General features: G+C 42.7%; 3 protein-coding genes across 4 annotated transcripts; all 3 read right to left on the bottom strand.

Annotated features, from left to right (window-relative positions):
- Window positions 1-12921: 12921 nt before the first annotated feature.
- Window positions 12922-14339, bottom strand: HOXD1 (homeobox D1). The gene is made up of 2 exons (XM_036747278.1): window positions 13670-14339; window positions 12922-13259 (listed from the first exon to the last, which is right to left on the bottom strand). Exons 1-2 carry the CDS (start codon window positions 14337-14339, stop codon window positions 12922-12924), a joined length of 1008 nt encoding a protein of 335 aa, XP_036603173.1.
- A 15740-nt stretch (window positions 14340-30079) lies between these two features.
- HOXD3 (homeobox D3) lies at window positions 30080-47095 on the bottom strand. 2 transcript variants are annotated; one of them, XM_036746237.1, is made up of 4 exons: window positions 46953-47095; window positions 39261-39347; window positions 34247-34877; window positions 30080-32352 (listed from the first exon to the last, which is right to left on the bottom strand). In XM_036746237.1, the coding sequence occupies exons 3-4, from the start codon at window positions 34788-34790 to the stop codon at window positions 31604-31606; spliced, it is 1293 nt and encodes a 430-aa protein (XP_036602132.1). In that variant the 5' UTR covers window positions 34791-34877; window positions 39261-39347; window positions 46953-47095; the 3' UTR covers window positions 30080-31603. The 2 variants fall into 2 exon arrangements, with proteins under 2 accessions (XP_036602132.1, XP_036602133.1); XM_036746238.1 differs by lacking the exon at window positions 46953-47095 and adding an exon at window positions 42844-43205 and having other exon boundaries at window positions 30704-32352.
- Window positions 47096-48471: 1376 nt separating this feature from the next.
- HOXD4 (homeobox D4) lies at window positions 48472-53173 on the bottom strand. The gene is made up of 2 exons (XM_036746908.1): window positions 52702-53173; window positions 48472-52110 (listed from the first exon to the last, which is right to left on the bottom strand). Exons 1-2 carry the CDS (start codon window positions 53111-53113, stop codon window positions 51806-51808), a joined length of 717 nt encoding a protein of 238 aa, XP_036602803.1. The 5' UTR covers window positions 53114-53173; the 3' UTR covers window positions 48472-51805.
- Between the last annotated feature and the right edge of the window lie 18243 nt (window positions 53174-71416).

The following is a 71416-nucleotide window of genomic DNA, read 5'->3' as shown; positions in this document are numbered from 1 at the left end:
CAAACAGAAGTATTCCCTTCTGGGAGTTCACAACATATAATTCTACCTAGCTATTACGAGTCTTCCTATAATTATTCATTAAAACCTCAAAGACTCCTTTTTTCATAGATATAATAATCTAAAGTCAGATTTTCATATGGACAGGTTTATACCTGGATGAGAAAAAGTCATCCCTTCCTCCCCATCCATACACCAGAAAGAGATGGAAGTTTTTTCTTCTCTGTTACTAGAGAGGGAGAGACCTGGTATGAATGACTTTATGAATGACATCATCAGAACACTATTAATCAATTCTTATCTTAAAGTATATATAAATTTTACTTTGGAGGGCTATATATAATTCATTAGAATGTTCATGACTTTATATATTATATATTTGAGCTCACACGCCTTTAGAATGTAAGCTTCTTGAGGGTATAGCCTGTTTTACTTTTTATTTGTATTTCCAGAGACTAGAATATTGTCATGCACATAAAAGGTACTCCGCCAATGTTTGTTGAACATTTACATAGATGACTGAACACAAATTTGAAGCCCAGAAAGATTAAATAATTTGCCCAGAGTAGCAGCAACAAGCAGAATTAAAAGAAGAATCCATATGTTTTGATAACGTCTACTGCTATTTCCACCAGCTACTAAAGATTCCTTCCAAGTGTGGGGAAACCTGATGTAATTTGGCTCAGACTCTCCCACTCCCATTAATTTTCCCTCTTACTTCTTCCACCTTCAGTGTTTCCTTAGCTTCCCAATGATTATAACCTTGGGTCTTTTTCATTGTCTGGTTCCATCCCCCTACTAAACTCATGTTTAGTTGACAACATTCACTCCAAACCTTCCCCTCTTTCTAAACAAGCACTTACCATGTACAAGGAATTGGTTGCTATGTGGACCACAAAGGTATGAAATATGATCCGTGTTGCTAAAGACAATAGAATCTAGTTGGAGAGCTAAGACGTTTAATTCCACATTTATGAAGGACCCACTATGTGCCAACGACTCTGCAAGACTCTGGGGATATGTTCTGGGCCAGGACTTATTCAGACTGGTTCAGTACCTCAGATTTGAGATTAGAACAAAATAAGATACTAATAGACTATCTAACACTCAGCCAAATGAAGTTTGCTTGACAGTGAAATGGAAAGAATGTTTTGCAAGGATATGGGGCTGGTTTAATTAGATTCAAACACCTTCATCTCCATCAAAAGTGAGAAGGATACTGTCATGGCCTCACATTTCTCCAGTGGTGGAATAGAAATATGGCATCACACCAGCATAGATTTAGAGGTTGGAGGGAACCTAGAAATCATCTAGGCCAATGCTTTCCTTTTAGTGGTAAGGAAATTGAGATACAGAGAGGTCAAGTGATTTACTTGCAGTCATACATTTCTTCTTATGAAAATGGGTTTAGTCAGAAGGTTGAGTGGACTCAAAGGGAAGTGGGATGTCTTTCAAGTCAGAGGGACCGCAACCAACAGGCTGGGTTTTTATAAAAGCCTTGGTGATCAACTCCAGTCCCCTGGCCCAAACAAATATCAGGGACAGCTTTCTTGCTTTTGGGGGGGAAACTAGCCCAACCTACATGCCAGGGACTCAGTAGATGTTGCTCCTACCACAGAATCCAAACACAAAAATAAAATTGTGTCTGCCCTCAAGGAGCTTCCATTCTAATTTGGGGTAAGTTTCTTTACAGGATTCATGGAAAAACATGAACAAGAATTGCCATGATGAAAAGGTGAGGGATGATTTTGTTATCTGTGGCTGATATAGGGAATGTCTGTATCAACGAGATCATGTCCCTATCAAAGAATCAAAGGAGTAGATGAGAGGAATCAAAGGATTTTAGAGCTGGAAAGGAGTTTAACAACACCTAGTAAATTCTCTCATCTTATAGGTGAGAAAATTCATGCTCAGGAAAGTTATATGGCTTCCTTAAAATCACACGGATGCAGAACTTGGATATGTTGCTTTTCATTTTAGGATATTAAAACAGATTTATAACAAGCAATGACATTATGTTCAATTCAACAAGCATTTATTAAGTGCCTACTATATGCCAGTCACTATGTTTGGTGCTGAGAATACAAAGAAAAAAAATGAAATAGTCTCCCTGCCCTCAAGGAGTTTATGCTTAATTGGGGAAGCTTAATTCTACTTCTGATATAAGTATGTCATGTATCTCCAGTATGTATATGGAAATGCCCATTTTATTTGGTGTTTCAGTTCAGAATAATTTTTTAAAATAAGACGTATAAAAAGGTAACTAACAATACAAGAAAATATAGAATAAGTGCCAAAGGATTAGTGTAGACAGAAAATGGTGTAAGAATTTTGGAAGAGGGAGAGATTTACTGCTAGAGTGATCAGAGAAGAATTTAGAGAAGAGGCAAGACCTAAAATGGGCTTTTAGTCAGGGACGGTTTGTGAATGAATTAAAATTTGGAGAGGTCAAGTCAACAAGCATTTATTAAGTGCCTACTATGTGTTGGGCACTGTACTAAGCATTGAGAATACAAAGCTAGTTGGCAAAGTGGATAGAATGCCACGCTGGGAGTCAGGAAGGTCTGAGTTCAAATATGGCCTCAGATATTTACTAGCTGTGTGACTCCCTGCCCAGCACTCTACTTAATACCACCTAGCAGATACTTCTGCTATCTGTACACCTATATTTAAATATACAGATAGCAGAAAACCTGAAGTGCCAGGCTAAGAAATTTAAATATTGTCCAGCAAACTATGAGGAGCCATTGAAAGTTTTCAAGATGAAGGTAGTGTTTCAGGAAGATTGATTTAGAGATAATATTTCAAAATTTTTGAAATAGGAAGAGGCAGCAGGCAGAGACACCGGTTAGGAGGCTATCATAATAGTCTGGGTGTGAAATAATAAGGACTTAAAAGGTAATGACTGAGGGCTTGGAAAGGAAGGGAGAGAGTTGAGGAAAAAAATACAATACAGGGGAAAGAACATTAAATTTGCTGGAAGGGGGCATGGATTTAAATCCCAGATTTCTACTTTACTATGCTTGAGACCTTGGGCAAGCCATTTAACTTCTCTTGGCCTCAGTTCCTCATATATAAAATCATATCAGTGCCCACAATCTCCAAGATCTCTTCTAATTCCTAATACTATTATCCTATGAAGTAAAAACTGGTATGTTTTGAATATGAATATGTGGGGAAAGTCACAGATAACTCCTCTAACTTTCATACCTGTTGGTCACTAGATACACTTTTCCATCATTTCAGACATGTCTGACCCTTCATGACCCCATTGGGGTTTTTTGGCAAAGATACTGGAATGGTTTGCCATTTCCTTTTCCATTTGGTCAGGCCATCAGAGGCTAAGTGATTTGCCCAGGGTCACACAGCTAGAAAGTGTATGATGCTCCATTTGAACTCAGGTCTTCCTGATTCCAGGCCCAGTGCTCTATCCACTGAGCCACTGACTGCCTCTATGTGTTAGACTCACTATCTTCAACATCATCATCATCGTAGTCATTCTTAGGTAAATTCTATTAGATACATTCATTATTATTATTAGATATACTCTATATAGATACATTATCATAAGCATTATTGTTATTGTTGTTGGTAGATACATTCTATATTAGATACACTATTCACTCCTTGATTAGATAGCTCTCTCAGGGAAGAGCTACATCCTGTTCAGAACTACACCTCTGGTCTGAGGATTGCCTCTTTGTTTTAGAATACAAAAGTAAAGAACAAGCAGAAGAAGCAATTAGATGCACCTCTAGTTGACAAATCTATTTACAAAGTCTCTCATATGTTAATATTCTTTTATTATTTGCACAGGAAAAGTAGAAATTGGTTTAAGTTTCTTTTGCCTCATTTGTTTTTTGACCTTCAAGATAGCTGCAGGTTACATGGGATGGTTATATTGTTTTCAAAGCATTTAGATATTAATTCAATAGTTGGAGAGAACCTCAGGTCACCCTCAACACCAATCACACTGATATGCTACAAAAAGAATTTTGTGTTTACAGTATCTCCAGCTAAATGACCCATGTTTACAAAATAGAAAGGAAATTAGTACAATGCATTACATGTAAGTGTATACTTTAATGATCTTTGGTGATCCCTCCAAAAGTACAAATTATAAACCATCCTGTTCCATTCTAGTTCATATCTTCCTACAAATGCTCCACACAAGTTCACCAAGGCATATACTGGTAAATGTTTAATTACCAAGCTCTCCAGGAAAAAAAAAAGTAGAGTCAACACATTTCTAAGTTTAATCTTTATTATTAACATTTTCTCCAACACTTTCTTAAGTCTAGACAATCAATGTATCAATTAATCAAGCCCTAATTTATCATATTTGCTGATTTCTGAGGTGTAAATGCTCACATTGAAAATTTAACAACCAACCCTCCCTTGCCAATAGAAGACAGCTCCAGCATGTTCCTGAGTCCACTCAACATGCTTGGAGCCTTTCTCTAGATCTCTTGATGGGGCTTGAATACCAATGAAACTGTTCAAGCATCATAAAATGGAGACTCATTGTTTCATGTACAATCCCTTCTTTTGTATTCTGGTGTATACATGGAAGTGCTCTTTTTTGTGTGTTCAAATTCAGAATAAAAATTTTTGTAGCCTTAGGTCATTTGAATGCATACTCTGATAGGGAAAATGTACAGATGGACCTTATGTATAAGAGTCAAAGATCCATTCTTGAAAAGTTGTTTATAAATACAGTTTTTGGAAAGTGAATCATGTTTACTTGTAAAGCAAAGATGAATCTTTCTATAAGTAAAAATCATCCCTAACAAAAAAAAATTCATGGAGATATTCACTTACCCCCTGCTCTAATTATAAGACCATTCTATCTTTTGTCAATATCTTTACACTCTGTCTCCCAAACTCTTCTTTGTTGGAGATATGGTGCAGCATATACCATCCACAATGCACTCCCCATTTGAAGCCTTTCAAGTGGCCTTCAACTTTAGTTCCTCAGAGACTATGGCCATATAGCATTATCAGATGAATACTCATTTAAAAATACTAGCCTTTGTTCCAGGGAGAAGTTTGGCATCTTTTAATGCACAATTTCCCAAGGAGAATCCTGGCCACTTTCTTCCTACTATTCATTTCTGGGTCCAGTCTATTGCTCATCCACAGTGTCAATCCAAAATAAATGTTGAACAGCTTTATGAGTTGTCCATGGGGGTACGTAACATAGTCTTGGCAATCAGCTTTCTTTATCCATTTGGTTTTTTTCCTGTGTGGTTAGGTCAAACTCTTGAGTAATTTTGGATCTAATTTTGAAAGTTCTACAATGCTTCAAATTGTAGACTCATCTGCAAAAGGGAGCAAGTAAAAGACCTCACTATTTATAAAGGATTCCTCTTGGTCTTAGGCTATGCATTGGACCTTGTCTATGATATTGACAAATACCACTTATAAGCATACATCTCCCTATTTTAGATCTCACCAGAAAAAAAAGACAATCTCCGTCGTTGCTAATTTCAAGGAATTTTCTATGATTCTAGGAAAGGTCTTTAATTGGAACTTTCATTAAGCTTTTTTCTAAATTTGTTTTTTGCTCCCATGCTTCTTGCTGGTTGGTGAGGTAGACTACCTGTAATCTTCTACCATCCCTTTCCTCAACAATATACAAGTGGAGTTGCCCTTGACTGACACAGCTCTCTGTTTTGCAAGTGTTCGCTGACTGTGGTAGTTTCTAGGTTCTTTTGGCACTCTTGATCTCATGATCTATTTACTTGTTAAACTTCCTGAGGAAATGATAATAGTCTGTACAAATATCTGTTCCTTTCATCCACTTTCCACTTTTTAAATCATCAACAGTTTGTTTAAATAAGTTATGTTGGAATTCTCTCATTTAGATACGTCTTCACTCTAACAATTAGTGTTCTGTGTGCAGAAATAGCTGATGTGGAGATGATTCTTACCATGATAATCAGTCATTTCCTGATGTGTCAAGATATAATCAAGTGAGAGCAAGTAAATAGAAACTAAATGGGTGCCCATCGATAGGGAAATCAGCTGAAAAAATATGATATAAAGACATGGGGTATTATTGTACAATAAGAAATAGCAAATATAAGGTATTCAGAAAAACATGGAAATATTTGTATGAAGTGACACAAAGAAATTAAGAATCAAGGGAGTGATAAATACAATGTTAATACAACATTGTAAACAAAGAGGATCACTAAGCCAAACTCTGAGCAAATGAAAAGTCAATGATGAAAATTTATGGTCCAGAAAGACAGATGATGAAACATACTGCTGTCATCATGACAGAAATGTAGGGAGGTACTAGGTCAGAATGTCACATAAGTGATAAAAAATGGTCACCATATTGGGTGGTTTTACTTAACTATTTTTCTCTGTCATAAATGGAGAGTTCAATCCGTAGGGGAAAGGAAGGGTTTTTTTTTATTTTTCTTTTCCAGAAACGATTTTGATATCAAGAAAAATGCACTAATAAAATGTATTTTTAAAAGATATAACCAGTTTCATATTTGTGATTTTATACAGTGCTTACCACATGGAGCTCCTCCCAACACTCTTCTTGAAAAAATTATTCATGATATACACGATGTCTATATGTCATGAATATTTAAGTTTCTGCATTAGTCTATAACCCTTTGGCCTCCTTCATTTCTTATTCCTGAACCAATTTTTTTCAACAAGCTGTTTACTCTTGTCTCTCATTTCTACCTCTTGTCTCTCATTTCTACCTTTGCATTGAAGCTGCCAAGCACTAAAACATATGTTGATTTCTTTTGGAGGATGTTAAGTTTTTCATAGAATTTTTTTGACCTCCTCATCCTTTGCAACAGATATTGGCGCATAAGCTGCAATTATCTTCGTGGTGATCTTTTGGCAAATGCTTATCATGAACACTGCACTATTAGATGACAATATATATCATGAAAGGAAGTTTCTTGCTGTCCTTGATGTTGTTATAAAACCAACTCCTTTAGGTACTTCTCTGAGGACAACCTGTGAATCATCCTTTGATCTAACAGTAATTTTCTTTCGAATGAATGAGTGAATTAATAAAGCATTTATTAAACACTTACTATCTAGGTGCGCCAGGTGCTGGGGATACAGATACAAAGTCTCTGCTCTCAAGGAGCTCATATTTTGTCTTCTAGTAACATTTATAGTGAGAAAGTCAAAATTGATGTGATTTTTGTTCCTTAGCAGTGTATTCACTGGATGAGGGTCCTATATTTAAAGTCCCAAAAGTTAATGTTTATGGATGGCATGAGAATTACACAATTATTTGTACCCTCTGCTGCCCTTTTCTATACTCTACCGGAAGAGAGCTGTATAGGAGTGAGGGGCATTTTGTATTCATTGTTTTATGAATAGCCATGACCAAAGAATTCACCATCAAATAGTCCATCTACTTGGACCAGCCTGTCTGTACTTAGGGCTGCTTCTTCACAAAGCAAATATAATCTGATAGATTTAAGTTTTTTTTATTAATGTGTTTTTTATTTTATAATAATTTCCTTATTTACTTTCCACAATCCCAGAACATTCCCTGTGACAAAAAAAAATCAACCAATACAACAACTGTGTGTCTGTTTTTGTTACTTTTGGCAACATTTGATCTCCAGAGTCAATATTGGTCATTGCATTTATTATGAGCTCAGTTACTTTTTATGTTACTTTAGCATACAACATTATAATCATTATGTATAATATTCCTTGATTATGCTTACTCCAATCTGTATCAGTTCATACAAATCTTCTCAGGTTTCTCTGCATTCCTCATATTCATAGTTTTTTATAATCTATAATATACAGTTATACTCACACAATTATTAAACAATTCCCCAATTTATGGGTATTCACTTAATTTTCATGTTGTTGTTGTTGTTGCTATTTCATACCAAAAAAATCACCATGAATAATTTTGTATATCCATAATGTTCTTTTTAATCTTTGTTTTCCATAAAGCACATGCCCAGTTGTAGGATCATTGGATCAGAGGGTATGAATAATAATAGTAACATTTTTTTTCACAAAATTCCAAACTGCATACTAGAATAGTCCAATTGGCATCTCTACCAATAGTACCTTAATGTGTCTAAGTTCCAATAGCAACTCCAGCTTTGGCTGCTTCCTACCTTGGTCTATTGCTGATTCCATATTTAAAACCTTTCCAACAAAATAAAATGTTTTAAAGCTTGCATTGTGCTGGCATAGCCTTTGAGAACTCAGGTTCATTCTCATGCCACAATAAGCATCAGAGAGGACTTTCTGTGACTTTGTCAATAAATATTTATTGAATTGAATTGCTAGATGATTTTTAGCAAGCATAAAGAATTAAAATGTTTTCTCAGAGTTGTTTGCCCCCTCTGCAGTTTTATTCCTTTTAGGAGACATTTTTAGGTCAATGGTGTAGATTAGTTCATTCATGATATAGTAATATGGCATAGAAGAAAGAGAACTATGCTTGGAGTCTAGTTGGTTTTGAATCCTAGACCTTACACATAGTGAGTTTGCTCTTAGTGACTGTGGGGAAATGTCTATAGGGCTATTTTTTTTAGTGGCCTCTCATGTCTATCTGTAAAATGGTGATAGCTTGCATAGTACTCCCTCATGGGATTGCTGTGAGGCTCAAGTAAAATAAAACATTTTGTTTAAAGTGCAATATAAGCATTTAATGATGATGATGTTGGTGATGGTGATGGTGATGTTGATAAGGTGATAATAGTGGTGGTATCTTTTTTCCTATACTTCTAACTTGGAGAAAGAACTGAAGGTAAAAAAAGGAGTGTTAACCAGTCCTAAATCCTATCTAATGGCCAATTAATTAGTCAAAAAATGAATTACTGACACTGAATTGCAGTGGAAGATTTCAGTGTTGAAAGCATGGCATACCTCTCCAACCATCTAGAGAAAAGGCAAAAACCCATCATTTAACCAACAATATCATTTAAAGCAATGAAGGCAAAGCAGAAAGGATCTGGGATACCTAGAAATTGAGCTTGAAAAAAAAGCATTACTGAAGCCTATGAGACCCCAAATGGGTGGTGGGATGGAGAAAAAGGATAAATAAGCAAAGCTTGTGCTAGAAGCAGCCAGGCCAAAAACAAAACCAAATCCCTAAAGGCTGACTTAACTTCATTCAAATTTATGTAGAGTTTCAGCCATTCCTAATTAACACTGTCATGGTAGTCAGGGTAAAACAAATGGTTTGAAGTAGCTAGAAGTATGAGAGATACCTGAATATTAAACCTATATAAAGTCTTTATTCCAGACTATCTTCTTCATCATGACATTTAAAATTTGTTCTCTTCCATTCTGTTTATATTATTTGCCCTTTTCTTTTTCCTTTCTTTGGTGTTTTGAACTCTGTAGCATGCAAAGTAGGAACTTTCTTAGCATAAAAGATGAAAGAAAATGGTTCACTTGGCCTGCACCATAAATTTATTTCACATTATCTAATTTGTATTTATAGAATTCAAAGAAAATTTTAACTTAGATGAGCATTTTGAATTACTTGGACTCATGTCCACTATGCTTTCATTTTTAAACCACAAATAAAGATTCAGCATTGGGTACTTTTCTGGTGGAGAGGTCTGTGGTCAGACCAAGCATTTCTCTCAACTTGATCAGATCCTGAGGTTTTCAAATCCAATACTCTACAAATATAGAAGATTTATTTGACCATGAGAAATAATTAAGAACTCCAGAGCTAATGCAGCTCTCTGGAGTCTTCTCCTATTGAAGATGATATGATAACCAAGTATAACCTTTTCTAATCTTAGGCTATACCACATTTGAGGTTGGGACAGAATAAATCCATCTTTTGTGAGTGTAAGTTATATTGGTTTGGGTTTTTAAATTAACAAGCCTTCATTTGCCATTATTCATATCACGTAGCTTTGATTTGTAGTTAAATGCTTTATTTCTTCATTCTCACAACAACTGTCCAACATCAAGAACAGTAGACACACAATCATTCTGTGAAGACAAAGGGGCATTGAAATAGTCTATCAGATAGTTATAAATGTCCATTGTGTATTCATTCCAGCAATGGGTCTGTGGGGATCATATTTACATTCATAAGTTCAGCTCTGTGAAATAAAAAAGAAGGTATTTTCAGCAGTGTTACTGTTGGAGTGATAAGCACCCTACTACGGGAGAAATTCTGATTTTAAATAACATTGGGTTCAATCTATAAAGGCAATGTAGAGTAAAGGCAATGACCCCCATTGTGGAAAGTGTAAGGTTGCCTAAATTATCCACTTAGCCTTTTAACACTGATCAAATTCATGGGATAATTGCTTAATTCCCTCACTGCACTTTTCCAGGGTAGTCTTAGCAATACTTCTCCCTTCCTTTTGTTTGAACTTAATTTTCTGTTTCATTTTGTAGAGCATAAGACATAATATCTATAAGTCTATCGTTTGTTTCTATATATTCTTATTGCTCCAGGGGACTTTGAGAGGCCACTTATTTCATACTCATCTCCAGTCAGTGCTCTCTCCAGCTCTGAATATAGATATACAGTGATTTATTCCCATTAAGAACCTTTTAAGGATTCCCTGGGGCTAGTAAAAAAAAGGCCAATTATGGTCTGATTCAGAGAACAGTGCTATACCTACATGAAAATAACCACCTTCATAGAAGAAAGGTCCATCAGGGATCTTTAAAATTATGACTGTGTTTGTTGTCGTCATCTTTTGGGTATCCCAAACTGTAATGAATTTTCTCATGGAGAGGGGGTGATAGGTTAAGGAAGTGGTCATGCATGTTGGTATTTTTTTTTTGTTTTGGTTTGTTTAGATGTAGAGCTGAATGCTTATCAAAGAACAGAACATTGTAATGTCAAAGACCACCATGGGGAAGACCGGAGGTGGCTGTAATCTAGCATCTCACAACCCTTTTGAAAAAGCAACAGTTCACAGGAGGGGTAGCTGTTGTTTTTAGCCAAGACCTAATTAACATCAAGTTATTGAGGGGCAGATGGTTAAACATAAGAATAATATTGACAGATTTTTTGATCTGACCCCTTCCCACCTCTCCTAAACCTCCACTAAAAAGTTACCTTTCTTTGCTAAAGTAGCTAATTTCACTTTATTTTAGCTCTCTTACCTCCAGCAGTTGTGGTTGCCTATAGTGAGCAAAGAGCTTTGAGTAAACTCATTTTCTAAGATGATCAGTGATTCCAGCCACTTCCCTTTAGAATTTATTTTTTTTCTGTCTTAATGGAAAAGACAAGCCTCCACAGTCTTCATCTTTAAGACTTCTAAAAGGTTTAGGCATAAACATTTGACCAAACACAGTAAAGTCCTGGCATTTAGACATTAACACATACAAGAATTGAAGTACTTATCTGTGTGATAAACTTTTCCATCAGAAACATCCAGATAATTGAGGAATAAGCTTAGGCAGAAACCGAAAGGCAAGGTTTTTTGAATCAACCAAGTAATTATTTTCATTCTCTACCCACTAGCTCCATAAAAAGTTAGCAGGATACCTTTGCTTCCTACCTACCTAACTACTCAGTTTAGGTGGGAGGGAACTTAGAGGTCTGATTGTTGGGCTTTCCCCATCCCCTTTTGTAATGCTTAACTTTGGAAATGTGAATTCATATGCTCAATCCTTTTTGATGTGCAGCTGCCTTTTTCAGAAACCCCAACCAACTATAGAAGTCTTCCTGTCATTCTTTCTCCTTTTGTAAAGACCTGAGAAAAGGGGGAAAGGAGATGGTCTTACTTAAGGGGCTTCATTGCTTTAAAACCTTCCCATGCTAGGTCACTTAACCCTTTAATTAAGGTGGTGCCTACAAACCTAATATAGAGTATGTTAAGTTTAAGTAATAATCCAGATAATTTATAAAATAAGAATTTTCTTCTAACTAGTTATTGAGCTCTTTCTGGCTAAAGCATTCTTTTGAGCTATTCAAATAATTGTCCTCCAATCCTCTGTTTGACTTTGTATGTGTAGACAGTGTGTTCTGAAGAATCAATGCAATGGCAAGAAAAACATTAAAAGTAGTAGAAAATAGAAGTAGTTTTAAGGGAGGCAGAAAAGAAAGAGTAAGGAAGTGCCATGAATAAGGATTCTATAATTTTTATTACAAAAAAAAAGTCCCAACTCACTTAACATGCTATTCTGGTAAATTATTTGACCCAAGTTCATTGCAGGCAAATCCTATTAAAAATATACATACTGTACATTTACACACAAATCCAGGTAACAAGGTTAAAGTCAGAGGTGTAAGTCAACTTCTAAACTATACCTAACAAGTTGTTTTTGTCCTTATAAAGTCAGCTACTAACTAAACACGGATTGTATTTTCACTCAGGCACGTGAAGAGGTAGGAACAGCTTTAAAAGAAGAGACTTGTAGTGCAAATATTAAGGATTTCATTGAAGCAGCTCAGCTCTTAGCAATGAGATCCTTACTATCTTTGGTCAACCTATGAGGGCAAGGTTGTTGTTTTATCACTTGAGACAACAACAAAAAACACTGCTTGCATATACAGAGGAGATGCAGCTCTGGGAGCATATGGGGGACTTGGGGAATTCTCATAATATTTTGAGCCTCCCCTTTAAAACCCAGAATTGTATAAGGCCCGTGAGGAAAGGTAGCAGCAAGGTTGGACTGGTAGCTGGGAACCAGTTTCCCTGATAAGACATATAAATAAGAGGTAAACAAGTTGCTTAAAAGGCATCAAATTAAGACCAGTATGCACACTACTTGGAGCACAGAGAAATTACCATACTGTACTTTCTTTTAAAAAGCAAAATGCTTCTCAGGGCCACCTTCTAGCCCACTCCCAAAAGAGCCTGGTAAGCCTAGAGGTGCGCAGGGTTAGCAGTACAGTCTCAGAGATTTTCTGTAGCCTCAGAAACTTGCTCATGAGGAAAGGTCAAGTCAGTGCTGAGAGGCTTCCAAGTTCCCTTATGAAGAAGAGTCTTTGGAGGGAGCAGGGCTCTCTGCATTCTTGCCAGACTTTGCAGGGTTCATACCTGAGACAGAAAGCTGAAGAGACGTTACAGGTGATGTGCTGGCCAACAATCCTTCTCTTTCCCTTTTCTTCTGTTTCATTCTTCGGTTCTGGAACCAGATTTTGACTTGAGTGTCATTCAGCTGCAGGGAGTGGGCTATTTCTATGCGACGGGCCCGGGTTAAGTACTTATTGAAATGAAACTCTTTTTCCAGTTCAGTAAGTTGCTTGGTGCTGAAATTTGTGCGAATCGTGCTCGAGGGGCTGTGTACTCCATATTCGGAGAGTTTGCCTGGAACGCATAGAGTAAATCAGTGAAGGAAAGACTAGGAGAGAGACCAAAAGAAGGCAGAAAGAAAACAGAAATAGAGGTCCAAAGTTAGCCATCAAACTGTGCCCCCCGAATCAGAGCCCTCACTCAAGGCGAACAAAACTGTAAGTGGACGCTTATCTATAGGGAGTGCCTTGCTTCAACTGTAAATCGAAGAGAGCATTGACTAAGTTCTTAGTCTGAAGTTTAACTACGAGTGTCTACGTTGAGCTTAGAGGAGTAGGCAATGAAATTCTTGTCTTTGGATGGCCTGAGACCTAGCTTCCGTAAAGAAGCTAATGTTTTAAGTGAACACGATTAGACAGCTCATAGACTCGAGAGGGGAGGAAGGGTTGTGAGAGGCATCAACTCCCAAGGTAAGGTTTACTTACTTTTCTTGGGGGCGTTTCTTTTCACTTTCATCCATTCAAAAGTGCTGAGGGCTGTGGGAAGCCCCGAGGCGGGAGAGACGGACTTGGGGTAGGAGCCGGGCGCTGGGGAGACAGCCTGGAAGCCCCCAGCGGGACCATCGCCTTGTTCTTTGAGACCCTGCGGGAAGGGGCTGGGCTCGCCGAAGGCGCCGTAGTCCACTTGGCCGCTGAGAATGAAAGAGCCGCCGCCCGAAAAGACGGCCGAAGTGGCGTAGTGAACTTGGCCGGCCACGCCGTCTTCGGCCGCGGGCCCTAGGCCGCCAGCGAAGTCGTACGTGGAGCCCTGTGGCAGAAAGCTGTAGTCTGCGGCAGGTGCGGCGCCCGCCTCGTAGGCGCCTTCGAGGGTGCACGGAGCAAACGGAGGCGGGCCGGGGGCCCGGGACGGGGCTGGGGGCGGTGGCAGCTGCGGCGGGGGTGGTGTCGGCGTCGGAGGCTGGGGCTGGGGCTGCGCCGGGGCAGGAGGCACCGGCCGAGCCCCAGCCGCGGCGACAGGCAGGCAGCTGACAAAGGCACCCTCCCCGCCCAGGGGAAAGGCAGGCTGCAGAGCCACGGGCCGGGGATCCGAGCGGCAGAACTTGGGGGAGAAGGTGAGCACCTCTCCGCACGAGATGTACTCCAGGTACGAATTCATGACCCGGTCCGACGGCTCGAGGGCAGCAGGTGGGGCCAGAGGGGCTAGAAAAGCAACCCCGGAGGCAGTGGGACTGTCCGGGCTCCACCGCCTTGCCTTGTCTTGCCTGCCTCGCCTTCGCTACACCAGCTCCTCTCGCCGTGCCATTGCAAGCGGTTTGGGAGGTAAATATTGCCCTAATATACAGCCAGGGGCGGCCACGTGCTGCCGACTGGCCAATGGCAGTCTTCTCCGCAGAGCACACCGCACGGAGCTTGGGCGCTGCTCGCACGCGCTGCTGCCAGCCCTGGAGGTACAAACTTTGCCAGGGGAGAGAGAAAGCCTGGCCAGTGAGCACTCGACGGGATTCTGGAGACCCCCAGGACTACTTGGGAGATCGATCCCCTCATGGGTTCTGAGAATTGCGGGGGGAGGAGAGAAGAGAACAAATGCCTGCTGCAAGCTACGCCCCGGACAGGTATGAGGCGGGGATGGAGAGGAGGGGAGGGGAGGGAAAGAGGGGAGGAGGAGGGGAGGGGAGAAAGTGAAGAAGACCTGGCGGGATGCAGGCTGGCTGGCTTGGTGACCACCGAAAGACCAAGACTCCTGAATTCTCACTAGACTGTTTTGGATTGAGTGTGTGATGGTTGGGGCTTGTGAGGGGTTAAAACGAAGCAAGGGACTGGAGTCTAGGAGGCTGCTCCCTGACATAACTAGAGGGAAAACAAAGTCACTCCTTTCTCTCCTCTCTTTTCTCTCTCCTAGTGCTTCTTCGCTTACGGTTTTATTGGCCCGGTGTTTTTATTCCTCTCCCCTCCTAAATCTGGACCAGATGTGGGTGGAGTGGGGGGGAGGGGTTCCTGCTCAAGGGATGCTTTGCTAGAGAACTGTGTACCTGGGCCTGACATGGCATCAGCACATATTTCTGACAGCTGTTTTCAGCTTTACAAACAAAATTTCCCTTTCACCTCTTTCCACCTTTTGCTGTTGAGGTGATCTGCCAAGGGCCAGTAGGGAATGTCTAGCTTTCACTTAAGTAAAAGTGTTATGTCTGTTTGGAAATTCAGCAGGATCTCCATTCACCTCTTAGACCATTTGACCACAATTGCACAGATGGGGGGAAAGCTTCCTTTCTGGCAAAGGATCCACTTTCCCCTCTCCTCTTCTCTCCTCACATCCGGGCTTCCTCTGTCAGAAGCATTGTCGAAGCATCACAGTCACATATGTTCTCTCTGAGGTGTTTGGCTCGAGGGCTAAAAGGCATCCCCGCCTGGTTCATGCTGGGGAGGCTTGAATGTTCTCGGACCTCGCAGCAATTAATGCTCCTCTTCCATCAGATAAGTGCTGTGTCGTCTCCTGCGAGTGAAATCTGAGGGCTTACAATGTTAATGGGCTCAAGTCTTTCCCTAGATAATATGGTTTTGTTTACTGAGTGAAGAGAGACGGGAAATAAATGTGAAATTGGCACCGGAAATAAAGGAGAGCTGGAGGGTTGCAAAAAGAGCTCTTTGCCTTATCAAACTTTCCAACTTTACTGATTTTTTTTTCTTCCAATTTTGATTTCCTCGAGCAACAGAGAAAGGAGACATATAAAATAAATTGGTATCTCCCTTTTGAAAAACAAAACTCAGATTAGGGCTAGGGAGGTTGTTCTCTTGAAGCTTTGTAAATGAAATACGGAGGCAACTACTTTTGGCTTATTCAAATGAAAACTTGATCCATTACAGACTGAATTGCAGAAGAATTTGTAGGTACTCTTCTTGTTTTACTGATCTGCTTGTCCGAGAAGACCGATTGAGCCCTTTCCTAATCTACCACCCAATGTAGGTCTAGTAAACACAAAGGCACTACAGCTCTGTCCTGAAAGCCAATTCCTTACAATTGTTGGGATGTTGTGTATAAACAAAGAGGTTTGGGAGCTGTAAATGGCCCAGAGGCTGTACAGTTGAGCTTGAGCCAATATGGGAAGAGAAAAGGGAAAAAGGGCAAGGCATTGAGGGTGGTGGGGAGGGTGGTGGTGCTGTAAAGCTAGTGTTCTTGAATCTGATTGAAAGATGTATTGGTTCTGCATTTCCAAACCGAAAGCCAACGCTTGACCTTGAGCTTGGTGCTTCCATCTTGTCAGGTATCCAAATAGTAAAAGTCAGAAAATATTTTAAAGGAGAAAAGGATTCATCCCTTACCCCATAAACTGAGGAGCAGGGATAAAGAAGTGTTTGTTCAGAGTTCAAGTTCAAAAAGTCTTCCCTCCTCAGCCCTCTGTAAACTCAGAAAGAGCTTCTAATTCAGTGCAGTTCTGTTCCAAGTGTCCCCACATACACTCCAGCCAGTTTGGGGGAAGGGAGGAAGGGAGAACCAACACCCATAATCCTTCAGCAAAACTTCTGAGGTATTAGAGCTTTAAAAAATGTGCCTGCACATATTAACCTCACCATAGTTACAAGTCAGTTCTAAAGGCTCCTGGATGTAGAGTGCTGGAAGCTGAGCAAGAAAACCAACAGAAGGGTGGCTATTGATTGCTACTGAAAGTTTAGGGCAGGAAAACCATCCACTGATAGCTCATCAAATTGGGGGAGAATCCAACATATTGAATTAATACCTGCTTTTACAGGCTCAGGAAAATTGGACCGAGTTGGGCAATTCTTCAGCTTTCATAGTAGCAAAGACCAAAAGTATATGGCTAAACATGCCCTAATTCTGATTATGGGATCAGATTCCTACTACCACATATAAGCCTTGCCTTGCTTTTTATGTTTGGAAAGGGGAGGAGGGGTGTCTGGAGGTTTTCCTGAAGCAAAGTTTGGACATTTATCCTTGTTTAGTTTTAAGGTTTGGGGAACAAGAGAGGAGGAAAGATGAAGCATCCGAGAACAATATAAGTATTTTAGTTTCACAATGTAGAGTGGCGGGGAGGAGGGTAGTGAGGATGCCATTTTTTTAGATGGCTGTTGGAATCAGATGAGAAAAATGATTTCACACACAGAGAGCAACTTTTCTTTTAGTCATCCTCCTCTCCAATACTACTACTCACAACAATAACCAGAAGATGATGACAATGATGATAGATTTGGGACCCTTTGATGAATCTGGGGATTGGATGAAACAACCCCTGTCTAGTCTTATTCCCCACAAGGAGCTTCCATCATAAAGAAAACAAAATGTTTGCAAGCCAAACGAGTCGGGGAAGGGCTTCTGGCCTGAATCACTGAGGAATCATTTCTCCTCTCCCTCCCCCCTCCCCCAGTTCTACTGTAAATCTACACTGGAAAAATCCTTGTCTGAAATTTTCCAGAGGGTGGGAGAGTTTTTAAATGGACTGAAGATGAAAGAAGGATAGATGGGCAGATCTAATGACAAATAAGTGAGATTCACATAAATCTGAGAAGAAGTTAAGATTTTAAATACCCAGAGAAAGGAACTACAGTAATCCAGTTCCTTTTTCAACTGAAGAATTCTCTGGAGCTCAGTTGTCCTGCTGAGTCCCAGTACTGAGGAGACCTCCTCTCTGTTGGAGTTGACAGCATTTGGGCTGGCCTCAAGGTCCTGTTTGATGTAGGAATGCTTTGATAACTCCCCCTGCCCTGTTCTCCATAGCTTCTACCACCTTCAGACATTGAGTTTTATGACCCATTTAAAAATGGGACCCTTTTTACAGAAGAGGCCAGAGACAGAGATCTGATTTCCTCAGCCTTTAAGATTATTCATAACAGTTCACTTGAAAACTCCTATAAGAAATAACTTTATCATAGGCAGGTCTCTCTTTTTCCTCAATCACCTGCGTGATCAGATTGTCCTGAGAAGAGATTTCCCTAGACCTGAGAGCAAGCACACACTGGGGAAGTATGTGCCAAGACAATGGAAGCTCTCTAAATCTCTGCTCTCCACCTAAACCCTTCTCATTCTTCTGCCAAACAAAACAAAACAGAAAACTCCCCACCACAACCCTGGACCACTTATGTTCAAAAGTGAAAACTATTTCCTTAGCACCAGATTTTTGAGTTTCTGCTAAATCTTTGCTGATGGGGTGGTTAGAGGGAGGTAGTGAGGCTGACGCTATAATAATAATTTACATTTATATAGGGCTGTATGGTCAATAATGCATTGATCTCACAGCAACCCCTCAGGGCAGGCAGGGAACCCATCATTATCCCCATCTGTAGATTAGGGAACTAGGATATTGAGAATTTCCCATGTTCACCGTGCTAGTAAGTGTAAACTCGAAAAATCTAATCCCATTCTCTTTACACCAAAGCTCTTTCCACTATAGTACCAGAGGGAGTAAAGGTACGGGTAGTCTAAGCCTCTAACCATCATTGAGTTTAAGACCTAATGAAGTCATTCCTATTGAGAGGGAAATTAATTCATAGTTTAAATAGTGGGCAGCAGTTGGGGTGACTGCCAAGAGTGCTGGAAAACCCAGAAGACTTGGGTTCAAATCTCCTTTCTGTCACTTTCTAGCTGTATGTAGTGGTTAGCACTCACCTTTCTGAAGCTTCAGATTCCTCATCCGAAAAATAGGAATCACATTTGCACTGCCTACCTCACAGACTATTGTGAGGGATGCTCTTCACAAATGTGAGTCTGTATCAGCTGCAAGCCAAACCCACCAAATGCCAATTCCATTTAAATGCCCAAGATATCTGCTGCCCAAGGACAAAGAGAACAGGAGTCAAATCAGTAGAACTAGTAAAAGTGTAAGGGGCCAGTGGGTCTGGGGTCAAGATGAGGAAGGGAGTCAGGGAGGAGGAGCCAGAAGAGGAGAGATACCAACAAACAACAGAAACATTTGAGAGAGTACTGAAGAAATTTTAAAAGCTATTTGTCAGGCCTGGGGGAAATGGAGGGGAGGGGGAGAGAAAAGGTCCAAATTGAGGGCTGTTGAATCGGGGAAGTCAGGTTTAGTCAGGTTTCTGTGGCAGAAGGTTGAGGCAGATTGCTCCTGATACTTGTGCAAAAGATATATTTAGCAATTCTGTAAGTTAATCAAGTATGGTGCCATTAAACATCCCTTTACCTCATTGTGATCCCTCTGGAGATGTCTGAGATACTGAGAGAAAAGTCTGGAGGAGGGAGGAGGGGATGGATAGAGATAAAGAGGAAAGTGAAGAAGAAAGGAAGCAGGTCAAGGAAAAGAGGGGAAAGAAAGAAAGGGAGAGAAGAATGGGAGAAAGGGGAGAGAGAAAGACAGAGATAGAGAAACTCCCTTTCAACTCCCCACAGTTGGATTTAGGTGGGCTTTAGGATAGGAGAGTTGTTGTTTTGTCCTTCATTCTCAAAGGTGATCATGACCTCAGGAAGGTGAGGCCATGACTTGCAAGTAAATTGAATTTAAGTGAGATAGGGCTGTACAGTTACCAGCCTCACTTTTTTTCTCCGGAGCCATCTGGGTTCAGTGGCAAGATTTAGATCAGAACAACTGGAGATGGCCCCCAGACAGGAGAGTAGCAAAAGAAGGAAAGAACTGAGTTAAGAGTATCCTACTTCATCTCTCCTTCCCAGTGTGTTGGCATGGAATTGGCCTCTGGGCTTCCTGCTCTGCCTTTAAAAAATTTCTGCCTAGCTCCATGCCCAAACTAGAAGAGGAACATTCTTTCCTTTCACCAGGGACCACACTTGTATGTTCATGAGAGACTATGGGAACTAGTTGGCTGTTCCTCCAATTGCACCCTGAAGTGCCCTGCTCTCAGAGAGAAGAGGTACTCTGGCTCTCAAAAAAGTAGACGACTTCCTAGTTCCAATCAGCCTGACTCTGGGGTTTGCTATGAAGCTGGGTGTGTAGGCCCTGAAAATTAATCTTGTCTTGAAGGCAGCTAGTGGTACAGTAGATAGCATGCTGGGCCTGGTGTCAGGAAGACTGGAGTTCAAATCTGGCCTCAGACACTTTACTAGCTGTGCGACCCAGGGCAAGTCATTTAAATCTCTGTTTGCCTTAGTTTCTTCAACTATAAAATGGAATTATAATAACACCTACTTCCCAGAGTTGTTGTATCAAATGAGATATTTGTAAAGTGCTTAGCACAGTGCCTGGCACATAGTAGGCACTGAATAAAGGCTTACCCTCTCTCTTTTCCTTGTCCTTATTGCAGGATATAGAAATCAGGGATTTGGATTGACTCTTCAATTCTATACCTTCCCTATCCTCCAAGGGTGAAGGATCTCCTTTAACTCAGGTACTTCAGATCAACTCTCTGGGGAACAGTGGGAACCCTGGAAAGTATAGCTCAGGCCTTAGGTCTACAGTAAGAGTAGGTTCTATTGCTATGAACATGGGTCAAGTGAAGTCAGAGATTAGGTTTTGTTACCCTAGAGATAAATTACATCCTCGAGGAGAAAAATTAGGTTGTGTGGTCATTACTAACCAAAGACAGCATAAAAGTTTGAGTGATAGATGACGAAAGAGACAGAAAATGGCTTAGAGCAACACTTCATGACAAATAGGAAAGGAACAACATTTCTATAGAAAGGATAGTATTCTTGTTATTTTCCTTTCCTCACAATTCTTGGGCTACCTGTCAAGTGTCTGCCTATCAGACCGGAAACACTTAGAATTTTAGCCTAGGAGTGGACTGCATATGTGTTATCCTGGGGGTGGCCTAGCTAAGCATAGAGATGACTGTCTACAGGCAATGATTTTTTAAAAGAATTTTTATATATTTGTCACTGTTTTAAGAATTTATATTGTTTTCAAAATCTAGAATAGAAGGAATTTGAGGGAGGAGAACACTTTGTTTTTCTGTTTATATCCCCAGCACAGTGCCTGGCAAATAGGAGGTATTTAATATGTGCTTGTTGATTGATTTTTAACTACAGCAACTTATGAAGACAAGTCAATTAAGGTGGAGGAGAGTTTGTGATATAACTCCCAGAAGGACACCCATGAATGAATGAAATCAAAGTCATACAATCCAGAACTGGAAGGAACCTCAGAGGTCATTTAATCCAATCCAACCTACATTTAACCAAGAATAGCTCCCCCACTTCCCACAACATTACCAACAAGTGGTCATGCAGTCTTTCCTTGAAAACCTCTAGTGAAAAAGGAGCCCACTACCACCAGAGGCAGCTTCCTCGGAGAGTATAAAAGAAGGCTTTTCTAGTCTGATACTATGTGATTCAATTCAACAAACCTTTAATAATTACCTGACATTTGTCCAATACAAATTAATGCACCCCAACCAAGTGTAGAAGAGATAAGGAAGGCACAAGACCGAATGCCTAAAAACCTCAGGGATAAGAATTTTAATCCAAACCATCAAGAACAATAAGCCACATTAAATAGAGATTTAAAGTTACTAAATGCTTTTAATGGATATTAACTCATTTTCTGAAAATCACACAGAATAGTGTGTTGCAGCCATTATACCCATTATTCAGAGGAGAAAATTGAGGCTCAGAGAGATTAAGTGATTTATCCAATAATAAATGGAAAAATAGGACTCAAAGGGATGTCTTTTGTGCTTTCTACTATACTGATGCTTCTCAAAATATGTTCTGTTTCACCAAATACATCATTTAACCGCTGTCTCTGTAGTCAATACAGGATTTATGAAGTGTAAAGGTGTGCATAACATCGAGATGAGCTTTGTATGCTTCTTTTTATCCACATATAAAACTGGGAGGAGAGAGTGATTGAAACAAAGTAACCTTAGATAATATCTTTCTACCCTCCCCACCAAAGGAGATCATTGATTTGATCTCCCTGGAGCTGAGAAGGACCTTGGAGGCCAAACAGCCCAGCCCCCTAATTTTCTGGAAGAGGAAAGGGGCCCAGAGAAGTTGGACAACTTACCTGGGGTTACCAAAGGGAGTTACCTTTAGAGATGGGATTGGAACTCAAGTTCTACCATCCAGAGACATCTTTAGTTCCATATTTCCCTCCTCCACCCCCACATAAGAAGAATGTGTGTGTGAATCACAGAGAGGGGAGAAAAACCTGAAAGTAGGTTTGTTAGAGAGAGGACACTGTGCAGAGCCTGCAGCTACTCACTGGCATTCTGCTCTTAAAAAATAGCCTCTTTTGAATTGGGTTTACTACCCCTCATAAATGAAGAACTTTGTTAGATTCCAAGATCAGTTGTAGATCCTTTAATGGTTTAGGAATAATAAAAATAATATGCCTAGGACAGTGACTTACTCATAAAGGATGCTTAATAAATATTTGTCCAATAAATCAAGCATTTACTAAATACTTCCTATATTCCCCAAACTGTGCTGAATTAGATTTAACTAAATATCAAAAAAAGCATTAGAAAGCCTTCCCACTCCCTCTCACCCATTAGTCCTCCCCCTGCCCTGACAAGCACACACTCTCACACATAAAAAAGAAGAGAGAAGCATTAATTTAATATTGGCAAATTGTTTTTAATGATCATTTGGGCATTAAAAATGCTCGTTTACCTTCAAGTTCAACCAAAATTTTCCCCTGCTTTCATACATATCCTTTGCAGGTAATTTAGCTAACCAAACACGTTCAAACTCTGCATTGAATACTGAATTTAAGTACTTTAAAAATTGTAACATTTTAAATGCAGTAATTACTGTCCTCTTTGATTCTGACTTTTCTTTCATCTGCTCTTTGCAGAGACTTCTTTGCTGATGACTGAGGGAAGAGAAGAGTTGGGTGTTTGCAGATAAAGAGGGGACAGAGTGTGTGTGTTTGTCTCTCCCTGTGTGTCCTATGGAGGTATGATGATGAATGGGAAGAGAAGGTCTGGAAGTGTATAGGAGAGGGTCCTGTGATCATAAAATTGGGGTTTGGCAGGGTCTCTCTGTGGGTGTTCCTTGGGTGGCAATGCTTGGTATAGGTCGTGTGATAGAAATGTAATGGGGATGAAAAGCTGGTGCGAAGCTGGCGCGGTTGCTATCTGTGGTTACCCAGATAGGTCCCTTTTTGCATTCCTCTTGCTACAGAGAAGAGGTTTGAGCTCCTCTCCCCTCCCTGCTGGAGCTAGGAAGCTGAGGGTTTCGCCCGTTAGCTCTGTCTCCTCTGCTTGTGGTTTCTGGTCGGTTCCCAGCTGGCCCAGACTTGCTCTCAAGTAGGAGGAACCGCTGTCGAGTGAGAAGTGCACATTGGGTGATTGATGAACTCTTAATAGAACCAGCCTCCCTCCCTCCCCCCTCTCCCCACGCACACACAGCACCCCCTCCATCCATCCCAACCCACCTTCCTCCCTCTTACCCAGGTCTTTAATTCGGCTCCTTGCTGAGAAGAAGGGGATGCTCCAGCCAGTAGGGTGATTTACTCACCGTTTGTCTTTCAGGAAAGATTTCAGGTAGATTTAGAAATGTCCACCTACTACCCCTCCCCCAAGCTTTACATATCACGCAGACACAGCATATAATGTCGATATTTCGTGGTCACAAATAGATGCTAATGAACGTGGAGTCACGTAGGTATCCAGCCGACCAACCCGGGCTCATAGCTGCAGAGACGAGCCCTTTGTCCCTCTAGTCTGGGGAGGAGACAGCTATTGTTCCCAATGGGGGAAGGAGGTACGCTTGGGTAGACGAACGAGGGTCAGCCACAATCCCTCTGCTTCCCGTTTCTAACTCCCACCCCCGCCTCTCTCTCCCACCCACCTCCAGCCCCCAGGCCTTCCCTTAGATTTAGCTTTACAAGAGCCTCGGGATGGCGTAGGGAGGCTGGGGAGCGATTGCTGTGAGAGGGTGTGGCTATTTCCTTTGTGTGTTGTCTGCAAACAGCTGGCCAATGCTAGGATGAGTCTGGGAGTTGTCCTGCAGCTGAGAAGGAACTAGGGAGTTAGGATTGAAAGGGAGAAGGAGATGCTACTTCCTTCCGTTTGGACTCACTTGAAATCCACTTTATTCCCTAGCCTTTGCCCTTCTATCGATATTGTCAGTGTATAAAAGGAAAGGACTGGAGACCATCTTCTACAAGAGAGTTTTAGGAAAGGAAGAGAAAGCTACATGAACCTTTATCCTTCACCACCATCCAGCAAATACATGTTGGGTGTTTCTCCCAGTCCTTATTGGAAAGTATTAAGGCAGGTTTCTCAAATTTCAAAGACTAGTATGGAAGATATGTTTGCTGCAGGTCTAGGGCCCTCCTTACATCCTAATTTATATTGGGGTCCCTTCCAGATGCACCTTTCCCTTCAGCCCCACCTGTGTTTTTATTTTCCTGATATCTTGTTATGAGCTAGATAAAACTACCTAGGCTTCCAGTTCTGGGCTCCTCTCCATATGGACTACCATGGTATGAGGGCTTCTCTCATCAAGCCCTCCCTGGGAAAATGGGGTCTTTTTCATGCCCCTGGAAACTGCTAGCATTATGCTTTTAATTGGTTACCCATTTCTCCTTACTCTTTCTTTCTGGTGACAGCTCCCAAACGTCTCTATTTCTAGTGATGGAAGTCATTTAGGCTTCTACCTTTGCTTCTTCTAGTCGATTCCCCTCTTCAATCTATACTTCACATTGCCGCTGGGGTGATCTTCCTAATGTATAGATCTGACTATCAATCACTCTAACCCAAAACTTTCTTTGACATTCTACCAGCTACTAAATAAACTATAAATTCTTAGTCATTGCATATAAGACCCTACATAATGTAGCTGCAACTCACCTCTTTAGTCTTATACCATATTGCTTCCTTTGATAGTCCAGCCAAAATGCATTGTTCTCTGTCTACCTCATTCTTGTCCTGACCCTTCTGGTCCCTGGGCCTTTGTTCAGACCATTCTCCTATGTTTAGAATGGACTTCTTAGCCTCTTTCTCCATTTGTTGAAGATCATAGTTCTTTCCAGGCCCAACTCAGGTGTTATCTTCTCCCCTCCATATCTCATGTCCTCCAGAAGGAGAAAGTGGCAATTACTGTAGACCTTTCCTTTGCAATTATCTTATTCACACCTGTCCTACTTATTTGGATACGTGATTTTCCACCACCACTACTTCCATCAAATTATAGGCTTCTTGAGAACAATGTCAGTGGCACTGCACACATCTTGTGCTGAATAGATGCTTCCTCAATGTCTAAATGTTTGTGAGTCAATGAATCTATTTCACCAGTCCTCAGACCATGAACTGCAATGCCAGTCTCAAGGACTTTTCTGCATTGGGAGGGGAGAGGTAGATGTTGGTTAGACAGGGGTTACCATCTTAACTGACCCCAAGCTCAGGTCCAAATGATCCATCTAAGTACTTGATCTTGATAAGCATTGTTACTTTGGGGTTCAAAGGGGAAAGGTCTTGAGGAGAGGGAAAGATGCCACTAGCATGACATAGCAAAAAAAAAAAAAAAAAAAGAAAATAAAAGGTACTACACTCAGAATCAGGAGCCCTGGCTTCAGATTCTTAAATCTGTCCATAATTAGTTGTGTGACCTAACTGCTCTAAGCATCAGTTTCTTCATCTGCAAAATGAGGATCATAATTCCTTACCTACCTGATTCAGAAGATTTTGGAAAGAAAATTATATATAAATCTGAGCTTTTTTTAGTTGTTATAACTGGTCTGGCCCTGTGATGTGATGGTATAGCAGGTATTCCCAGTGAGAAAATTCCCTCAACCAATACAGCTACTCATATAGACTTAGAGGTTGGCTGAGAGCACTGAGAGGTCAAGTGATTATACTGAATCATTTAATTCAAGGGCAAGCATGTATTAAAGGCAGACCTTGAACTCAGGTTTTCCTGACTTTCTTTCCATTGTCCCATGCTGCCTTATTATTACCACCACCACCTTTGTTCTCCATTTGTTCAGCCCATTTATCCAGCAAGTCCCAACTAAGCAATCATATCCCTGAATTTTCTTCTCATTGAGGCTTTCTCAAAAGGACCACTAATAGATGAACCAATAATAAGAATACAGGGTCTCAGAGGAGTAAAGCAAGTTCTAATTCCCTAGTGTCTCTCCTGTGCCTTTGGGATGAATAAGCTCCCTTGAATGACTATGCCATCCCTGTATTCATATTAAGCAATCACCATAAACTCCCTTGTCTTCTCTAAGATGGTTATGCTGTCAGCCTGTTGGGTTACATTACCTTCAATGTCTTTTTATTCTTTTCTTGCAGTTTTAAAAAAGAATGATCTAAAGGAAATTGATAATTCCCTGTTGAAGATGACTACTGGCTGGCTTATAAAGGCCCCAAGGAGGTTTTACAACCACCTCCTTTTCATGGTAAAGTAAAAAAAAGCCCTTTGATTCCACAAGCCTAAGCTATATATAGTATTGGGAGGAGAGGGTGAAATGTTTCTCTCATCAATGTCAGACACAGGAATGGTTCATATTATGATGCAGGTAACTTCCATCTGTGGCTCCCCCGACCCCTACCTTTTATGAAAAACCCCAGCAGATGGAGAGCCTGAACTCACTAACCATGTGTCCCAGCACACTTCTTCTCAGGGACCATAAGGCTGCAGACTGAGGGGAGGAGAAGACAAGAGTAACTAGTATAGGTAATCACTGTCTTTTAATATCCCTTACAGATAGAAATTTGAAAAATCTTGTTCAGCAAGGTTAGCAGCCTCTAGGGCTTCAGAAACCAATTCAGTTGATGTGTCTCTGATAGGGTATGAGGCTAGGAGGAAAGGAAACAGCTCTCTCTCCCTCTCTCTCTCTCTCTCTCTCTCTGTCCCTCTGTCTCTGTCTCCCTCACTCCCTCTCTCCCTCTCCCTCCTTCCTTCCCTCCCTCTTCCCTCCTTCTCTCTTCCCTTTACCCTTCCCCCTCCCTCCCTCTCTCCCTCCCTCCCTCCCTCCCTTCTGAAGTTTCTCTTGGTACAAATAGATGGTTGACTTAATGATTCCACCAGAGGTGGATTTTTCCCTGTCAGATCTCTGGATGAGATCAGGGTCTGAAAATCAGCCATTAGAATGTATATGTAACAGCTCATTCTAGCCTAGACTCCCTTCCCCAGGCCTCTTAACTGGCACCAACCCCCAAACTTTCATACCCACACCAAATCTAATGTGTACTTTGGCATAGGGAGCTGCACGATCTTGGTTCCCTTAACTGTTTGCCCCTTCTTTCTTCTTTTCCGTTCCTTTCCCATTCCTCTACATTAGTGGGTTGTAAAATGGTGACTAGGCAGGCGCCTATTCACACTTCGTTGGATTCCCCGAGGGGGGCGCACAACTCCTTACCACCCACCCTCGCCTTTGCCTGGCTCGCTTCCTTCTCCAGCTCCAGTGCCCCCTGGGCTTCCCACGGCTCCATCTCTCCCACAGAGGCCCATAGCCGCTTCCCTCCAGCCTAGTCTTCGAAGCTGTTCAGAGATATATTTCTCCTCTTACGTATCCCTTCGAGAAAGAAGAGGGTAGAAGTTGGAGAAGGGAGTGACTAGGACCTGGAGAGCCGGTTTCTCCTCTTGGGAAAACTTGTGGGACCTCCCAGAGACCAGAGCCTAGGGCGGGGGACCAATGGCCTCTCCTGTAACCCCCTCCCCTCGAAACAACGTTCCCTTTGTCTGGTTCCCACAGCCGAGACCCATTAGAGACCAGCCAACACAAAGACACTGGCTTCGCGTCCCCTCATTCCCAGCAGTTTCCCCCTACCGAGCCCAAGGCCTAGTCAACTCAGTAGGGGAGATCATGGGACCTTAGGTTGAGTCTCTGGATTTTGATCCAGCACCTCTTTTACTAATTCGACCCCTACACACACACACACACACACACACACACACACACACACACACACACGGCCTGCAGCGGGAGATGGGGGACTTCAACTGCTTTGCGTTTCTTTCTCAACAAAGGCCAGAGCCCAGCCCAAGAATGTGTGCTTTGGTGCTAGAGGAGCCGATTTCTTCACCCAGTATTTCCCGGCCTTATCATTAGTACAACAAAGAAAGGTTACCAGGCAGTCTGGCCTCCAGACCCAGACCCATTCCCCGATCCCTAGGATTCTTCCGCTTCTCCTTCCGCTTCCCCTTCACCTCCCCCACCACCTCACCCTTTTTCTTTACTTTCGCGGACTGGCGACCGAAGAGGCGGCTTTTCGCCTCCGCGGATAGAGCTGCTATTGTGACCTCTTTAACTCAGGCTGAAAACTGAGGCTTCGGGCGGGGGTTGGGTCATGGGGAAAGTCTGGGGTGGGGGAAAGAAGAAGGCACGCTGGAGACGGGGATCAAACCACGGGAGGTGACGCTTCCAAATGGATAAAGGTTTGCAAACTCTTGCAGTTAAGGAGGGTATTTTGTTTTGCTTGGGCTCTGATGGTTTATGGCATTAATTGCAAGCTCTAAAAGAGGTGAATTTATGATGGAGGCCAAAGCGGATGGTTTATAATTTATGAAGTTTTAAATGGATATGTGGAGAGTAGGGCAGGTTACTATATGCCAAAGTTGCTGCTCATATCTGTTTGTAACCCTGTCTCAGTCTGTCTCTATCAATATCTCTGTCCCTGTGCTCCCCCACCACATACACACACACCCCTGCTTCCCTTCTTTTATGTGGCACAAATGGTAACATCACTGCTTGGGAAACATTCCTTTTAATAATCTCGACCGCTCCCCTACTTCTTTCTCCCACCGCCACTGCCCCCACCCTATAAGGTGAGAGAAGGCAAGAAGCCACCGAATTTACTTATCACATGATCCCTCACACCAATGACAGGAACTGGGAACTGAGAGATTTGCAAGCTTTGTTGGCCTTCTGAAATGCGGGGGAGGGGGGGGTTGGAGGGGAAGGGGAAGAGAATCCCCATCTTCACCACCTAGATGGAGAACAGGGCTGCAGACAGTCTTGCAGGCCCCAAAATGGAAATCTGCTTTCTCCAGTATTATTTCCAGTGACCAGGGTAGAGGGGAAAGTAGAGACTGTTAGTAAACATGCATTTGCCTAGAGCCTGAATGCAAGAGGAAGCAATGATGTCTGTCAGGGCAGACACCATTTAAAATCTAATCCATGAAACCCTAAGCTGAAGATAACATTTGGGTCTTTGCAGATACCAGCAGACTCAGCAGATACTCATGCGCCACATACCACCCTAGAAAACGCCTGTAGCAATGATGCATTATGTATTTTTATTATTACTTATATGAGGAAGAGGAGATGGGGGAAATAGTTGAAGTCTAAACAACTTGACAATTCATCTATTTAATATTTAGTCAGTCCAGAAAGGTTAGTATTAGTCCTTGAAAGGCAATGTGCTATTTCTGAGATTCCCTAATAGCTTTAAAAATTATTTCGTTCTAGATAATCATAGATTCTGCTTATTGCTGCAGATTTCCATAGAAAACAATTTTAAGCCTTAAAGTGGGTAAAATATACCTTCATTTGAAGCTCTTTATTCTGTTGGTTTGTTTTTTACACATCTATAACATGAGTATTGAAATATATGATCCTGTTTGGATCAGATGAAATGAAGATGCTTTTGTTTTCTCCAACCTAACATGCCATTTTCAAAACAGCACAAAGAAAGCAGGTAACTAAATATTATTTGAAGTCATTATTATTCAGCGAAACACAAACATCAAAAGAGAAACGATTGCTGTTCGACCAGAGGATGAGTTAAAATATTTCCACACAACAAGCATTTCACCTCTTGTCATCAGGGGCTGAAGATAGGAGCTGCAGGATTTGCCAGACCCAATAGAGAGAAAGCAGTCGGACGACTTCGCTGAAAATACTAAAGAAATGACCCTTATCTGGAGGCGTTTTCAAAGAACGCCCCTCAGAGAAGATGATGTCAATTATAATGGGCCCAGCTAATGATACTCAATGATATTTACAAAATGTTGCAAACCCAAAATGGTACGGCGTCCTGGGTGAGGGGAGAAAAAGTAAACGAGGTGTTTATGGTTTTCGGTTTCATTAGTGAAACTTTTATTATTTTACATTGTGAGTTAAGGTTTGTTTCCTTAGAAATGAACCTCTGGCTACTACAAAAGAGAACGAGGTGAATAGTGAACAGCATTATCTAAGTAAAAGCTTCTGGGCACATTTCCACAGGATTTATGGGTGGTGGGTTGTGGTTTGTTTTGTTTTGTTTTTCCTGTGCCTTGTGTCTTTTCTTTGATTGTCAATTTTCATTCAAAGTTCCTTTTTTAAATATATTATTACTTAATGCACAAAAGTAAGCTTGAGCCTCCCAAATTGAAATGAAGTCTACAAAAAATCGATTCCTGCCTAGTGGAAAGACGACAGTAGAAACAACAAAGGAGAGAGGCAGCAGCATTGTGAGTCCTTCCGGAAACCTCTAATGAAATCATCACTATTAAAAAGGCTCCTAATTCCTGCCATCTAGGGTTTTCCTCCTCTAGGTTCGAATAGCTGGAATGTCGGAAAGTAGCCCTCAGAAGGAGTTGGGGCTCTGGGGTCCCATCCGCAAACATTCGCCAGCCTCAGGCTTTGTGTCCCAGTTTATCAGCAAGAAAATGGCAGCGTGATCTGCTCGCAAGGCTGCATTATCAAAACAGATACACTTCTAACTGAGAAACGTATTTTTTTTATTCTAAGTATTTGTTCAAAGGGTACCAGACAAGTTGAAATTAATAAACCGTGTGTGTTGTGTGCTGTGTGTGTTCAGAAAACGCAAAACCGCCTTTGCGAAAATGCCACGGTTCTGTGCCACTCTATTAATGAATTACAATTTGCGATCTTAATTAATCCTCACATAAACTACAAACACCAGCCACTGTTACAACTGTTCAAAACTACTCTCTCGACTAGGTTCAGACCAAGTAGACTAAATAGGTGAAACGTAGCCACCGCGGACCTGAATCGATCTCCCGAAGATACGCTGAATAAACTCTACAAATATACACATAAATACATTAAGACGAGGATAAATAATCCGTGATACAAAATGACTCGCTTAAAATAATAAATACATATCATTTAGTCCTATGCAGTCCTTACATTACTGAGGAATCATATAAATTAACGTCTCTGAAATAAGCTTCGATGCAGGCAAGATCCCATTGCTCACACTTGGTCTACATCCCCTCAGCATGACGCGCTGCTAATTCTAATTGATCTAAGACTTACCTTCCAGTACATCATTACCAGATTATTAGTCCCTTGGTTTGCAGTATATTGCACTGTCATGCTCACAGAGGATCCTTTTAGTTGATTTATGGATAGTTACCCCAAAGGAGGAGCTGTTAGGGGAAGGGAGACCCATCCATAGCTGGACTGTGGGCCCTTTGAGTTACAGGGACCAGGGAACGTCAAGGGAGTGGAGGGGAGAGGAAGAGGGGAAAAGAGGCACACAAACAAACAAACAAACAAAAATGTTTTAAAAAGAAAAACAACAAACCCAAACCAAAGTGAGGTAATTCAAACTTGAGTCCGCCGCTGCAGCGCCCTCCGACAGGGCCGAAGCCCACTACAGATGCGTCAGTTTGGGGGCTTCTTGAATCCTTCCCTGAGACGTATGGTGAGACGTGAGATCTGTGTAGGTGGGGTGGGGGTCACACGGTCCGTGATGGTGGTTGCCCGGGATCTGGGCGGCGCAGCTGTAGTCCACGCTGGCCGACGAGGGGTGGGAGAGGTGGCCCAGGTTGAAGACTGGACCCGAGGCCGGCATGGAGTCGACAAAGTTCCCACCGACGTAGACCGGGCTGCCCTGCAGGTTAGCGTTGGCAAAACTCCCGTTGCTCTGCATGGGGTGGTGCTCGTACTCCGGCCCGGGGTATCGCTTCTGTTGTGGGAGGCAACTGCTGAGTGGCGCCGTGTAGGCGGCCAGGCCGTACATGTTCTGCTGGGACTTGGCGAAGGAAGGGGGCGAGGGAGCATCGTAGCCCAGCCCCGGCACTGGAGGGAGCTGGCCTGAGTAGCCCACGTGGTTAGCCCCGCTCAGCGGAGGGCTGCGCTCGGGAGACTGACCCACGGGCGAGTGCATGATGCCCTTGGCCTTCTGGTCCTTCTTGTATTTCATCCGTCGGTTCTGGAACCAGATCTTGATCTGGCGCTCCGTGAGGTTGAGCAGGTTGGCCATCTCCACCCGGCGTGGGCGGCACAGGTAGCGGTTGAAATGAAATTCCTTCTCCAACTCCACCAGCTGCGCACTTGTGTAAGCTGTACGGACCCGTTTAGACGCCGGGCCGGGAGGGCTCTTGTCCTCACAGCTCTCGCCTGAGTTGGGGAAGGAGGGGAAGAGAAAGAGAGAAAAAAGCGGGGCGAGGGTCAGTCTTACATGAAGAGTTTGAGGGATTGAGGCATCTGAGGATAAGAGGAGAGTCCTGTCTTCCCCTTCCACCTCCTCCCACTCCTCTTTCCCACAGTGACCATTCCCTAGGCTAGAGAGGTTAAGGTTGGAAGAAGGACCACACAGGCCTCTAACCATTGAGTATATGGATTTAGTCTCTCACCATTCTCATACCCCCTAAATATATTTCCAAATACATTTTGGACTCTAGGGAATTACCCTGGGTTAGCCCATATGTCCAGATGTTTGGGTTGGAATAGAACTAACTGGTAAGATACACTTCACACTGCCAGTCCTTTCTTATCCCTCTCAACCCCAGCTCTTCCTTGGCAGGGGGCCTCAAACCAGTCTTCTGATTGCTGAATATTGTAGTGCTCACAAGTGCAGTGAGGTGAGGCTATCTTGAACAAAGAAAGTTTCAGGCATTGGGGGAACTAGGTTCCAAACTTCAACTGATCTGCAGATTCGGTGGAAACTCTACCCAGACAACAGAAAACTGGGAAAGCTATTCTTGGTCTTTAGGGAGGCCCTTTTTCTCGGGGGTGGGGGCGAAGGTGGGGGTGGGGATGGCATTTTTAAATGATGCTGTTCCTCTGGGAGGACTCACTCAAAATTCCCACTGGTGAAGGTACATACTAAAGGATGGAGAGGAATGAGGCTATCAGTAGACACACCCACAAGGATGCCCAGAGATCACCCTTCTCCGTGGCAAGATAGGGACAAGTGGATGATTGGGTACTTCTTGAACCCTTTCTCAAAGCTGGAGGGCAGAAAAAGAAGCTTGTTGGTTGGTTGACCTTTCTTAGGGAGGAAAGAGCAGAGAGCAACAATGAAACTAGAAACCTGCTACCAAATCAGATTCATTGACTTCCCTAATGCTTTGGCCCAGAAAACTAAATTCACACCACCCCCCCATTTGCAAGCCAAATTAAAGAAGATAGGGCATCACAGAAACCCAGTGAGTTGAGCACAGATCAAAACAGGAATAGCCCGACTTGCTCCTTTTCCTTAAAAAATGGCATGTCCTTCCTCTACCCTTCATCACTAGACTATCATCTCTTGATTGTGACTCATACATTTTTGTATCTCCCACAGTACCTTTAATGTAATACACAATAAATACTTGTTGGATTGACTTGAACTAGAGGCCCTTTCCCTCAGTTCTGTTTCTCTCATGAATCTTCCTTGAGTGAAGGAGTCCCTGGGATATCTATGGCTGAGGCTCATGCTACTCCTTCCCTATGACCCAAGAAAACCAATGATCAAATGGTATTGAGTAGTTTGGGGCCTATTTGACAAGGTTGGATGGAATTGGGTTGATATGGGGACCATTCACTTGGGGAATGGGATGAGATTCAATCAAATAATTCAACAGGCATCATTTCATCACCTACTGTGTGTAGAAGTGACCTTGACTAATAAATGTTTGTTTAATTCAATTCAAATATTTGATGGAATAGAGATTTGGTGTTGCTCTGGAGGCAGGAGTTAATAACAATGACTGACAATCATGGAGGTGGGTTTCTGCTCAATGTAAAGGCAACCCTTCTTACAATTAGAGTTGCCCAACAATAGAATGGACTTAGGGAGAGTGAATGCCCAGGTTTGAAGTGTTTGAGCAGAGGCTATCTCTGAAAGAAGTATACTTGGCAAACATGGCAGAGAGAGGGTTTCTGAATTTCATGGAAGAGCCCAATGAGACTATATGGTGTTTCAGGTGGTCCCCTCTAACTCTATGAGTCTAGGTTGGATAGAATGTCCTTGGATGGGATGGGAGTTAGGTCAAGGGACCCCAGAGGGAAAGAACAAATGCATGGCTACCTGAAGTGGCACAATTGCTCTTCTGCTTGGAGTTCTGCCGGGATTCCTTCATCCAGGGGAAGATCTGTTTGCTGATAGTAGCAGAGGAAGAGCTGGAGGCATTGGGGCCACCCTTGGCCTTCTTGGCTGGGGTAGCACCACCTGGATTTGTAGGTGAGGATGGGGGCAGTGTGGGTGGTGGGGGAGGTGGTGGTGGTGGCTGCTGATCTGTGTTCAAGCCAGGGGGTTGACTGCCACCCCCACCAGCCTGGCCACTCCCACCTCCGGGACGCATGCAACTACCATTGAGCTCCCCACTTTTGTGGGCTGGGGCACGGATTGGTGCTGAGCTCTGGATGGAGCAAGCAGAACCTGTGTAGTCAGCATCCAGGGCTGCAGGGGCAGCAGGGGGTGGGTAAGGCTGATGAGTGGACCCATAGCCATAAGTGTCAGTAGCCTTGCTATAGCCATAACCCCCAAAGAGGCCCGTGTTCTCATAGTAGGCAGTCTTCTGCATTGTGCACTCCGGGATCTCTGGGGTCTGATGACCCGGCTCAAATAACATTGACTGCCACTGTCTCCTTCACCTCCACCTCCAGCTCCTACTGGCTTCTTGGATGAGCTATAGCTCAGCCCCAGCCCAGGGGGCAACCTGCTGGGAAGAAAGACAAGAGAGCCCAATGGGACTGTCATTGGCAAGATAAGTCAGTATAGAACAGATACCACCCCCTCTTCAACTCCCAGTGGAATCCATTTCTGTCATTTCACTTATACCTAAGAAGGGGGGTGGGGGAAAAATGCTGTAGTGGGGATCTTGTGGGATTCAGTTTGTCTAAACCCATGTAAGAAAAAGATTTTTTTTTCTTGAACAAGAAATGCACTATTCACTCTGTCTCTGTCTGTCTTTCTCTGTCTCTTTCCCTCTCTGGAAGGGCCTTTCCTTCACAGATGTTTTATCTATCTTTCCTCCAACATACCAATTGTGTATTTCTTAATTCATGTAGAAAAATAAAGGTGGAGTTTCCATTGAGAGTACTACTACTATTAGATGGAGAAAGAGAGGACCTTATGAGACCCTTAGAATGACAAGATTTCCTAAGGAAAGTTATTTCTGAGTCTGGGTCATTCATAGAATCACATGCAGTCATGTAAAGCTGACAAAATGAGGCCTCACAGGTTAGTAAGGAAGAAAAATAAGGGATAAAAGTCTGTTAGGACTCCCAAGATGTTCTCAGGATTATACCTAATCATTTCCCACCTCCCAACAAAATCCTCTATTATTTCAGATTTTTATATCCTCTCATAATATCCTGAAATGGAGGTTCTATGATGATGAATGGGGAGGTTGTGGTTTTAAAATTAGTGGTATGAGTAAGCATAGGAAATGGTTTTCAACATGTTTTTTATTATAATTTTTATCCTAGATCTGGTCTATAAAGGATTGTGATTATCCACTTTCACTTTGATATAGTCTCTCTCTGTGTGTCTCTCTCTCCCCCTCCCTCCCAGTCTCTCTGTCTCTGTTACTGTTGCTCTCTCTGTCTCTGTCTTCAACAAGAGAGCCACCCATGACATGATGGATGGAACAAGAATTAGAATTCTCCTCCCCGCCCCTCCCAACAAGGAAAATTCCACCCCTATTGTAACTCCTGACTCTTGATAGGGATTTCTCTTCCCATCTTCTACTCCCTCAAAAAGATTCCTAAGAAGTTAAAGTATAACTAATAGTGTTCCAAAACTTTTGTTTGTATGATAAAGAAAATACATAGGTCAGCTCCCTTGTCTTAATTCATGATCAGTTTCCTCAGTTTAAATCTTTGAGTCTCTTCTCTTCTTTGAGACATTCCCTAAGCTTTCATCTGGGCAATTAAGATAACCTGAATTACTTATACAAGTTGCATTATTTAGCATATTGGAAGCATTTATTGGCACCAAAAACTTCCTCAGTTTGCTTATTTCTTTGCCAATTCATTGCTTTAAGAGCCTAATACCAGTATAACAATAAAAAAACTTCATTGAACTCTAAATTTGGAATTATTGAAATTTGATTTCGATACACATCATGAATAGAGTTACTCTCCATCTTGATGAAAGACAGGCTAGTCAGAGCTCATTGCAGGCTAGTTGGCTGCTCTGAAGATAATGTTGAGAAGGCAATGCTTTTTATGTCTAAATTTTCACTCTCAATACTTTCTTGACATTTGTGCAGATAAACACATTCCAATTTTCTCATGATAAGCAGCAGTTACCTACATGTATCTAAAACAGTTGAATCTTTATCTACACATTTCTTTTTAATGTCTACATCTTGCCCTGAAAATTAAAGTAACTAAAATAGCAAAATGACACCTAATTTCTTTAATCACATGACCAATACAGGGTTATATAACTCATGGCTAGACTAGGAGTCAAAGTGCTAGATATGAGGAGGCCTTGGCTGAGCTTTAGGTTTTTCCTAGACTCTTCTTTCCATTATTTAGAATCCTGGCACTTTATGCATCTAAAGATTAACGGCCGAGATTCTGATCACCCAAAACTCAAGATCACTTCAAACTTTTCATGCTGCCATTTCATCTAGACAACTGCTGTAGAAAAAAAAAGATCCCCTTTACTTTTACAAGGTTCAAAAATAATTTATCTTCAGACTTATGCTATAAGAACAGCAGTCAAATTAAAGTAGCTGCTTAAGACAATCCCATGCCTTTAGGGGAAAGCATGTATAATATCTATCTATCTATCTATACTATTATACACTCACAGACTATGTGATATTAAATATCCATAAAGTATTTCTAGAGGAATGTTATGTGTAGAGGCCTAAAAAGTATAGAAGTGGTGATGAATGGGGAGGACACAAAAATCCAAAGTTCAGTGCCTCGGTTTCCATTGTCTTGAATTTTGTGAACAATTCAATAAGTGGCTGCCAATTGTACATTTTCACTGGCAGTGTGGACAAGGCCACTACTTTTTATTGTGTAGGGCTTGTAGAGAGCAGATAAAATACAGTATTCCCCAAAAGGTTACCTCTTTAAAAACAAGAAAATGAGAATATTGCTGTGGAACTGGTTTTTTTTAACCCTATTTCTTTTCAGAAATCCCTACTCCTTGTGAACTCTGCTTGAACCTAAAAAGGAGGAATGGGTCATAAATCACTTGGACAATGGTCAACTGTTCAGTGGCTCATCTTTTGGGTTTCCCCCCCCTTCAAGTTTTTTTTTTCACCCTTTGGTACCTTAGTACATTTGGGCTCAGCACAAAAATGCCTGGGGTAAGACCATATATGGGGGAGGCACAGAAAAGCTGGGTTTCTGCAATCAGGCTGCAGGCCCGGCCCAGGAGCACGACCCTGGAAAAAGGGTAGGAGGCTAAAGCCGAATGAACCTTTGCCATATGTTGCAGCCAATAAAAGCAGGGTGACCCACCCGTCCAGTATCTGACTTCAGGCTACCCTGTCCTAAGCAAAGTCCTCCAACACAGAAATGGGCCGTGTGTCCTTTCTCCCTGTTCCCTGGGAAGCGCCTAGCCTGCTCGGTAACTCCAGCCCTTTGGGAAGTCAGACTGAAGACAAGGGAGGAGACAGGAATGTGGCGCCAAACGGTCACCCACCCACCCCCACGCACCCACGTGCAAGAATACAACAAACTTCTCTCTTGACAAGTTCCCGGCCTCCCAATTGCGTTCGATCCGACGTCCAAACATATTCATATGAAGCAGCTCGGTACTAATACTTGCTCACTACACTTAATTCTGTTGGGGATCAATACCTAATATGATACCGAATAAATAAAAGGCAGTCAGAGCGGCCAGTGGATGGGGTTATTAAGCAGCCGGAGCTCTGGCGGTGCATATCAATGCACCTGTCATTGCGCCTTGTAACAAAATTTATGACTGCTAGTACGACGGGCAGTAAACGCTTCAGTAAGGAATGAAAAGGAAAACACTTCCCAAGCCCTCTCGCACTTTTCAGAAGTGTAAAACAGCCTCCGCGTAGGAGGGAGACCAGCAAAAGAATTCCCGACGCCGCACTTTTCCCAGCTTGGCCAACAGGAAGGGGAGATCTATATAAAGTGGCCCGCTCCGTCCCCCTTAGCTCTCCTCCGCCAGGATTCAGACCACATCCTCCCGGGGCCCAAGGGCTGTTGTTGAGCCTTTATTTCTCTCCAAGAAGGAAGAGCACTTTTTTCTACCGGGCGCTTTGGTATGGAAAAGGTTCAGGGCACCTAACGGATACTACTCTAGCCCTGCACTCCGCCCCACCCAGAGGAACTCCAAGACACGGACTTATTTGTGGTGCAGTTGGAAGGAGGGCTGGGATGTAGAGGAGGAGGGAGACAATCGATGGGATTTGACAGAGCCGCCATTGTTAGTAAATTACGTTCCTGTTATAAATTCCATGTAGGTCTAGAGAGGAGTGGGGGTGGCATATTGGTTCCTTCTGTTTCTCTTTAAATAATCTGCAGACCATAGGCTGCTCACCCTCTGCTTTTGATAAACAGGGATTAGGAAGTCTACCATGCATAGTTCTTTTCTTGAACATATATATTCCATGAATGGGGTGTGTGGCTATACATGCCTTCTCGGAGGAGACTACTTCTCCACCCCTACCCTCACCTCCTTTAGAGTTGCCTACCATTTCCAGGTCTTTAATTTTTGTCCTTGCAATTTCAACTCGTAAAGGTTAATTCTTTTATAAGGCAACATTTTCAAATGTTCTCAAGTTCTTTTCCTCACTCTACCCTGTGGCTGCTATAAGCAACGGCAATTCCTGGGTTAGCGGTTTTTAGATCACTCTTATTTATATCAGATAACTCAATACCATAACACGCAGTATATTTAAGGCACTAGGACTAACCCCATTAAGTAGCAATAAATTTTAAGATTGGTGATTGGTTATGATGGAATGCCGCAGTTCACACAGAGATGATAAACTCCAAAGTTTGTCTTTTGTTTTAGGTCTGTGATGTAGGAATTCTGGTGTAACTTCCCTGAGTGGCAGGGTAGATGGAAATTATGTGGAATTAAAGGAAACACTCACCCCAATTACGTTTTTTTCCCTTGAATTTTGTCTTTAACTCTTTTTGTAGGGTCTTCGGGTTTCTCTTGATAATCCGTGGAGGAGGATCTGGAACAGAACGGAAAACTCTCAGCGGAAGCTGTCTCTTCTGCGCACTTACAGACAAATGTGTCAAGAACCTTTTCTCCCCCTTTAAGAGCTTCATAATCAATGTATATCGTGTACACCGTTCTAGCCCTAATTCAGAAGGATAGCTTTCAGTGGATGGAGAGGAGAATTTGTTTGGTTTGGTGATTAAAACTAAATCCTCTCCCACAGAGTACCTTGGCTGGAGGGAAGCACTGGAAGGCAAACTTTTACCGCGGCCTTGTAGGTTTGTTCAAACAATGAAAGTCCAGGGCATAGAGGGAAGAAATCTGGAAGTTCTGAGAACAAAAATCCTGAGGTTCCATCACCCTCCCAAATCAGGGGTACGGAGGAAAAGAACGGCACCCTCTGTCTTCTTCCTATCCCCCTCCCCCAAAGCCAGATTGCTGGAATCGATAGATGCCCAACTTTCATAGAGGCCTAGGGCTAACCGTAGTCCCAGGTGAAGAAAGGAGCTCTGTGAGTGTATGCTAACCTCTGGGAGCAGGAATGTGAAAGAATAGATGCACTTGGAAGGGAACTTTGAGGTGGGGAATGGGCAGAGTTGGAGACCCATAACTGGAGGGGGGGATGGAAAGTGGCTGACGCCTACCCTGGGCCAAAAGATAAAACAACTGCTGAGCTCTCCAGTGCCCCCATCACTCCCCTGAGGAGGCAGAGAGAAAAAAGAATGGAAATTTACTAGCAAGACCCCAGACGCCATTACCCGGGACTCTTGGATGATGTATAGAGGTGGCTATCTTAGGTCTATCATAACAAACAAAGCCCTAGCTCTCTTGCCCACATCCACTCAACTCCTGGGCTTCAGTTAGGCGGGAAACACCCTAAGAAATGAGAATCGCTCACAAACACAAGAACTGCGCAAGCAGACCACCCCGACACTACCGCCCACTGAAACCTCGAGCTTGAGGGGGCGAAGGGAATCTGATAAAACAAGGTGAAAGGAGGGATTAAAATTACCCCCTAGTTCTCGCTTCTGTAATTTGTTGACTCAGTACTTTGAAAACATTAACCACGCAAGGGATAAAAAACCCACACAAAGCAACCCGGCCATTATAAAGACAAGATCTCACAACTGTAAGCCTTTGAAATGACCTTTGGCTCGCGTAGCAATAACTCACCCCTTAATGAACACCCAACGGAAGCGCCTCCAAGAGATCCCAATACCATGGGGCTCCCAACTTTGCCACCAATTCCTCTAGGTCCCTAGCCAGTGCCAGTAGACTGCAGCCTGCCTCCTTTCGCCAAATAATTTGACTTGGGGCTGATCACAGGAAGAACAAACGGGAATTTGGAAGAAAAATGGGAGCAGGGAATCTAAGGCGCCAACCTTCCCCAGGTCCTTGGTCCTGGGCCTGTCCCAATAACGCCTTATAGAATATATTCACGTGAGCAGACGTCAACTTTAAGTGCTTTATTATTTTTTCTTTTTCTTTTGGAAATGGAGTTCATTAAGACTAGGAGCCTTTCCAGAAGAAGACATTGAAAGCTGAAGGGCCATCAAACTCTCTCCCCGATCCCAGCCGCAAGAGATCCCAGCACATTACTCACACTTTCCCCTCTAAAACAAAACAAAACAACCCCCAAATCCTTCTTTCGTTTTCATTTTTTCCCTTTAAAATCAGCGGTTGATTAACTGGGTAAGTTTTCATTTTGTATTTAATTAGTTATCGACATGGGATCCCCATGGCCCACCTTTGGGCTTTCTGTAATAGAGGCTGATCTAGCTTAGTCTTAGGGAAGGCAAAGGATAAGGCTACATAAAGTTGGTCAAAGTCTAGACTTCAATCACCCAGCACCCCAATCCCCATCTCCCCACCGTCTCTCTTCTGGCCCACCCACCGATGAGGAAGATTCCAGCTTGGTGATCTCAAAAGATCAGATGCTCCCAGCACTGGCTGTGGGCCATCCGACTGTAGCATCCTTTCCAAGAACAAGACGTGGAAGCCCTAACCCAAAGTTGTCAGGAAACAACAACTCCCGTCCCCAGATCCTAAACCCCCTCCTCCAGCTCTCAATCCCACCCTCCCGGAGAAAATCTTTAGGATTACTCAGGCATAGACCCGATCCTGGCATTATTGAAATTTTCGGTGAAGTTATAAGTGACTGCTTCTATGGGGCCAAATGAAATGCTGGTGGCGGTAATTGGATTCAGCTGACTAACTTGGCAGCCTCACAGCTCCGAGGCACAGAGCTAAGAAAAATGTCCAGCTCCTTTAAGTTCTGATCGAGCCAGGCACATGCAATTGACAAAACAACTTTGTTGTCTCCTCTGATTGCTGAAAAGGGCTGGAGGGGACGCACCCAGAAGGGTATCACCTGAAAAGCTCTTTTACCCCTTGGAGTACGGGCCAGTGGGGTCGGAGCCACCTCCTCTGTTTTTGCTGGAGACACTTTTAATCCGGAGGGAAGAAAGATGAGCTCCCTCCTCCACCTATAATTGGATTCTAACTCGCCTTCTTAGCCAAAGTGGGTCCTACCTACCCTCAACCCATAAAGGAGACCCCAGAGAAGAAGCCCCAAAAATGGTTTCAGGGTTTTGTCTGAAGCTGGGAATCAAAGTAATAGTCTAATAGTGTTCAAGTAGACAAAGGCTAGGGTGGTGGTGAAAAGAAATATATGATTTTGTATTTAGTCTAGTTACTTTTCAAAAGCAGTGAAATAGGGAGAGGAGGAGGAGACCCAGAATCATCTAAAACCTCTATGAAGATGGTAGCCACTATTGAAATTGCTGAAAGAAAAGATTAGAGTCCATTTAAAAAAAGCACTTTTTGGTTTACATTATTTTATGCTCTTGAACATGTTGGGGGAGGGGTGGAGAAGAGACTTAGCTAGCAATTTCATATAAAAAGAGAAATATTAACCCAATAGTTGAGAAAAAGGAGAAGTCCAATCCATGCATGTGGAGAGGTTTAAAGAACAATGCACAGAGGCTACATTACCACTGAGTTTATTTTAAATACATATAAATCAACCTTCTTGCACCCTGCCCACCAGCCCAAGACAAGGAATTAATATGACATTCCATCTTACTTTGGCAGTGACAGCCTAAAAAAAAGTTTCTTTTTTTTATTTACTTCATTTTCAGCCTCTTCTCAGAACTACAGATTGACCCCCCAAAGCCCTTCCTCCAGCTTCCCCCAATCCCTGCCCTAAATTCAACCCCCTCCCCTCCAAACCCGCCACCCCACCAGCCAGCCTAAGAAGGAGGCGAATATCTTCTCCTAACCTTTGGGAACCCGGGGAGCTTCCCCACAAAGTGCATCTCATTACGATTAATCATCGTCCTCGATGTATATGTATAAGTGTATATAGGTCTATGCGGGCTGGCTAACAAATTGGCAATAATCAAGATCACAGATTACACAAAATAAATCATATTTAGTATCTCGCTAAAGGCAGCGGCGTGCGGCCCTGTGCTCAAAGGTTTCCATTTGTTTGTCATGCAATTGCTTACCTGAGTCTCAATTTATCATAAACCTGGTCTCCTCAGTCTCAATAAGTGCGCCTGCAGTTGTGAGAATATATCCTTCACCCTTTGTCTGCAGACAATACTGTCCTAAACCTGATCTTGCGGCTTTACAGACATTTCCATATACCCATGCAGACAGTATTCCCGATAGAATGGAACCAGGCTGAGGTTCAACGACCAATAAAGGCAGGAAGGATGGAGTTCTCAATGTGGGATTCAAACCCCTTTCCCAGTGCCATCCGCCGCCCTCCGGCGCTGAGGCTGCCTCGGGTGCCTCTCTATCTCCCACCCCCTCTCCTCTACCCCCCAGTCTGGGTTTGTTTTGATTTCAGAACGTGGCCCTCTATGAATTTGGAGCGAGCCCCAGAAACCCCCTCACGATCGGAAAATACAAGCGCTGCCTTAAAACGCGAAGCATATTTGTTCACGTGATCCCGAGAGCAGATTGTTCTGATTGAAGCTGAAACTTTCACGTTGTCCATCCCCGGAGCACGGGCATGGCTGGGGGGCTGGGGTGGGCTTGGTGGAAGGAGGAGGGTCTCAGGAGGTGGTGGGCGCGCAAGCACCCCGCCTGGCTCCAATCCCTGGGGTGGGGGTGGGGTGGGGGGAGAGGAGTAAGAGAAGAGCACCTCAACCACCTTGCAACTTTCCGAATGGCCCCAGCTCCCTTTTGAGGGACAGGAACAGCTAACTCGGGGTAGAGGGAGAGAGCCTTCTTTCCCTGGCCACTCAGGTCCCTTGGGCCAAAGAGGCCTGATGGGTTCCAGTGTTTGCAAGACTGACTCTTCGCCGAGAAACTGAAGGGGGCCGAAAAGAGCCGAGCCTTAGAGAGCTTGCCCCAAGCGAGCTCGCCTGCGACACAGACGCCCAGCCATCCCGATGGCTTGCACTGTGTTTACTACGGCGCTTCTCTCCCTCTCTCTTCCTTGTGGGTAAAACAAACACATAGGGTATTAATTAATTTGAATGGCAGTTTTGCCAGACCTTGCTGATCAAATAAATGATTAATCCGCCACTGGTGGGATGGGGAGAAGAGAAGAGAGGCTTAATTCCGAGATGGTGGGGGTGGGGGTGGAGGAGAGACGAATCTGCACCCAGCAACAATCCTGAGTGCCTAGATTGAAATTTTTCTCTTAGATACACCCTTCCCGAGTCTTCTCTCTTTCCTTCTCTTTCTTCCTCTCTTTCTTTCCTAATTCCCTCATGTCCAGGGAAGATTTCCTGGAGTAGCAGAGATTGAAGAGCCCTCAAGAAAAGCATGATGTGGGGGCTAAGACAAGACGTTCCCTAGGGGTGGGTGCGTGTGACTAATGTGTACTGTTTATCTACAGAGTCTGAACTTCTCAAGCCCTCTCCCCGAATATCTTCGTCTCCTTTGTTACGGGTTTGCCGGTAGCTGAAGCCCCCAGAGCCAGGGGCAATGGTTGGTGTCTGTCCTCAGGTCCCTACCCGAGCCCCAGCCCGAGGCCTGACAGTAATGTATGGCCTTACCTTCCGAACTAGAAGTGGATTGTAACATTTATCTAAATTACATTGCTTTCTATGACTTTGCAAGTCAGTTATAAAAAGATTGGGGTCCAATTATGGAAGGATAATAGGTTCCGTGTAAAGAATTGTTAGCCGATTGTTCTTGTTGGCTTGTTTGTTTGTTTTTTCTTCCCACGATTTGCTCTCTCTCTCTCTCTCTCTCTCTCTCTCTCTCTCTCTTTTGAGGAGGAGGGGGAAAAGGGTGGTTTTAAACCACCCACTGAAAAAGGTGTTGTGGGCTCTGCTTTGAAATATAAATGCCTAGCAAGGAAAGACTTTCTGTGTGTATTATTTTCTGCCAGCCCTTGACAGTCATACACGAATCTGTGTGTTTATTCACCTAATCACCTACACACAGACATGTATGAGGCATATTTTATAATCCATTCCATACACATCCACTACACACTGGATTTATTTATTGTAGACAAAAATACACACACATATGCTGCCTCAGTCCATCTCTTACGTGCAAATGCTTATGAATTTCAAATCTGATATCTATTCAGTGAAAATTTCTCTCTTCTAGGGGTAAGTGTGCACTTTGAACATGTACACATAATACATAAATGGGACAAAGTGGAAAAGGCTCCCGAATTTCCTCCCGCCCTTTTAATATTTTTTTGATTGGGAAAAACAGTTTTCTACTAAGTGGAAATAGAGGAGGTAACAACTAGCACCCGCCATACCAAATGGGGGTGAGGGAGGGAGAGAAGAAAAGGCAAAAAATTTTTTAAAAAATCATCCAGCAGCCTCTCTTCTTTTGTTTAACTTGGTGAACCTCGCCTCAAAGTCAGCTTTCTTCCTGAGTTTTCTTTCTGGACCCTGTAGATGTGTCCAAAGCCAGACTCTCATCCTCACCAACCCCCAGTCTTTCTGGAGTGGAGCAAGAGCAGACGGGGAGCAAGTGCTAATCCCTGGTCGGAAAGGAAGGGAGGCTTTGCAGGGAATTTGTCTCAAGGAAAGGATCTAAGACTTCTTCAATCGGAGCATATGTTCATAGAGCAATAAAACGGAAAGATTTACAGTCCTCGCCCGGCCCCCAACAGCCTCGCACCCTTTCAGGAATTACTTACGATGATTTATCACAACAACCCGGGCAATTGTCAAACTGATAAAATATCCCGAGCCCGGTGCCCAAGCAGCCCCGTTCTTGGGAGAGTGGTGGGATGGGGGGGAGGGGGGATGGAGTCCAACGGGGCATTTTGCAATGTTTCCCCCTCTGGACCTAAAAAGGAAAGTCGGGTAGTTAAGGAGGGGGTGTTGAGGGTGGGGGGGATACAGGGGAGAAAGTAAATGCTCATTGAGAAATATATCCGAGCCGCTCTCGATAACGACTGAATCTGTGGCTGAGTCACCAGCAAAACACTTAAACATTTGTCATGTTTGAATAATTGAATTAATGTGTTATTGTTTGAATGTATAATTCATAACGGAGAAAACTTTGTCTCCGTTCTGCCAGAAAAAAAAATATCCACCAACACACGTATTAAAAGAAAAAAAAAAGAAAACAACAACCCACGGAAGTCATAAAAACTCCCAGGGAGGTATCTGAAACAGGACTCCTGCGAAAGCTCAATTAAAGGGAATTCCAAAGCACTAACTAGAGAACTCGCTTTCACAGAGCAAAAGCTAGGCTTTGCTGGGACTAAAATGGTGCTTCTCTCCCAGGCTCCCTTTGAAAGGCTAAGAAAAGGAGAGGATGAACCGAGGGGGCGAGGAAAGGTGAAACACCGGGCCCAGGGAGAACCAGCACTGACTCCCAAAAGAAGGTTGTGGTTTTTTTTTTTTAAAGTCTAAAATTATTTGTGAAGAGGACAAAGTGTCTTCTTTTTCGCTAACCCTTCTCCTCTCTTTTCCCTTTATGCCTTCCCTAAGTGGGCTTTCTGTCTCCCAGAGATAAGTCAGATCTCCAACACGAAAAAAGAAAGATGCTTCCTCCCTCGCTCTATTTTCTTTCCCCCATTCTGGAAAATTGAGAGGAAAAGACAGAAGAGCAAAAAGATGCCTAGCCTGAGTGAGGGAAACAGCAGTGCCTAGATTGGGGTGGGTGGGAGAAGCAACTCGGAAATCATTATCTGTTGGTTAAAACCTGCCTTGGGTAAAATTTCAACTCGATTTTATAGCCTTCTATTATGACGCAAAGAAAAATTTACGACCCTCGCTTGAAAAGAGGTCCGGGGCCTTTTCTCACCGGTTTAAGAATAGGCAGCAGATGCCCTGACAGCGAGCATTGTTCCCAGTTACACCAGTAAATCTAAGCCCCATTTCAGCACACATGCAAACCCCGCAGCCTTGCCATTTTCTTTACAACTCCTGCTATCGCCAAGCAAAACGTGCGCGTACACACACATGCACACAAACAGAGCCTCTGGCCGCTCTCAGCAATTTTTCATAAGTGCAAAGCTTTTCTGAATCAAAGGTCACTATATAAGCCTCTAACAACTTCTCACTGTCGTACGGTTCCAAATCAGGAAGCCAAGGGAACTATTTGTCAACCCCCCTGACAGCTAAGTTCATTAAGGATTTAAATCCGAAGAAATAAAAGTAGTAAAATGTTTACATACCGAGCTGCTCTTTCTCGCCTGCTACAGAGGGTTAGGTGTGCAGAGAAAGAGTCCGCTCCCTCCCTTTGTATATTATATTCTTGGGATCTCTTCAGTTTTCAAGTCTGATAGAGTCCTTTGCTTGGCAGATTAATGACGAGTCCGTGTTTCTTAAGGGACGTGCTGAATTAATTATTTCGCAAATCACGTGGTCTGGACTTGTAGAAATCTATTCTTATCATCTTCCTTGCACTTTGAAAATTCTCCCCGTTATGAATGGCCCTCCCTAGGCTGCTGGTGATCCCTACGATCGCCCAGTTCAGGGGAAAGGGCTGACAAACATGGCCGTTGGAGGCTGTGTGGAAGGGCTCTGCTGGGAAGGTCCTGGCTTACTGTACTGTACAGTGAGTGGTGTTTGCTGTTGACTCTGCTTTTCCTCCCCATTCTTTCCTTAACGACTAGCGGTGATATAATATACAGAATTTTATTGATGTATTGGTAGTAACAGGAGGAGCCATTAAACAGAAGACGGTCAAAGTATAATCATAAAATGTGTCTGAATATTTAAACTTATGTCTGTGCACTTATAAATACACATGTACACGCGTCTCTGGCGAGCCCTTCCATATATTAAGCACACATGTCTTATTTTATGCATTGTGCTCATTCCGTGTCTCGAGCAAGCCCCATCTATTTTTGGACTCCTGCCTTGGCTACTCTTCAAGGAAAGACAAGTCAAATATGAAAAATACCCTCGATAAAAATAGCGCCCGCCACTTTTTATAGGAAGGCGTGTTTTTTGTTGCCTATGGTACTGCTATCAGAAGGGAGATAGGAGGGGCTGGGGGCTAGACTGAGCAGTCCCAGAAAAGTTTAAGCATCCCAAAATTTTTAGTTTAAGATGTTCTTCTTAAAGTAACCAATACAGCCAAGCCTGCTAGTGGTGTCGTTTTTTTTTTTGGGGGGGGGGAGGGTTGGACAGGATCTAGTCTCTTCCTTCTAGTTGTCAATTAACAGCTTGATCTCACCATTCGCCTCAGAATGCAGTGCTCTGGGGGGCTCCAAGTTTCAAGAGGAAGGTAGGGGTGGAGAGGAGTGCTTTCCTGACTGTAATCAGGTAGGAAACCAGCCTGGAAACCAGTCCTTTAGCATGAGCTTGTCAATTATTGTTCCCAAAAGAAAATAAGAGACCTGGTAGACTTTTTCTAACCTAAGGCTCTTCCTCAGCCACAATAGTCTAATCAATGTGTTTTGTCAGATTGCTTAAAAGTAGTTCGGTGAAGAGGGGTGTCAGGGTGGGAGATGATGAGGGACTTTTTAAGGGTGTACTTTGGGACTCTATCTAAAATTTTTAAAAAAGCAAAACTAAGGTAAACCTAGTTTACCTCCCCATCCCCATTATTGTATCATTTGGGGGGAATGACAAGTAAGTAAATAAGTATGCAAATAAACAAGCAAGTAAACAAGCAAGCAAACGAATGTTGAGACAGCTCTTTCAAGACTTACAAAGACTGCTTCTGTCAAAGCAACAAACAGAATAGGTTTCTCTACACCTTTTATTATTTCAAATATATATGAACAAATTACATCAAAACTACAGGCAACAATTAGTATAAATAATACTTTAATCAGTGGCAGCAAAACCATTGGTAGATTCTATAAAAGCATCTTATGTAGACAGATATCATAGCGTTGCTTGACGATGTCATAACAAAAGGCTGCAATATTACAAAGTGGGATGTCTGAGAAGCAGTCTCTTCAAGAAAATATTCCTCTTCCACCTTCAGTCACAGAGCCACCCCCACCAGAGTTTTAAAAAAAAACATAAACAAAACAAACACTTCTGGCTCATATTTTCTGGAACAAAATGGAAAAAAAATAATAGCAAATGGGCCATGGAGCTCATTTTTGTCGAGCTTCCCTTTCAACAGGAACTCAGATGGAACTCTCCTGTCGCTCCCTTTGGCTGGAACCACAGAGAGGGTTTCCTGAGGCCACTGGCCTAGTGTGGCCCTCTTCCAGCAAGCCCAAATGGACCCTTGATCCCAAGATGAATTTAAGAGTTGGGTCAGCCCTCACATCCATCCACTATATATTAACATTTCAAAAGCTCATCACTTGAGCCATACAAGGAAAATTGAGACTTATAAACAAAGGGGTTGCTTCTTTGATTAAGTTACTTTCCAGAGTATTAGCTCTAAGTAAGAGAAGGAGTCTTGGCTTTTTTCCAAGAAAACATACTTGTGTGCTTTCTCAGCCAGAGCAAGGGAGAGTTGAGTTAAGCAATTGTGACATTTGGTCGAAAGCTGGGGCTAAGTAACCTGAACTTCCGAGGGGGTGGGGGAAAGCTCTCTGTAGCTGGACATCATGCAAAATAGACATTTCATGGAAAAGCTTCAATATATTCAGGGATGTGAATTTCAGGGAATAGTGAGAGCCATGCTCAATTTGTCTAAGGAAAAAATCTTTACAAATGGCACATCCAAATGGTCTCCATGTCAGGGGAGAGAGAGAGAGAGAGAGAGAGAGAGAGAGAGAGAGAGAGAGAGAGAGAGAGAGAGAGAGAGAGAGAAGGGTAGTTAGAGTCCAAAAGGTTAAGGGTTTAGAGGTCAGTCCTCCCGGCTGAAATACAGCTAATCGAATAGAAAATTTGTCCTCTGGGTGAACCTGTTTCTGTAATTTAGCCGAACTTCAGTAAAATACCTTTTCAGCTTCTCAACGTGAAGGCATCAGAAAAAAGACGTCTTTACTATGTATGAACTCTGTGCTTTTTGTCATAGAAACAATGATGTGAATAATGCAGGAATATCCATCTTTAATATCACGACATGTAGATATTCAAGTATTGCCATGTGCAAGTCTGAGAATCAGGCTCACCCCAAGGAAGAACAAAGAGTTGTCTCCAGGATTTAATACAAAAGACCAAGTCTTGGAAAAAACTTTAGAGGAGCCTAATTTCAGCCAAAGAGCTCAAATTAATTAATACCTGCTCCCAGCTTTGGGCATGAACTGTATTGAGAAGCAAACACATGTATGAAACTGCCATTTTCTCCTTTTTAGCCTATTTTAAGATTACCTTTGGAGCCTTCCAAAATGTCTGGAGAAATAACACAATTCTATGATCTTTCTTTCTCTTAACCCTAATCCCTCTTCCACATCTCCTTCTTCCTTTTAATTCTGTAACTGCTCAAATAATTTTATTTGGTGATTGTAGTTTAGAAACCCAGTAGACTGGGGGTGGGGGAGAGGGTAAAAAACCAGGAAAAGCCTAGTTTTTAACGAGCCCTGGAAGAACCTTTCCATTTTCCCACTTACTCTTAAAGGGTTAGTTTTTAAAACACACACACACACACACACACACACACACACACACACACACACTCTAAAATTAAAAAAAAAATCCACAAACCTCTCTTGGTAGAGAAGGATAAGAAAAATGGCAATGAATCCCCTCCCATTGGTTTGAGTATTTTTCATGTTATTCTCCTGCTGAACTCAAGGTGAGACAGACAACTTGAAAACTTCAAAAGGGTGTATTAGATCACCCATTACTAGGACATAAACGTTTTACTTCTATTTAGCAAAAAGAAATTTCTCCCCTCCTGCAACTAACTCCCTTCTATTCTTGACCATTTGATTCAATTTGCTTGCCTTCTTGCTTATTTATTTGGACAGCATTCCCCACCCCGCCCCCAGCCCCAATATGTTTTCCAGATTTCTGGTAAGATAATACTTGGCTAAACAGACTGGTGTGCAAGGTGAATTGTGCGTTGGGAATCGAGTTGGAAGGTAAGAGGATCTCTAAAATGGCACGGAAGACCGGGGCTGTTTTGTTTGGTTTCCCCACAATGAAAATGTTTGACCATTTGTTCCCTTTTTAAAAAATCCCACAGAAGTGGTTGTGAGCAGAGCGAAGAACCAGTTGTGCAGCCTAAACACATTTTAAAGAAATTGACTTTGGGTCGATATGTTTTTTCTCTCTCTCTCTCTTTATAAAAGGGTTGGGGCAGTTCTCCCATACTGGGAGTGGAGGAGGGAGAGAGTCCTAAATGCCTGGCAAAGTGAGAAATCTAAGCCGTACATATTCTCTATGATTTTCCATAAGAAGGAGCCTTGAGCTTCAGCTCTTCTGCTTAGGATTTTTGGCTTAACCGCGTTGTAATGTGTGTGCTCCTCTAATCGACAAATAAATAAATATGTAAACATAATCTGAAAATAAAATAACCCGTTTCCACTTCTTTCCTAGGTATTTCTTTGGGGGTTTCTGAATGTGAGCAGAGGCTTTAAATCACAATCAGCCACAAGATAGAAGACCCAGGAAGTTCACAAATCCTGTAACCAGCTAAAAGCCCTCTGCCCTGAACTCTCCTACATTCCATAAGCCCGAAACTGCAAAAGGTGGGGGATGAGGGTAGACAGAACATCAAGACTGATACTGGCATAGAATCAAAACTTCACTTTAAAATTGAAAACCGAAAAGATGCAATTTCCATTTGTGTTTAATGACTCGTCAGATTATTTATAGACTCAGTAGCGCCTTCGATATATAATTATATATACATACACACACATATATAATTATATATCTCTCTCTATAATTTTCCCTAAACTTTCCACTTCCTGCCTGGAGAGCTTGGGGGTTGTGCTAGTATGAAGAATGCCAAGAAAGTCTGTAGTACCCTCAGCGAGTCCGCTTTGTACAGCACAGCACCTTAAAGCAAGCTGACAGCCTGGGGAGGCTTTGCCTGCTCCATGCAGGTTGTGTTTGGATCATGTCAGTTCTACACACAGCACAGTTCAGAAGCAAAGGATGAAATTGGGGGGAGGGATTGGGGAGATTGGATGGGGTGGGGGGGGGGGAGATTTCACCTCCTCTATAAAGTCGTCAAGTCAGTGTGATGGTCCTTGGACACAGGCTGTAAATGCTGGTTCGAGGCGGCCGAGGAAGACCTGCCCTTCGTGTTGGGCAGCTTGTGGTCTTTTTTCCATTTCATCCTACGGTTCTGAAACCAGATCTTGATCTGGCGTTCAGAGAGACAGAGAGTGTGGGCTATTTCGATCCGACGACGCCTCGTCAGATACCTGTTAAAATGGAATTCCTTTTCCAGTTCTAGGACTTGCTGCCTTGTGTAGGCTGTTCTGGACCGCTTGGGCTCCCCTCCGGTGTAATTTGGATTCACTGAGGGGGAACAAAAGAAATATACGTAAATGTAAGCCACATAAGAACAAGTTTGGTACAGTTCAATCTGAGCTTACACTCCATTATGATTTTTAAACAATCCTCGGGCGCGCGCCTAGACGCGCGCGTGCACACATTCACAAGCCTGTCGGTGTATGGGGTCGTGAAATCCCCACCAAAAAAACAAAACAAAACAAACCACAAACCCCTATAACAACCAACAAAAATTGTGCACGTTGGATTCTCTGAATTTTGTAAATAATTACACTCCTCCTTTTCACCTCTAACACATTCTCCTTCTAAAAATGGAGGACCCCCTCCCCTTCCCTGATACAGCCAAGGAACCACATGGCCAACGGCCTATTTCCTCTGCTATAAAAATTTATGGGGAGAGTAATTGCGGCATCCATTTAACACACGCTCATGCACACACACACACACACACACACACACACTCACATACACGCACATTCGAACATAGTCCACAACTCCTAGCTGGGTCTGGGGAAGCACTTGAGGGTAGTAGCCTCAGGGATGGTGGGTCTGGGGTGGGGGGAGGCAGAGCGACTGGAGCCAGGAGAGGAACCTTACCGGAATTTACATGCACTTTCTTCATCCAGGGGTACACCACAGCGGGCTGTTTGAGGGCCGTCCCGTTGGGAGGTTGCTTGAGGCTGGCCGGCTGGCTGCAGGCCCGGGAACTGGGAATTGGAGGCGGGGGACAATGCTCCCCTTGGCCAGGGTAGTGGCTCGCCGGGCCCGATGGCTCCTGTCCATGACCCCGCGGAGGCACCGTAGAGCCTTGGGCATTGCTACAGCTGAAGGGCTGCTCGCTGTAGTTTGACCGTGGGTAGACTCCCTGATGCTGGAAATCCGAACCCTGAGAGCCACTATAATAGTCTGAGCTCTGCTCGGCTAGGTAGCTATTCTGCAAATATTCCTCACAAGGAGGAAATTTGGGGTCCACATACTTAGAGTTCACCATATACGAACTCATGGCCATTAATTTCTGAAGGTAGAAAATACTAATTTTTCTCGTGTTGTCTTTTTTTCTCCTTCCATAGGGCCCTCCTACTTGCTGTCAACTGAATAAAGTTAGGGGGCCATGTGACCGCCCCAGCCAATGGCGAGGGAGGGAGTTTATCACCGGATTTGTGAGCATCTCATAATTTTCACAAATTTAACTAAATAATATACGTGTAATCAAGTGACTCCACTCTATGCATTTGGTCTTCCCAGCCAGATGTTAATGTGGTAGGACGATTCATCACTCCAACCTCCATCTCCTTTGCCCCTCAGGTAATCCGAGCTTTTGTTTGAAACTGACTTTTCTAACCTTCCATGCCCTTTCCACTAATCCCCCAGAAATCATTCCCCGGCCCTTCGCGTTACATTGGTAAATAAAACATTCAGCAAGAATATATAGCTGTGTGCTAGGGTTGAGGCTGGGGGTAGGGGTGGCACCAAGACATTGGGGAAAACGTGCAGAGGGAGAACTGGGAGAAAGACTCCACGCCCAAAGAAAAGCCATCAAACAGAAGGGGAATATGATGTACAATAGATGTGTCTTGGCTTTGTCTCCCCGGGGTCACCCAAAAGTTACCAGAATCTAGTTCGGTTGAATAAAATTAGGCAATCAGTAACTCCGAATGCACTTAGCAGGTCCCCGTACAAAAATTCACACAGAAAGCTGGGCGACTCTCGTTTGTGCTTCGGGTTATCTCCCACCCCCGCCCCCCACTTCTTTACCATTGAAGTTACAAGCAGTTAAATCGAAGACTGCTTAACACCATCTCAGGAAAGCATCCCAAATTTAATCATATAAACTTTTCCCCCTTCCATCCATCTGCCTTGAGCAGAAATGAATCCAAGCCGATACCTCTCGTGCTACTTTCCAGATAATCCAGGAGCTAAAAAAAAAAGTGGCCAGGAAAATTCTTCACACCTACCCTCTTAACTCTTTTTTAAAAGTGCTCTCTTTCAGAAGCATTCATTTGTCAAACTAGATTTCAGATAGTCCAGACCTACCATGTGACTCGGTTTTACAATGAACAGATTTTTAAAGTTGATCTATAATTCACCAACATCAATTCATATTCCCCATGTCGTAAGGTGTCAGTAAATAAGACAGGGCTAGCATGACTTGGATAAGTCTCCAATAAAGCAGCATGCACTTCATTTCGGATCCCCAGACATTTACACTTTTAACCATTTGCAGAAATGTGAAGTTTTTGCATCGACCATATATTCCCCTAGAATCGAATCTGTGACTATGTGAATACCACACAAATTCGGTTCTACAGGGTATATATAGACAACGTAATAACATTCTGTTCTCATCTACAATGTAATCTGCCAGGATCATTTTATTTTTTTCTGATTCATCCTACTTTCTAAATCAAAACTATTCTGCACTGGCCAAAAGCTGTCATCTTCCACTGAAATAAATTTGTACTTTCAGAAGATATTCAGGTAGTTTACAGTTTGCTGAAATACCACTTTAGGACGTAAGGACAATTTAAGGCGACTAATTCAAATATCCTTCCTTCTCTGCCTGAGAGAGAACCTGAGTGGGATTTAGAAGCCTCCATTGAGGCTCTTCTAAGGAAAAAAAATGAAACAATAATAATATTAATAATGATGACTCATCCCGGAATTGACAGATTTTCCCCTACTCTTGGCCACCCGAATAATCCCTCTAAGCAACATTTTTTAGAAAGGAAGCAGACACTTTCTGGAGAGATAAGGGGAAACAGAGAAATGCGTCCACCAGCCTCTTCCCCCTAGCTGAAGTAAAATGCTGGCTTGAAAGCTAAAGTTAGTTTCCAGAAAAACAAAACAAAGCAAAACACAACTGGTCCCGTTTACCTTCGCGTCATTAGAGTGCCTTTCTCTTTTATCCTGTCCAACTTCAGGCAGTAAAACCTAGGGTCGAATGCTTTGCTCAGGCAAACGTCCTTAGGTTTAGTGGGGTAGCGTTTATGGTGAAGGGCAGGGCTAGAGGTCATTCGAAATCATTTACAAACATATCACAAAGTTTCATTATTTTTGCTTTGGCGACAGCAGCACACAAGAGTACAAAAGTTCATGAATTGCGCCTGCCCCAACTCCTCAGTGCTGTCCGGGGATCAACCCCTCAGCTCGGGTCGGGTTTTCAAGCATGGAAACGAGGACACCCAGGAGGTTGGATTTCAGAGCAAGAAAGATGGCCCATCCTGCTTAGATTTCTTTCCATACAGGGTCATAAGTTTGAGATTTCTTTCTTTCTTTTTTAAATCTTTGAAATATATAGAGACCCCTCCCTTGTGTGGGAATAGGGAGTAAGGGTTAGGGGAGAGAAACAGCTCCTGGTACTATTGCTCCAGTCCCTGCTTGGATGAAATCCGCCCTCCACCCATTCCCACCTCCCATATCATTTTTTTTGTGAACTCAGTATTTGACCTGAGAATCTCTTTGCTTTGCAGCTTAAGGGATTTAGTGGTGATGATCCTTGTGCCTAGTGCTTCTGAAAAGGGCTCCCCCCCCCCCCCCCGCCCTCGCTGAGCCAGTCTGATCCCTCTTAGGCCACCCCCCCATATACAAAACAAAATGTCCACATCTGACCCCTTTACTAGACAAAGAGCTCTTGATCTCATCCAGAAAAATCTAGAGAGATGGACCCAATGGGCTCGGCAATGGGAGAAATCCCGTACATTTTCATATTTGTGAGACGCTGTGACCTGCATTTCACCTTACTGCACGACTTGCTCAGACAGGTCAAAGCCAGAGAGTTATTGATGAACAAAAGCGTTAAATAGTCACCTCCTGTTCAACTGCCCACACAAACGCTTTTGATCTATCAGGCTTTTTGTGCTCGTGTTCATAATCGCTATGCTAAATGTAGTTTTGGGAGAGGAAAAAAGTGATTCAGAAATATAAGGGGAGCCCAAGCCTCATCTGACAAGAGCATATCTGCAGTTCAGCGTGGAGAAAAGCAAGGAAAAGGTTACCTATGAAAGAGAATGTTAAATCCCAGAGCAAAGAGAGCCATTTAACTTCATCAAGGACATCTTGCAGAAGAGAAGGGGGAAATCACAGAGCAGAATCTGCAGCGCAAGGATAAGCCTGGCATGGTGATTGAAAACAACCTGATTATCAGGAAGGCTGCCTCTTTCTGTGGGTTGGGAAAACGTGTGTATATATTATATATCTCTATGGATATACAATATACATGTATATATGAAATTTCTTTGCTCCACACGATTAAAGATAGATAATGTTTAATTAGAAAAATGGGCATGCATAGAGAGTGCAGACTTCATTTTCCTGGTAGACAAAAATTAACACAATTTTATAGTAAAATCCTAGGTTACCAAGGCTGCATTCTCTTTCTTTTTCTTCAGGAAAAAAAATTCCTTGATCATCATCTAAATGAAGATTTTCTAAAGAAGACCTAATCGGAGGCCTCAGAAATTCTGATGCTCTCTGGTGCTGTCATGTGCTTCCCCCGGAAGACCAAAATTACAGCACCCAAGCCCTAGCAGTGGTTGCCCCTGCTCTTTCCTTTCATCCTCCTGGGCTGTTCTAGCTGGCTCACTCATTTTTCTTAAAGCATTGGGAGTATCTTTCAGTTGCTATATGGAAACTGGATGGCCAGTGTAACACCATACCTGATAGTAACAGCAACCCCGCCCCACTAGGATCTCAAAGTGTCTACTATAAGCCATGTTGACGCAAAGCCCATGAATATATTCCTCCCTCTGCAGATGTGTTTCTAAACCTGGAGAGCTCGACCAGAGAGTAGTAGAGAACTCTTTTAGGGAAAAGAAAGGCAGTTGGGCGTGGGGTTGAAGGAGGAGTGGTCGGGTTCTGGAAGCCTATGATTTCATTCGGTGATTACAGTTTTCGCGCAGGGAGGCGCTGCATCGCTCCAGCATGTTAACAGGGAAACACTGCTAATTAGTTTCAAGCACTTAAAAGGAGTTTAAGATGCCACCTAGCACCTGTGCTGGATGGTAAGTGCTTTGTAGAAAACTCGGCTGCAAGTTTCCATATCACAGGTGATTGCTAGAGTCCAGTAACAGCAGGTTCAAACCGGCTCATGCTCCACGACTCCAGAGACCCAAGTAACCCCAGCGTAGGAGAGGCAAGCTTCATTATCTCTCCCGGCTGTATTACTCTTCCAAAAGCATTTAGCAGTTCACAGTTCAAGCAATTCAAACTTTGGGAAGGAGTAGAAACAAAAGGGGTACTTACAGGAGACGTCTTTCCATTGTGTCGAACCTGTTGCAATAAAAACGTGGGTCATTGTTAAATTCCATAGAAGAGCAAGGTTCTTTTTCAAGACTGCAGAGAAAAATAGCAAAGGCCTGCCAGGTGTCCTGCCCAGATTAAAGAACGTCTCCCACCCTGAGGCTTCGGGAACCATAGAGCACCTGAGAGCTCCCTTCCAGGCCAGAAGCTGCAGTCCCAATTCGGATACACTTGTGTACACCGAAGTCTGAATTCTCGTGGGCTACTGCACCCCCTTTCTGATTTTCCTGCACTGGCTCAAACCACTTGGAACAAGGTTTCCCCACTGGAGTAGTGGGAAGCATAGGGCCTTTGTGTGTTGCCTTCTGTGTTTCAGTTGGATCCATCGGTGGCTCCATGTCCGTTGCTGGGAAAGTAGATCCCACAATCTATCCCTTCCTGGGATATTTCCACCCTACTCTGAGCCTAGAAGCTGATCTGCTTTCCTATTAATGCATTCAGGTTACTTTAAAATTTACATTTGATGAAACTTTACAATTCCCCTCAATGCCTAGAGATCTTTGCCTCTCCATTTTCAGGCAGGATCTGTGAGTGACTTGGGATCGAGTGCTCGATTCCACTTGAATTCAATGATAAAGATCAATTCAAAGGAGAATGAAAAACCAATTCGTGGTGGGAGGAGGTGTAATCAGTGGGTATAAAGGCAAATTGCATTGCTGTAAATTGATGTATTTATACTTATACCATAATGCCTATACAGACATACATCTACATCAGTTGACAGCATTGCTTGCTTGAGAATTCTTATCACAGTAAGACCCAGAGCAATTTTCTCCATAGAAAATGCCAACCAATTTTTAAGTTTTATTCCAAACGATAGTTCACATCTCCTAAGCACCGAGGAATCTCAAGAGTTCCACCCCTTCCCAACTTATTTTCCTCCCTTTTCTTTCCCCTCCCAGAAATTATAACCGCTTTCCTATTTCAATTAGATGTACCGTTATACTAAGAAAAGAGACAGTAAACTCCCTCTTTCCTCCTAGTTAATCCTGGTGAAGGGGTATTGACAAGCTACGTTTGGGTAAGTGTGTGTAGAAAGGGGAGAAAAGGCTGATTCTTCCTCTATTTGCTCATTCCTAGTTAGGCTGATTTTGAATCAACTTGATTTGTGTTTCTTCCCAACTCCTCCCCTCCACCCTCAGGATTAACAAACAGCAGAGAAATTCGAACGAGTCTTTAGTTGTATCATAGGTAATCACGGACTTACTGTTCTTTCCCAGTGGATAGGGGAACCTGAGAGCAGAAATATCTCGTTCAGGATCAAGCCGAATGTTCCTTGCTAACACTTTCCCTATTACTGCTTCCAGGAACCAAAGCATCTGCACTTGTATGCTCTTAAACTAATTTATGGTGGGAATTATATTTTGGCTTGTCAACTCTCAAGCCATAAAACAAAGTTTATTGGAATCACGTGCTTCTAAATAGCCACTCAGGACCTATCTCTGCGGAACCATAAATAACCTTCTGCTTTAAACTTTTATTCACTAAATAAAGGTTCACTGCAACTGTTCTATCAAATTTAAATAGTTCCAAATATTCAGGATGCATGGGAGGCCATATTCATACCAATACCCGGGTCTTTTCAAACAGCACCTTTTCAGAGAAGGCTGTTTGAGTTGAGAGATAGTGCTCCAAATTTGCTATTTGGGAAAAGGACTGTGGGCATTTTTTTACGGTTCTTTCGCTGCATTCGCTGTGAGTACCATCAACTCCTTTATTTAAATCTCTTCTAGCTCTATGGTTTTAAAAGAAATAAAGAGGAAAGATAAGACACACCGCATGCTTCCTTAGTTTCTTCCCTGGAAATTGTTTATCATTTGGTTCGAGGATGCACAGAGAGGGAGGATTAGGAATAGAGGAGGTGGGAAGAGAATTGAACGAACACATTTGCTGAACAATAGTTCAGGATGGGTTTAGTAAGAAAGGAAGGTCGTCACAAGCTTGGGAATTTCTATGATTTGCTTAGATCTGAAAGGAGAGCCTGAGTAAGTGACCAAACTGCTGAAACCAGAATGGCTCTGGGTTGGTAAAGTGAGAAGTGGCTAAATAGCCCCAAGAAATCTCTGAGAACTGAACCTCTAAGGGTGGCTATAAAACAATAAAACAGTCTTGGTGTGAAGGCAACAGGGTGTGAGGAAGCAAATGAGAATTTCAAGGATTCTAAGCACAGGAAGTCAAATGTCCCAGCTCACTTGCCAGTGAGACCACTGGGATTAGAACCGATTGGGAGTAAAAAGTGGGCACAAGGAGCTTAGAGGGGAAGGGAACCCTGTCCAAGGGGCATAGCCCTGCTCAGAGCACAACTGACTCCGGGAGGAGGAAATTTCTATTCCCTTTAGAGATCCAAGATGTATCTTTGGCCTGATTTCTCGACCAAAGGAGAATATTGAATTCTCCGATATGGGAAAAATAAACCCACAGACCACCAGAAGGAGCTGGAAAGAAAAGAGAGAAGTGCCCCTTTATCCCTCCCACTTCCACCACACACACCTCAAAATAAAAGCATATGTATGTTTCTAGGAACTTTGTGGAAACCTGAGGTCTGATTTAGCCCTTATAAATATAAATGAGTTGAAGCATACATTTAAAAATCAACCTCTATATAAATGATGAATATTTTGTGTACACATGTATACGTGCACACACATATTAATTTTAGAGCAGCAACTACTTCCATCAGCAATTCCTATCAAACTGATGAAAGCTGCTCTGGAAAAAGACATTTCTCTGTAAAAGATATCTTTGCATCTAAATTTTCCTCCCATTCTACATGTAATTCTAAACCCTCTCCTGATTTGACTTTCATTAAACAGAAAGCATAGGATTTCTTGTCTTGAAAAATCACTAACATTATCCTCTCCCTTTCCTTATTCTGACAGTTATTTTTTAAGCATTCTCCTTCTTAGCCCACTCCTCTTTACAAATCATGACCAATAGATTCAGGAATTGGATCATCCTCTAAAATAGGTTCCTATATCTCCTAGTACTAGATTTTGCAGTTTTAGAATCCATCATTACTAAGTCGATACGTCAGTTTCGAAGTTTAGTGGAGGTATGAGTTTGGAAGAAAGCTCAAATGTAAAAACTCCAATTAACCAAAGAAAGACATCCATTTCCCAAAGGTGTAGCTTGTAACTGCAATTATGAAAGTTTTTTTTAAGAACATAGAATTAAAGAATCAATGGTGCGGAACTTTATTAGGGCCTTCATTATGTTTCCTGGGGCAGGGTGGATAGAGTGACAAAAATACACTCTATCTACCATGCATATATATGTGAATCAATTGGGGAGAAGAAACATCTTCCATTTTTCTTATAAACATCCAGGAAAAAGCAACAGTATTACCTCTATCATGATAAAAAGCATATAAAAGAAGGAAAGGGGAAACTTTCATTCCACTGTGTGAAATGGTGCAGAACTGGGTCAGAAAATATCATATGTGCTGAAAGTTGACAAAGGGTCACCCCTAGGGCTGGGCACTGCAGGCTAGAAAACAGCAGATTGAGGAGAGGAAACTAAATGAAAATCTAAAAGAAATAGTCATTTTCCTTTTGAAGTGAGACTTGGATCTGAGTATCTTCATAAGACAAGAGAAGTATCCCTCCTGGTTTTGTTCAAACCAAACAATCTAAGAACAGTGAGCTGTACTCTTCAGTAGGCTGGCCTGGTTTAGAAATTCAAGCTTACTATCAGCAATACTGTATAGTGAAACAGTTGAGGATTTGGATTCAGAGGAACCTTATTCAGACCTCACCTCTACTATTTACCAGCTGTGTGGCTTTGAACAAATCACCTCACCAACCTGGGTTTCAGTTTTTTTCATTCATAGAAGGGCCCCAGACTATGTGATCTCTAAATTCTAAATCTTAAGGTTTATTCCTTTCCCTAAACCCAGTACCTTGAAGTTGATTCACTAATACACCACTCCCTTCCCCAACAAGAAAAATTTACATAAAGATTACATAAAGATGGAAGGAGGGAGTTGAGTCAGGGGTGATGTATGCTATGACCAAGGAATCAGCAGTATTCTAAATACAATTTATTCTAGTCAGCACCTTATTTGCTCCCTAGCCCTTTTGGCCCCACAAACTAAGAATCCAAGGACTTTGAAGCTATGTATAAAGCAGAGTCATTGAAAGTGGTGTTAAGCTCCTTCTAAGGGAACTCTGAAAAAGGGAAATAGGTAAACAGAGGGGTTTCAATGTAAAACAGCCATATGTGAAGATGTGTTCTACACTCTAGGTGAAAAAATAGCAAGTCATGGATTTTATTTGGGGATGGGTTGTATAGTGGTGGAAAAATTGCCTGACTGGAAAAAAAAAAGTAAATCCCAGGGCTGAAAGAAATCCTACTCCAGATTTCTGGCAAATGTCAAGTATGTTCCTGGGGAATTGATATTTCCCATCATCTAGTTCTACTGATGATGTAGACTTTGGGTTCAGCTACCTAGAGTTCTAAAACATTGGATCTTTTTAGGAAGAAAGACACCAAGAGGAAGTGAATACGTACTGTGAGATAAGGCATTTTAGGAGGATGGAACCATGAAGAGAATATTAGATGGCTAAGCCGATGGATGGGCAAATGCTTCTTCAGTTGGAATAGAAACACGGTTAAGGAGAGTCCTCTGACTTTACCAGCAAAACCCAGTTTAAGACACATAAATGGAAGGAGTAGAGAGGGATGTTGGAAAAGGCACATACTGATTTTTATTGTAAGACATGAGTGTAAAAGGAATTAGATTCTCAGCAGGAAGCACCTAGAAAAGTTCAAGGAAAACCTCATGAAGAAACAAAAGAAAAAGCCAGAGTGGAAAAGAGGTGACTTCCACAGGATAAGTTTACCTCTCTAGGGAGAAGACCATGGAAGATAGGGATGGAAGGGTGGCACTGTGCAGAGGATGGAAATGGAAGTCATAGTGACTGGAGCCTGGGATTCAATTTCCTTTTCCCTAGTCTACTGGCACTTGCTTTTGAACTAAAAGAAGATTCTAGAGAGGAGAGATAGAAGGTAATTTCAAATGTCATTTTCCTCTCCTAAACCATCTTTCCTTTCTACTCTACATTCTTCATTCCTAAGCTCCACTGGGAATTGTGCTCCTAAGATCTGACGAGATTGAGGAGAGAATATTTGCCCACAGTGTTAGCACTGCATCAGAGAGGTTATGTCAAGCCAGGTTCTGTCTGGGAGGAGAGGAAGGGAAGACACACTGAAAAGGTAGATTTGGGGTTAAATGCTTTGAGGTGGTGAATGTAGGTTCCTATGCTCTCTGGGGTCTAGAGCCTTAAGTAACTTTCACCCTTCCCCATTAAAATATAAGAACTATCACAAATGAGGAGCCAAGATTGGGATTTTCTTTCAATTAAGCCAACATCAAATGTTTATTAAGGGCCTTGGCTAACTATTGGGGGTCCAAATACAAAAAAAGAGAAAGAAACAATTCCTACTTGCAAGGAACCCACAATCTCTAGAGAGAGATAAGTACATATATGAATACTCAGAGTAACTATTAAGAGAATAAATACAAATACATATATAGAAAGCAGCTGAATACAAATTAGTTGTAGGATTGGAATTCTTAATGTGAGTAGTTAGAGCTTTAACCCAAATCATAGTGCAATGTGTCATCAGTGTCTTGGACTAAATGATCTTTAAGGTCCCTTCTGGCTCTGAACCTTATGATTTCTTACACTATCTTAAATATTCACTCTTTCTTTTGGCACATGGTTTGCTTCAGTTTTGCACCAGAGACTTTCAGGCCTTTCAGATTGGTGAAAGAGCTGGCATCATTTACATCCCACTGATGTCAGACTTCTACAATCCACAGAAGACTTCGCCTCCTCTGGACTCCACAAGCTCTATGGGTCCCTAGGATATTGACAATAAGCTGAGAGAATGTAAAACTAAAAAGAAGGAAGAGAAGGGTGGGATCTATTGATTCCCGCCTTCAGTAGGCCCCAAATGGCAAGGATACAGGAACCTGCTTGCCGAGCAGGAAGGAAATGTAATCTCAAAGGGAAAGGTAGGAGCAAAAGAGAATTAAAATTGAACTGGGACAGCTAGGTGGCGCAGTGAGTAGAGCACCGGCCCTGGAGTCAGGAAGACCTGAGTTTAGATCCACCCTCAGACATTGATACACTTACTAGCTGTGTGACATTGGGCAAGTCACTTAACACTGATTGCCCTGCCCCCCCCCCAAAATTGAGCCATCATAGTGAGTGGTGATTCCTTTTGAAAAATCCTACCTGGAAATGGGGTAAAGGAGACATAGAGATAGAGAAAATTTATTCTTGTTTTTAAAAATGTTCTTTGGATGTTCTCTTTTTTTAAATATCTCTTTTTTCTATTTAAAAAAATAGCCCTTATTTCTTATTGTCTCACCTTCCCTAAAAACCCCCTATTATCTAATGCATATGGTCAAGCAAAAGAAATTGACATTATTCCTGTCTGAAAATGTATACCTCATTCTATACTTCTGGCCCTCCACCTCTCTCCCCAGAAGTAGGGACCACCCAGTCTTTTGAAATGCATTGACCAGAGTACTGAAGTCTTTCCAAATTGTTTTCCTTTATATTACTGTGGTCATCATGTTGATCGTTCTCCTGCCTGTGTTTACTTTGTTCTGCATCAGTTCTAACAAGTCTTCCCAAATTTCTCTAAATTCTTCATATTCATCATTTCTTACAGCACAATAGTATTCCACTACATTGATATACCACAATTTGTTCAGTCATTCCCCAATTGGTGGACACCCACTTTGTTTCCAGTGTTTTGCTACTATTACCCCAAAAAATGCTGCTATAAAGACTGAGGAAATTATGCTTCAGAAAGCAGGGTTTTCTCATATGCAAAATGAGGGTTTTGGTTTTGGATTAAATGAGCTCCAGAGTCCCTTCTGACTTTGACACTCAATCAATCCATAGTTCTATGAAACAGAAACTTTGGAGACAGACAAACTTCTCAGGAAGTTTTGGTAAATATCCCTAAAACAAATTAATTAATTTTCTCTCTCTCTCTCTCTCTCTCTCTCTCTCTCTCTCTCTTTCTCCTCGATAGTGCTATAAATGATGTCATCAAAGAGATATGTGATGGGGGGAGTGGAGGATGGGCTGTTGATAAGTAGTAAGGGCAGCATATGGAGGGGGAAGGGAATAAACATTTATTAACTACCTATTATGTGCCAGGCACAGTACTAAGCTCTCATTTTATCCTCACAACAACCCTGTGAGGTAAGTGCTATTATTATCCCCATTTCACAGTTGAGGAAACTGAGGCAGACAGTGGTTAAGGCTCATACAACTAGGAATTGTCTGAAGCTAGATTTGAACTCAGATCTTCCTGAGTCCAGGCCCAGCACTCTAACACTCTGCCACTTAGCTGCCCTAATAGATAGCCCATGTTCTCCACTGGTCACCATGCAATATTAAATATTGTAGAGAATGGCCCCTATTGAGGAATACAGGAGGTCATGAACAAGAGTCAAACAGGAGAGGCATTGGAATGGATATGTTGTGATTCTACATCACTAGAAAGAGTACCAACATTGGTGAGATGCATCACAATATCAAAGCATTTGACTATAGTTGAGAGGAAGTCTATAGACTAAGAGGTAATCAAGTGTAAAGGGAAAGTCTAAATTGGTATTCCACAGACTTGAGTTCTGCTACTAAGTTTTAGTCATTAAGTAGATGCATGATCCTGGGCAAGTGCCTTCACTTATATAAGCTTCAGTTTTCTCACTGGTACCTTGACAAGGTCTGGACTATATGGTGCCTGAGGGTCTTTTCCAGCTCTAGCAAGCTCTGATTCTATGACCTAAAGAGGTAGAGGCCACACCAGGCTGGAGGTTGGGGAAAAAGAAAGAGAAGATGGCAGTAGAGCAGGTGAAAAGAATGTAAACAAACACACCTTTCTTAGGCTTTAGTTTAGGACACATACTCTAGTTACATAGGAGTAATGGGTTAGCTGTCTTGACCCAACTCTACTGAATCCAGGATCTTCCCTGGGAATTTTGTTATAGAATCACAATTCAAATCAATTCAATGGGCTTTTGTTAAACTTTTGAGCACTGTTCTAGGTGCTTATAGAGTTAGAACTGAAAGGGACCTTAGAGATTTTCAAATGTAACCGTATTATTTTACAAGAGGAAAGTGAGACCCAAAGAGGCATTCCTTGATGATTTCTGAGTTCCATCCCAGCTATGATGCTGTAGCAGAGCTTTTAGGAAACTCTTGGTTGAGTAGACTGGGACACGTTAACATATCTATCAGGCCTGAGGATCATCAGTATACACTGGTCTAAAGCAAAGACAGGATAGAAGCTGGGAAGAAAGGGGAATATATGGTGGGAAAGGGTAGACTTCAATTAATGGTTCTGGATGCAATTTAGAGATATCTGTGCCAGAGTATGTATGTAGAGCAAATAAGGGAACTCTTCCAGGAATCTGAAACCCAAGAGAATCTTAGTGCTGTATTGGATACAGCTTTTAAGATGAACAGGGTTCCTATGGGATCTCAGAAACCATGTTAGGTTTGGTTTTAATTTTGTTTCTTTTGCGTGTGTGGTCAAGAGGTCACAAGACTAGGAATCTAGCAACAAATGGTGCAGAGTAGGAAAGGAATACAGACACATTTATGTTTGGATTTTGTTTCCTTTAAGTTTGTAAACTGTCCCCGTACCCCCTTTCAATTTCGTTGTCTTGATGTTAAGGGTGTGTGGAGCAGATGGGTTGGTTTGGGGGCATTGGGGCTTGCAGCAGGAAAGCGCACCCCCTGTAGGAGGGCGAAGGCAAGGCAAAGGCAGATCCCTAGAAATTGCTCCTCAAGAGCACAAAATTTTTCACTGCTCTGGTATAAACTTTCTCTACCTCCATCGGGAAAAGGAGGAAGACGTAAGATGAAGATGTCTGTATCCATGTGAACATTGAACTCTCAGCCCAGATCAAAGAGAGGAGATTAAGACGGGCCCAACCGGTCACTGACTCTAAGCAGCTTCCTCCGGATGCCTCCAGCAGACAGCTTGGGCAGAGACCCGGTCTTCGGTGCACTTGCCGCAGCTTCTGTATGGCTCCAGGGAGCGCGCAGGGGGTAAGTCACGTGCCCCTCCCACCACCCACTCGACCGCGCCGCCCCCGGCTCCTACTCAGGGCATTTCGTGCCGAGCTGGAACTGCGTGAGGCTTGTCCTACAGCGCCTTCTCCTGGACAAGAGGCCAGACAGCACAAAAAAAAAAAAAGGGGGAACCCATATCCAGAAACCACCAAAGACCTGTGACTTTCTCAAACTGGCAGAATGCAGCTCCATTGAACCGAAGATACTACTGTTTTGTCGGGAAAAGCTCCTGGCAAACGAAGTCTTTTTATTCTTTCCCCCTATTCCCTCCAATTCCACATTTCCGTCTTGACCACAGCAGCCCCACTGTTTCCAAAGGCAGTGGGCTGACAGCAAGCTCCTCCAGGGAGATGTCTGCAACTTGTTTGTTTATTCATTCTATCGATATCAGCTGAGCTGTATCCTAGCCTCCTAAGCATTGCAACTTGCTACACAGCGGTGGTAAGGGTCGAGAAGGTTCGGGCTGGTGGGATTGGTCTTAAATTACGTGGTTTGAACTTGGGCCAAGAAAAAACCCATTTTCCCAAACCAGATGAAGCAGACAGAACAAGCCCATAAATTTTGGAGGGTCCAATATATTTTTTAAACACCTGGAAAGAAGATTGGGTTTCCTTTGGCACCAAGCCTGTTCTGATTTTTTTTTAAGTATAGGTTTGCACTGAATAGACTAGGGGAAAGGATATTAAAATGATTGAAAGTAACACGACCAAGTCATGAGAAGGCCAGTGGGAAAGATATTTTTCCTATAAATGGAAGCCTGGAGTTAAAGAAAGATGAATTGCAAATACACTCCAATAAGTAGAGGGGAAAAGATCAAGTTTAATCTTCCTCCCAAGCCTCTTGTCCCTTTTCCCCTCCTCCCTTTCCTCTTCCCCCAACTGTTTGGTTGGTCATTTCACTGCGCATGCGCTTACAGCGCTGTACCCTAGTCTTGGATCTGGGTTTGGTGCAAAGTTCCGCGCCTACACCGCACTACAATGGTGAATGAAAAAAAAAATCATACAGGCTTGATGTCATTCACTACAACTGAAATTTAAATCAGCCCCAGAAAGCCAGGAAACATTCTTACTCCCCCCCATCTCCCCGCCCCCCCCCAAAAAGGAAAATTTTAAAAGAATTGTAAACCTGGTTCTTCCCAATTTACATTTCCATGTAAAGAGAGCTGCAGTCTTTACTCTCTCATTTATATAAGCGATCTGAAGTCTAGTTCGCAGCTTCCTCAGAGCCATTTTTTTTTAATTAAGGTCAAACAACCCTATTGAGGTGAACGCTTCTCTTCCGGATTCCCCTAATCTTTACCAAACATAAGTGACTATCTGCTAAGAAGAGCTTTCCACTGGAAAGAGAATTATATATTTTAAGTTGGATACAAATTGGAATTCGGACCATTATGACGTTTTGCGTTTCCTTTAACTTCCTGTCCTCCCCTCACCCCCTTCAAATTCTGCCTTCCCTGCCGCACTGCAGCAGAGCTGTAAATACCTTTAACAGCTGCCTGCCAACCAAGGGGTGAAATACTGTCTTTGTTCGGATTTTCCCCTGCTTCCAGGACTCAGAAAGCAGAACTCATGCAAAATATGCTTATTTGGAAGGAAGTTTGGCAAAGAAATAAGCTGAATTTTGGATCCCGTAACTTAGACACGTTTATTTTCTCTCCCCCCCGCTTTCCACTGTGCTGACAACTCTTGCAACACCCCCACCGTCCCTTGACACCACAGAGAACTAAAGCACAAATTCATTCCATTTACATGGGCTATATATAGATAGAGATTTTGGCCAAGCACGAAGGGAGTTTCTTACAACGGCAAGCATTTGCTTTCAGCTTCCAGACGTTTTTGGTTTCGTTTCATTTTACATTGGTTGATAGAGCAAGAGCTAAGTGGTTTTTTTGGCTGCAGCAAAGGTATTAAATGTGTTTCTGATTGACTTAGGAGCCTCTATCCAAACACGTTTTAGGAATTATGCATTTCCCTAAATGAAATTAGTCTCTACTAAGCACTTGAAAATATATTGTGGCTCTTTGGAATTATCTCTAGGTCCACCATGTCTGAATCCATGACATCATCCTCAGCTGTGTGAAACCATATGCCTCCATCACTGATTCCTCTATGGATGCACATCTATAGAGGAGTTCAGTGATATTGAATAACGGAAACTAATACGATATGTAGTGGACTTAAACATAGTTATGAAATAGTGCTCTTATAGTTACAACCCATCTCTCTGGTATTGTTATATGACTTATTAAAGGTGGAAGAGTGGAAATGGGGGAGGGGAGAGACTGCGAAATAACATAGTTCAGTGCTTTTTTTAAATATATATATAACCAAAGGATTATATTAACTAAAATTTAAAAAGAACATTAGTGTCTGAGTTCTTCTCAGAACAAGAACTGCTTACTAAATAGGTCGGGAGACAAATTATTTCCTGAGGTTATCGAACGATGACAGTCATTTCTCCTCAGCTACCTCACCAACAAATTGTAAACCTCCATTTTGAAACTAAAGTGATTTTGGTGTTAATTGCTAATAAATACACTTCTAAAAAGATGTTCACTCTTCCAAAGGCTTAAGGGGATAATGTCAGTACAGATGTTTAGGAAAACTACAGGATTAGAGAGCAAGCCTAATATACAGGCTAGCTGAAAATGTGGACTTTTCTGCAACATGTCGATGTAAGGTCTTTTACGCAATGCAGGGTGTATTTTCCATAATTTCGAGTCTTGTATTCCTTGCATTACAAGGTTACCATATAACTGTATGAAAATTGAATCCTAAAATCTTTTTTTTTTAAACCATGTCAGTACTTTTGGCAGTAAGGGTTTGGGAAGTAATGAGAAGATAGAGTGAGTAGGGAAGGCTGCAACATTTTGTTTAATGTTCCATAACTCTAAAAGAGGTTGTTTTTTTTTTTAATCTTACAAATTGTACTTGCTCTTAGACCAGATTGACAATGTTATACACAAAAAAGCAAAAATTCTACTCTGCTACACAAGAGTCTCTTAATCATAAAAACGCTTAGCATTTTAAAAATATCTGTTGGCCCCTATGCGAGTCCTAGACCATATTTTCGTTATTAGAGGAAAATGAACATTTGTAGGTTGAGTTTATAGAATAAATATAAAACTGCGTTACAAAATATCAGGGAAGAACCTTTGAGGATTATCAGGAAATAAGGAGACTATTATTTTCGGCCCATCTGAAAGCCGCTGTACAAATAAATGCAAAATCATTGAAATGCGATAGCAGTTTTCATTAAAACAGCTTCCAAAACTTTACAGTAATATCCAGCTTTGCACATTTTTAATGACGCTAACGCACACACACCAAATCCAACCCTGAATCTAAGCAGAAAACACCTGTTAGCCTTTCCAGTTTGGGACTGGCTTCTCAGAATCACGGACAAATCCCAAAAACATCTTACAATCATTCAATAGGTCGAAAGGCCTTTATTAAACCAAAACCAAGCTTTAGACTTACAAGAAAATCTCTGCGTCCCCTCTTCCACCGCCCGCCAGCGGGGGGTGGGGGTATCCATTCTGCCGCACCTCCACTCTCAGCATGCGCAGCGCCCACGGGCACCCTGACACTTTGGACCATTGCTCTACAGGCCGGACTCAGCACCCTGCCCTGTCTACTCCACCCAGAGAAAGGAAATAACCTTTGGGACAGGTGGTGGGGACTAGGGTCTTTTTTGCCGGAGGGGGAAAGGGGGCGGGGAACTGTCAATCAGGTTTCGGAAACTCACGTCTGGAAGCTAAGGACAGAGCTGCAGGCAGGCAGATCCAACCTAATAAGCCACTTTTATGACTTTTCTCAAGTCATTCAACGGCGGCTCCCTGGCCGGGAAGCGCCGCAGTGGGGCGCCAGGGTTAAGGGGGGGTGGCGGTCAGGGAGTGGGGGAGGGGATGAAATAAAAATAAGAAAGAAAGAATAAAGGCAACTCTTACCCGATAGTTGGAGAGGAGGAGGCGGAGAAATACCTCGGCGGCTGCTGTAATCCATAAGGCGTTGGGATGAAGACAATCCCAGCAACCGAAACCAAATAATATCTTTTTTTTTTTTTAAGAATAAAAAGAAGGAAGGAAATAAAAAAAAATAGGCTAGGAGCAAACAGGTAGGGGCTGGGGTGGACTGAAAGCACAGGACTGTGGGGCAAGCTCGCTTTGGGCACCCGGCCGGTTGGTTAGCTGCTAGTCACCGGGTGGCGAGATGCTCCGCAGTGAGTCTTCTAAGAGCTTGGAGTCAGCGAGAGGCAGCCAGCCGCGGGGAGCGGGAGGGATTTAATGGTGCTGGCCGCCCAGAAATCGGCACACACGCATCCCAGCGACTGGAATACACCTCTGCGGAGACAAAGGTTAGAAAAAGAGGGGGTGAGGCTCTCGGAAGGCAGAATGCAGGGGGAAATTCGCCAGGGAAATCAGGAAAAAGGCCATGAAGGCGAGCGGAGTCTGCACATGACCAGCCGCAGCCAATGACGACCGCAAATAGGTCATAAAAAGGTCTATTACCAAGTTGTAAATTTTCTTCAAACAAAAAGGAATTTACTGCAATTCCTTGCGGATTTTGCACATACAGCTCACAAGCGCCATGTTCTCTCTCTCTCTCTCTCTCTCTCTCTCTCTCTCTCTCTCTCTCTCTCTCTCCCTCTCTCTTTCTCCCCCACCCACCCCCTTTCACTCTATCTTCTCCTCCTTCCCTTCCCTTCTCTTCACCCCTCCCTTCCTATGATTTTTTTTTTTGGTTTGGCCCAACATTTCTGACCAGTTGGATAATGTGTCACAGCCCCAAAGAGAGATCTGAGCAGATACCAAGGGAGGAAATTAAATTCCTGCTATGCCATTTCCCCCCTCCCTCCCTCTGCCTAAATCCCTCTTTCTTCCCCCCACCCTAAGGAAGCCACTTTGG

This window comes from Trichosurus vulpecula, chromosome 2, assembly GCF_011100635.1.
Source record: "Trichosurus vulpecula isolate mTriVul1 chromosome 2, mTriVul1.pri, whole genome shotgun sequence".
Taxonomy (NCBI): domain Eukaryota; kingdom Metazoa; phylum Chordata; class Mammalia; order Diprotodontia; family Phalangeridae; genus Trichosurus; species Trichosurus vulpecula.
Note: the sequence above shows the minus strand (reverse complement) of the source record. Positions and strands in the feature narration are given on the sequence as shown.

Coding starts and splice junctions, on each gene's coding strand:
- HOXD1 (XM_036747278.1), bottom strand. CDS start 14,339: ATGAATTCGTACCTGGAGTACATCTCGTGCGGAGAGGTGCTCACCTTC. Junction 13,260..13,669: donor AAGAAACGCCCCCAAGAAAA/GTAAGTAAACCT, acceptor TATGCGTTCCAG/GCAAACTCTCCGAATATGGA.
- HOXD4 (XM_036746908.1), bottom strand. CDS start 53,113: ATGGCCATGAGTTCGTATATGGTGAACTCTAAGTATGTGGACCCCAAA. Junction 52,111..52,701: donor GAAAGTGCATGTAAATTCCG/GTAAGGTTCCTC, acceptor GTTCCCCCTCAG/TGAATCCAAATTACACCGGA.
- HOXD3 (XM_036746237.1), bottom strand. CDS start 34,790: ATGTTATTTGAGCCGGGTCATCAGACCCCAGAGATCCCGGAGTGCACA. Junction 32,353..34,246: donor GAGCAATTGTGCCACTTCAG/GTAGCCATGCAT, acceptor TCCCCAACTCAG/GCGAGAGCTGTGAGGACAAG.